This window comes from Ailuropoda melanoleuca, chromosome 13, assembly GCF_002007445.2.
Source record: "Ailuropoda melanoleuca isolate Jingjing chromosome 13, ASM200744v2, whole genome shotgun sequence".
Classification (NCBI taxonomy): Eukaryota; Metazoa; Chordata; class Mammalia; order Carnivora; family Ursidae; genus Ailuropoda; species Ailuropoda melanoleuca.
Window position 1 is genome coordinate 82,606,898 of NC_048230.1, and position 72,089 is coordinate 82,678,986.

Consider the following 72,089-nt stretch of genomic DNA (forward strand, 5'->3'; position numbering starts at 1 on the left):
GTCAATCAAAGGTGTTTATACTGAAAAAAATCCTCAATAAATTTAACATATACACACAAAGTATTATAATGTTATTCATAGGACAGTCTTAGGATTTAGTTTTAGTTTTAAAAGTCTGTCACGTACTACAAGTTTTTGTAGTCATCTGATCATGAATTCTGGTCTAAAACTCTATGATGAATGTTTTTTATTGGCTGCAGGGTATATCTTTGAGTGTAAGTTTGAACTCATTTTAGAAAATGTCCAGTTCTAAATTTAAGACCCTCCATGAATATGAAGGCTTGACTAAATGGGCCTCCCTCTCCCTTACCTAACTCACTATAATATGCTTTGGATAAGTATCAGCACAAACAGAAGACCTATTCCTCTTTGAGTAAAAGCATCCCTTACATAGATACCAACAAATGTATGGGATCATATACACAAAAGACAGAACATTAAGAGAAAACTATACAACCTGGATAAATAAATGGGGAGGCACATTTAAACAGACCAGTTGCTTTCAGAACTGTCCCTAAGCAATGAATCAATCTGTCCAGTTATTGATGTTATTCAGTTGTCCTTCCCAATAGGTACACTGTCTTGCGGTGTATACTACATGTATTTGAAGAACCACATCCATTTCAAATCAAGGAAGCACTCTACATTACATCACCTAAATTGTATGATATCTTCTGATGGATGAGTTTCCATAAAACACTGAGTCGCTTGACAAGAAAGTGTCACAGAAAAATAAAACAACTGTAACTCTAGGTCACCTTAAATGTAGTTCCTCTTAAAAGGAAATTAGAGTACACTCAAGCTTGTAGTTTTCACTGGAAACAGTAGGTAGCATCAATGCCTTGTCCATGAGAAATTTAAAAGAGAAAGTGCCATCCCTTTATTCACCATAGGCTTGGAACAGTAGGCTTCTTAAGTGAATAGGTATCATCTCACTGTGGAGTACGGTAGAGAGACTCTGAAGATAATGGGTATCAATTCCTTCCTGCTCAATCTTCACCTCACATCAAGAAGTGGGACCTAATTTCCCTTCCTTCAAAACTGAGCCGGCCTTAGCAACTTGCTTGACCAATAGAATGCTGCAAAGTGACATAGTGAACTTCTGAGGCTCGATCTTTTGAAGATTTTACCTGGGCCTCTTGGATGCCCCCTCTCTGAACTTAGCTCCCACGTTGCAAAAAGCCCAAACCATACAGAGAGACCACTTGTTGGTGTTCCAGCCAAGAGTCCCAGACGAGTTTCCAGTCAACAGCCAGCATCAAATGCCAGCCATATGAGCAAGCCACCTTGGGCGTCTGGCCCAACCAAACCTTCAGATAAAAGACCCAAGGTGAGAACCACCCAATTAAGCCAAGTCAAACCACGGAAGCATAAGACATACTAATATGTGGTCAGGTTACATTGTAGTTTTAAGCCACTAAATTACAATGTGGTTTCTTGCATAGCAGTAAGAAGGGAAGAGAAGAGTGGAAGAAAGCAAAAAAGAAGTTTCTGGAAGGCCTATCAAATTGCACATACGAGACCTACGTTGCTCCTTCAAAATTTGCATATCAGGAAAGAGGATCTAACCAAGGGATGTGTGTTTTGGAAAAAATTTCCCAGAGTCAGTGACTTTACCCAGTTAATGTAGGACAGAGTTGCTCCTTGCAAGCATTAAATATTTAAATATTGACACTCTGTCTTTAAATGAAGAAATAGTGAGGTCAATCTGCTAAGTTTTTTAAAAGATTTATTTATTTGAGAGAGAGAGAGTGTGCACGTGTGATTGGGGGGAAGGGCAGAAGGAGAGAATCTTCAAGCCGAGTCCCCGCTGAGTGTGGAGCCCACTGCGGGGCTAGCTCTCACGACCCTGAGATCATGACCCTGAGATCATGAGCTGAGCCAAAAATCAAGAGTTGGAAGCTTAACCAACTGAGCCTCCCAGGTGCCATCAATCTGCTGATTTTATAAATAAGAGACTATGAGAGATGGTAAGTGGCTCTATGAGGATAGGAATTATTAAATTGGTATAGCATCAAAGTGATTTTTTAGTCATTTAAAGCTGTCTTTAGTTTATCCTATATATTACCTTTTGATATAAACTCTAAATTTGAGAGTTTAAGCCTTCAATTGCTCACCTGAACCCTTGAATCTTTTCATTGCCAGCTTTTCATTTGAATAATTCCATTCTGAAGTATTTAGAGGAGTAACATTTAAAGAGAAAAATGAATCGTTACCACATTCCTTTATATAGTTTATAATAAGTGATATATCTTTATTTACTTAAATTGTGTTAATATTCTTGGTTTAGATTAACAGGGGTTGGCTAACTTTTCTGGAAAGGACCAGAGAGAATATTTAGGGTTACATAAGGCCTCTGTTGTATGGTTTTTTGGTTTTGTTTTGTTTTGTTTTTTGCAAGCTTTTAGAAATGTAAAAAACATTATTAGCTCTGGGGTATGCAAAAGGAGGTCAGGATGTACTTGGGTGGTGTGCTCTATATTGCCACCCCCTGATTTAGAAAAAGAGTTTATACCAGGATATACAATAGCACGAGAAATTTATGAAAGTTACATGAATAAAAAGAAATACTGTTGGTCGAGTATTATTTTGACAATGCTGGATTAAACAAAGTTAAGAAAGTTTCTTTATTGCAGGACTTCTTAGAGCCTTTAGTGTGTGAATATGTAGTGCAAATAACCCAGAGATGGATGTAGTGTTCAACATTTCCTAAACACATGATTAACTTTAGAAATATCATTTGTAGGGGCGCCTGGGTGGCGCAGTTCGTTAAGCATCTGCCTTCGGCTCAGGGCGTGATCCTGGCGTTATGGGATCGAGCCCCACATCAGGCTCCTCCACTATGAGCCAGCTTCTTCCTCTCCCACTCCCCTGCTGTGTTCCCTCTCTCGCTGGCTGTCTCTCTCTGTCAAATAAATAAATAAAATCTTAAAAAAAAAAAAAAAGAAATATCATTTGTAATATCATCTTAGGGGAATAGTGTTTTCCATAAAACTCTCTTGGAAATACACATTTAGGCTAATGAAAGAAAAAGAGAAAAAAAGCTGAGCCCTAAGGAAATTACGGAGGGTACCTAGGAACTAATGAGAAGGCTGAAATACCAACTTCCTTTTAGTTCAGCAAACATGGGTTCTGGCTCCTGAGGAACCGGCTGGAGTGGGCCGCAGCTGATATTTAGGATTGAGAGCCTGTTGTACTGCTGTAAAGCCTGCCTTTCCACAGGAAAGCCTTCTAAAGGATGTCTGCCACTTTCTAACGGATGGCGGGCAGATGTTTAGGTCAGACCAAAATAGCAACATCCACACTCAAGAATGAACTGCCTGCTCAGAAAATTACCTTTCTGTCCGGGAAGCTGCTAAGAACGAAGTCGTAATTTTCCTTCCTTCCGCCCTTCCTTCCTTTCTTTTTTTTTTTAAACGTGTCTGACAGCTTCAAAATAGAAACTAATAAGAATGTTATTTTCCCCCTGATGTGATAAAAGGCTTGATAAAAGAATTAAAATGACTGGCTCAGATGTAAAATTTTGGTGACCTCCATTTTTGTTGCCCATGGAATTTTTTTAACCCCCTTTTCATGGGGTCACTCATATTTTAATCTACGAACAAAACTTTCATTTCTTTGTAGCTCTTTGTTTTGTCACTTGCGTTTCAGGTGAGTGTCATAGAAAGACTGTAGGTTCATGTTGCAACTCCGTTATGCATTCATTATGTGACTTTAGGAAACTCATTTAACTTTACTGGACCTCAGGTAGTTGTTTGTGACACTTTTGGAAAAATTAAAATGACATAAAAATTAAATGGCACAGCGCATGTGGAGTTTTTAATCAGGTCGTATACATGGTAGATGGTTAAAATTATTTATTTTCTTTGCTTTCTTTTTTTTTCCTTTCCCGTTGCCTCGTTAACTCTCAGTTCTAGGCTTACACAGCACAACATACTTTGAATAATATAAAAAACGGACACTCAGAGTGTGAGCCCACGATCTGAGGTGATAAGCAGAGCCAGCTGTGGCTCCACTTTCTACATTCACAAGGATGTACCAGAGCTTTGGAAGAAGATCCAGAGATGAGTGATCCCCAAGGCTGAGAGGCTGAGTTTCAGAGCAGTAAGTAGTAGGGAGATTGGTTTCTGCCAAGCAACTTTCTCAAGGACGTGACTATTTTTGTGAGCTGTGCAGCGTCTTAAAGCCTTCCTAGGATCTGAAAACCTTCCCTACCTTTTCTTGTCACTTGGGTATGCCTGCTAATTTCCACAATAGGAAGGCAGCCGAACATATACAGTTACGATACTCTCCTGTGTTCATTTGAGCAATTCTGTGCATGTTTTGAATTTATATGTTTTATATCTCTAACTTGATAAAATCTCACCCAAGAAATGCAAAGTGTCCAAAGAGCTGTCAACGTGCTTCCAAGAACATGATTTCTCTATAGTTAACTGATTTTCAGTGGCCACTGCTGAGCAAAAGTTGACCAGAACCAATTCCAGAAAAAGATGCATAACCTAAGCAATTCAATTGTTATTGGGAGAAAAAATATTTCAAAGAACTGACTTCCCAGAAAAGCGTCCAAGCACAGCTGGTTTCCCAGGCGATTTTGCCTAAACCTTTGAAGAACAGGTCACTCTAATGTTTATTATTTTAAATTTGTCCAAAGCACAGGAAAAAAAAAACCCTCAAACCTTCAAACTTCTTTTTTCTTTGAAAATATTGTAACATTGCTACACAAACCTGACAAAGTTAGTACAATAAAACTCCAGATTAATCGCATAATGAGAAGCAATATAAGAATTTGAACAAAATAGTATAAAGCAAAATGGAGCAGTATGTTAAAAAAAAAGAAAAGACAGAATATCCAGGTGGCATGCAATACAAAAATGCAAGAAAGTATCAATATCAAACCAAAAATGAACATTCACCATCATATTATGCTATAAAGGTCTTTAATAAGAGTCAAAATCCTCTCTCGATTTTAAAATAAAAACACTATGAAGTAGGAATAAAATCATGCTCTGAAATATAAATGATCATAACCCAAAGTCAGCACTAGGTTTATTAGGAAAACACTATGAAACATCTTCACTAATGTTAGAAATAAAATAAGGATGCTACTGTCACCATCATCACTTAATGTTGCTCCAGAAATATCGACCAATACAATTAAACAAAGTAAAGACAAAATTATAGTGAAGAAACAAGGAATGAGATGACTGTGTGCAGATGTTAATATGGAAAATTATGAAAAATCTAATTAAAAACTGCCAACAAACAGTTTGAGAATTCAAAAATTATCTGGGCACAGAAGTAATACACAGAGATCGGTAGCGTTTATGCACTCAAATAATCAGAAGATACAATGGAATGAGAGACACCATGTAGAGTGGCAACCAAAAGCATACATCAATAAATTTAACAAAAATATACACAATCTGTAAGGAAAAAATTCGCAACACTACTGAGATACAGAAAAGGAGATTAAAAATTGGAAAAAATCCTATGATATTAAGCACACGGGGGCTGACTATAAATTGAAGGTGATCCAGGGAAAAAGTTGAGTAGTATTCTATTTGGAACTAGGTAAACTCACTCTAAACTCCATTTGGAAAAATAATCAAGCAAAAATAACCTTGGAGATTTGGGAACATTATTATATCTTAGAACATAAAGGAAAGGGGACTAGAGCTAGCAAATGTTGAAGCGTATCATATAGCCACAGTAATTGCAGGAGTGTGGTACTGATGCATGAAGAAGATCTGAATACTTGAAGTCCAGAAATATCTATATACACATGACAAGTAAATATTCAATAAAGATAACATTTCAATTCTAGGAGCGGAGAAAGGAAGCTTATTCAAAGAATATATGGGAACAGCTTAATAGCCTTCTGGGGAAAAAAAAAAAGTTTTTATACCTTAAACTCCATACCTTAACCTTAAAGTAAAACAGAATTTGGGGCACCTGGGTGGCTCAGTCCATTGAGCACCCGACTCTTGATATCAGCTCAGGTCATGATGTCAGTGTCATGAGTTGGAGACCCACAATGAGCTCCTTGCTCAGCGGGGAGCCTACGTAAGATTTTCTCTCTGCCTCTTTCTCTGCCCTCCCCCCAATTGCTCTTTCCCTCTCTTAAATAAATAAATAAATAAATAAATAAATCTTTTAAAATAAAACAAGTTTCAGATTGATTTAAAAACATTTATTATAGAAATAAAAACAAAATTACTGAAAGAAAACATAAAAAATTTTTAAAATATAATCTTGAGGTGGACAAGACTTTTTGATATGGTATAATGTGCAGACAGCGTAAAAAGAAAGCTAATTAAACTGCATTAAATTTTTTTCTTTAATTGTGACCAAAAGCACTATATACAAAGTCAAAAGTCAACAACAAATTTGTAAAAAAAAAAATATTTGTGGCTCATATCACAGAAAATTAATTCCCTTAATATACAAAGAGTTTCTACAAATCAACTTAAGTAATAAGACCAACAACCCAATAGAAAAAGTGAACAAAGGATATGACATAGGGTTCATTTCAAAAGTTTGAAATATAGTAAAAAACGTTAACTTTGCTTACTATGGAAAAGCTGCATATTAAACTTTGACATGAAAATGAACAGATTAGAAGAGATCCTAAAGTTTGAAAACACATTATGGGTATCATCGTGAAGAGAGTCAGGGTCTTTCATTACCAGTAAAAGCACAAATTGGAACAACCTCTATAAACAGCTGCTTAAAAGACGTATCAGTATTAAAAATGCATATACCCTTTGAAATAACAGTTCACCTTCTAGGAATATATTCTATAGATACACAGATGCCAACTGAGAGATATCCAGCTTCATTCCTTGGAGCATTGCTTGTAGCTGTAAAATATTATAAATGACCTACAGGTCTATTAACAAAGGACAGGTAAATAAATTATAGGCTACCATGCAATAAAATACTAGTCATTAAGAAACAAACCAACAGATCTGTTTGAGCTATTATGGAAAGATAACCTTTAAAAATATCAAAATGCAGAACTGTGTGTACAATATGTACTATTTGTGATACACCGTTAACTGGTAGCTGTTACTGCCTCCAAGAGGGCAACCCTAAAGCTCCAGAACAAAGAAGGAAGGTGACGAACACCTTTGATCCCCTTTCACCCACTCTTTTCAACATGGCAATTTCCCTTAACCAGAACTAATATGGACTTTGCTTTTCTGTTTTTTCCTCTTATTTCTCCTTCTTGTTTGGGGGTGATTTATGAAAAGAGGAAAGGCATATGACAACTTTATGCTGTCTTTTTTAAACCAGAAATTTCTATTCTTTTTTTGCCTTTTGAATTTTTAACCACATACATCTATCACCTATTAAAAATAAGGAGAAGTACAGCTAGAGGGTATTATGCTAAGCAAAATAAGTCAATCAGAGAAAGACAAATACCATATGATTTCACTCATGTGTGAAATTTAAGAAACAAAACAGATGAACGTAGGGAAATGGAAAAAAAAGAGAGGGAGTGAGGCAAACCTATAAGAGACTCTTAACTATAGGGAACAAAGTGAGTGTTGCTGGAGGGGAGGTGGTTGGGGGGATGGAGTAACTGGGTGATGGACATTAAGGAGGGCACTTGTTGTAATGAGCACTGGGTGTTATAGGCAACTGATGAATCACTAAATTCTACCCCTGAAACCAATATTTCGCTATATGTTAATTAACTAGAATTTAAATAAAAATTTGAAAAAAATAAAAGAAGTAGTATTTAAAAAAAAAAAACAAGATTAGCAAAAGTCAAAAGTTTAACTTTGGTTAACGAGCCTGCCTGATTTTTGGTCACTGTTATGATCTAGCAAAGTTCTAGGGTCTCAGACTCACCATATGAGGCAGAGAAGGGGAAGGAGGGATGGTCTGTGGAATTTATTCTTGTTTTCACTGTAACAAGAGTTTTTTTTTTTTTTTCAGGTTTACTTATTAGTGTTTCGAGTGGAAGATTCCAGTAAAAGTGGATTCTGCTGCTAGTAAGTATATAAACTGTCCCCGTAGTTTACGGCACCGTGGAGGCACTTTGAGATAACTGGTTACCCTGCATTTAAGGCTGCTGAGCCTCAAGTATAATTTTACTATTTCAAATTACTTCCATGGTTTGTAGTTGTTATGTGTTTATTATTTACACCTATTTTTGATGGTTTTTAGAGTTACTTGATGCGGAGCCCCTGATTGGAAGTGCACTTATTCTGCTTCTTGTCAGTTTATTTACTATTGTGATTTCTTTGAATGCCTTCTGGCAAAATTGGGAAGTTGCCTTTATAATGCCTAAGTGTTGTTAGAAAATCCACGATCCAATGAGATATCCAATACAGCCATATGTTGTACTTTCCTGGCTCCATACTTTCTTGGTGTTTGGCTTAGTTGCCGCAGTAAGTAATTATACATTTACATTATATTTATGTAAGGCAACCAGCATTTTATGAATCGCTGTGTTCTGGGGAATCAGGCCAAGCAGACTTCTTAAGTCAATGTGAAGATATAATTTGTAGTTTCAACCCAAGAGTGAGTATTATGAGGTAGGTCGCCAATCAGAAAAGAAGAGATGAATAAAAGTTCACTCTGAATTTATACATTTTCTAATTGCTAGTTCATGATCCTCCAATAGGCATGAGGTCCGGAACCACACAGGGAAGCTGAGAGCAAAATGGGGTTTGTAGATACAGCTTTTCTGTTTCCTTATCAAATGCTGAAGGCCTCGGGTGTGGTGCTGCAGGGGAGGAACAAAGAACAGGCAGATGAGATGGCATTTCTTCTCCCTTCTCGTCCATGCTGCACTTAGTTCCAGCATCTGCAATCTAGGCGCCGTAGATGGGAAGCATGTCAGAAGTGACTGTACTCTCCATCAACCAGAAGACAAAGAAACGAACAAAAAAACAAAATAAAACCAGAGCTGATTAAATCTTGGATTTACTTCAAAATCCTTGGTGCCAGGGTTTCAATTAACAGTCTTTCTTGGGGCGCCTGGGTGGCTCAGTTGTTAAGTGTCTGCCTTCAGCTCAGGGCGTCAGGGGTTCTGGGATCAAGCCCCACATCAGGCTCCTCCACTGGGAGCCTGCTTCTTCCTCTCCCACTCCCCCTGCTTGTGTTCCCTCTCTCGCTGGCTGTCTCTCTCTGTCAAATAAATAAATAAATAAAATCTTTAAAAAAAAGTCTTTATTGCACTTCTTTCAATAAACATCTTTTAGGTATTCACCTCACCAGGTAGGAATTGTGCCTACCAGGCAATGGGGACCAAATAACTAAATGCAATATGATCTTTGTCTTCTAGTCTAATGATGGACACAGAAATGGAAACGAATCACAAGGGAAGCCCTAGTGGTTCTTCCTGGACATGGTGACACAAGGTGGGGTGAGATGGAGTCTAGGGCCTGGGGGTAGTGAGGGAAAGTTTCCCAAATAAAATAGATTAGCTGCACTTAAATGATAAGCAGACAGAGGATACAGAGAAGATCTCCAACTGTGGCTAAACAACGACGGAGACTCTGATTGTTCAACTGGGCAAAGACATAGGAAGTGTGTGCAGGAGCAGCAGGAAGTGAGGTCAAAGAGGGGCGGGACCAGATTGGAATCTCTGGCCAGGTTTGCACCACCTAGAACAGAAAGTTAAGGAAGCTGTGCAGGCGGCTTTTCTTCCACTCCTACTACAAAGCAGTGAGAAAAATGGCAAGGGTTCATTGTTCCCCAAATTAGTGCTCAGCGATCATTGCATTGCTGAAACCCTGTGACATGTGCATACCCCACCCACCTAAAGTTACATCAGTTTGAAATTCTATTGCTAATGTCGGCATGGCACAGGAGATAAAAAGATGGGGGGAGAGATAACAGGAGAGAGACAGAGAGAACATCATCTCATATGATCATTTTTATCATCACCTGGGATACCAACCTGGGAGCTTTAGATCTGCTGAGGGACCTGCAGATTCAGAAATGCTGTGTCTGCAAACTCGATCCCGCATTCAGCTTTGCTCTGTGACTCTGGGTTTCACACATACTTGGTGATTATAAAGCAACAACTAAAAAACCTATAAAAGAGTCAATTTTATTTGCCTCTAATTTTCTGATTTTCAGTCTATATAACAATATTCACTCTGGCCGAAACTGCTGAGTTCTACAAATTATATTTTTGTAGATCATCTTTTTAAAAACTACACATTCAGCACTTTCATCTTACAATCCACCCAACCTTAAGTACAGCCATCTTTGCAAGCTCCTGTTTTAATCACTATTTCTCAAAATCTGTAAGTCCACTCTTGGGGGTGGAGTTACTTAGTCACACATCCATGTGATATGAGCATATATATATATATATATATATATATATATGCACAGATTGTGCATTATACCTTATTGGCATTCTCAGCACCCAGAAAAGGGATCTTTTGCACAGAGTAGGAATTTATTAAGTTGAAAAAAATGAAGCACATGGTGTTCCCAGCAAAATTAGGTAGTTGTATTGAATTAAATATATATAACCGTCTGGATCCAGAATTAGCCATCCAGGGTAGACACCTACATGCTGTCAACCCACCACCTGCATTGGGGCGAGGGACACTTGGAGACTATCGAAATCAGTTTCCAAATTCCTAAGCGGGAATAAAGACAGAAGTGTATTTTGTCAGACTAGAAAATGTCATTTTGAAAACCATAATTGTGGGCTGCATTTTCCCAACAAATTATAGTAGACATCCAGAGGCAGCTGCTTGTGTCTTTGTTAAACATAAGGACATTACAGGAAAAAGGCAAGCTAACTATTGTATAGTTGTCTCCAGGTACTCTAGCCATACCTCTAGCAAGTCTAGAAACCAACCTACTTGTAAGAGTCCAGCCAAGGGACCACTTGAGAAGCGATTAGGGATGGCCAATAACTGTCTCTCAAGAGTTCTGCTGAGCTCAGCTAATGAGATTTTCTTGGAATTACAATCAAATTTGAGTCTCTCCATTAAGAGATAAAGCCACTAATATATCTTAAACTCGTCTTTTCTCCCTCCTCTCGTCACTGTCCCTGCTACCCTGGCCAAGATTCCTTTAAGGTAATGGGAAAGAGTCAGCATTTATTGCTTCAGGTGCTGAGTTCAGACAAAACTCCTTTTCTTTTGTCCACGGGGGTGCTTTCATGTTTGGAAAGAGTGCTGCCTGAAAAAGCATAGTTAGCCCATCTGTTCTTTGTTCATTTTCCTATCTGTGAAGACTGTCTTCTTATTCTATGTGTCTCCTAGACTCTAGTTGAAAACTCATGGGATCATAGAATCATTGCCATCCTTCCTTATGTTGTATCTTGTCTGGTAAAATGCTACTGAAACCATAGGAAAAAACCCTAAAATCATAAAATGGCCTCTTTCACTTTATTATTTTATAATGCAGTAGCTATGATATATTATAGTATTATATAGTTACAATAGCCAACTATAAATTTCCAAAGGGTATTTTAATTGAGAAGAAATTGTCCTCATTTTCCATACCAATTATAATAAGAAATGCTTGCAATGAATGTGAGTAAAAGCAACTTGTCAAGAACTAGTGCTGAAGCTTAAAAGCTTTACAATGCATTTATACAAATACAAATTCTTTACAGTAAAGTCTATCTGAAGAGTTACTCTATATTTATTAAAATAATGTGAAGGGGCGCCTGGGTGGCTTAGTTGGTTGGGCATCTGACTCTTGATTTCAGCTCAGGCCATGATCTCAGGGCTGTGAGATGGAGCCTTCTGTCTGGTGCTGCACTCAGCAGGGAGTCTGCTTGAGATTATCTCTCTCTCTCTCCCTCTCTCTCTCTCTCTCTCTCTCTCTCTCGCTTTCCCCTCCCTGCTCCCGCACTCTCTCTATCTTGCTCTAAAATAAATAAATCAATCTTTTTTAAAAATAGAATAATGTGAAAACTTTAAAGTTATTACCTACAGTGAGTAATATCTCTATCTTCTTTTTTATTTAAAAAACATTTCACCTGTTGTAATGCATATAGACCAAGTGACTTAATTAAAAAGCATCATCTCAGAAAAAAGTCCCTCAATTTTTGAAATTTCCAGCTGTATTAACGTGTTTCCATTATCATACGGTAACACACATAGTTAACTATTATAGGTAATATTTATTGCTTATTGTGTGGCAGATCTTGTCCTAGGCATTGTACAAGTATTATTGTGTTTATTTTCGTATCAACCTTAAGAGATAGGTGCTTTGATTATTTTGCCCATTCTATAGATGAGTATATTGAGACACAATTTTTCAAACAAAGGTTTGAAAACTCCATAACAGTTCTCATGGACAGAAAGTGGCCATCTGAAAGACCTAGTCTCTGGCCCCAGGCTGTGCTCTGATCCACTTGAATATACTCTATTTCAAATGCAGCCTTGTTAAGGAGTGACCCATAGCCATTAGTATTGGTCAACTTTTCAGAATGATGTAAACAATGTCTTGGAGGATGAGGCTAAATGTTCCAGGACTCTGAGTTTCTCATATCAGCAAAATACGTGCACCTTTTCAAAACTAAGGACATGAGTTTTCTAATTCTTTATTTTGGTTAAGACAGTATTTTTTTTTTAAATACCCACCCATTATTACTATGTTGCTTAGGAGAAAAACATTTAATATCAAAACGTTGGAAAGATATAATATCAGAGTAGATTCACTTTTATGGAAATTCACTACACTGACTTTTTATTTATTTTTCCTCCATGGACTAGAAAAAGAAAGTCATCACAGTTTAACATTAATCCATGTTCTAAAAACTTCTGATTTAGATTATATGTTCTACATTGTCTTTTGCTGATTTCCTCCTTCTTAACATTTTTTCTTTTCTCCCTCCTCCTCCCCTGACTCCCCATTCCTCCCCTCCTCTTGCTGTCCCTGCCTTCTCGTTCTTCTTTTCTTACTCCTGCCCTCCTCCCTTCCTCCACCCCCTTCTTCTTCCTTCTCCTCCTCCTCCTCACTTGTTTACTAGTGATGGTCATCAAGAATATGGTCAAATAGAATCCAACAGGAAGAAACGAAGGATAAGAGCCTAGAAAACCTACATATTTAGTAATCATTCTGTGGATACTGAAAAATTAATAATAGTGGATGGTCAGTAACTCAAGTACCCTTCCTCACCACAGAATCAATTGAATCAAATGTTATGCCATCCCTGTGATATCTTTTTGGCTCCCTCCGCTTTATCTTCTTATGTGCAGGATTTTCTCCTACCCTTCCCAAACTCATCCCAATATTTCTAAATAACTTTCCTGAAATCAGTTCCTACATCACAATGTCACCATCTATAATACATCCTGTCATTGCCTCCCATATGCCTTCTGCTCTGACCCTCCTTGCCCCTCATGTGGGGTAACTCTGAGGCATATCCACATACCATTTCCCAGAGCTTCCCAATGAGACTGAGCTCCAGTTATCTTCAGTGGTAACTTATTTTATAACCCATGCTTTATCAGTTTCCTTCCCCCCCACACCATGCTTCAGTTTTTCCTGGGGTTGTATTCCCAATAAACTACTTGCTCTTGAGTCCTTATCTCAGGATGTGTTTCTGGGGGAAGGTCAACTAAGATACCATCTTAACTTGTTTCAGAGTGACATTGGTCATTACTAATAATCATATTCCAAGAAAATGAGTGCCATAGCAAAATAACTTTATAAAAGTAAAACAAAATGGGGCACCTGTGTGGTTCAGTAGGTTAAGTGTTTTACTCTTGATTTTGGCTCAGGTCGTGATCTCGGGGTCATGAGATCAAGCCCCATGTGGGGCTCTATGCTCAGCCAGGAGACTGCTTGAGATTCTCTCTCCCTCTTCCTCTGCCCCTCCCCCCACTTCTCCCTCTCTCTCAGATAAATAAATAATCTTAAAAAAAAAAAAGTAGGGAGGTTAAGATGGCGGAGGAGTAGGGGACCCCTTTTTCAGCCGGTCCCCTGAGTTGAGCTGGATAGGTACCAAGACCAGCAGGAACATCCATGGAATCAGCCTGAGACACAGGAAGATACATCTGGATCTCTACAAATGAACATCTCCAGCGCTGAGTATCGAGGTACGAAGCGGGGAGCCGTGAAACCGCGCACAGATATCGGAAGCTAAACAGAAGGGGGAGGGAGCCGCCGTGTCAGGGCGCCGGGAAGCGGTAGCCACCTGCAAGGGGGAGTGGACAGACCGCGGACCCGCACGCTTGAGACAGCAGGCTGAGAAGGGAGCTCCGGGAGCGCACGCGGGACGGCTGGCGGTTGGCGGGCCACCTGCACGGGGGAGCAGGCGGACTCGCGGACGGCACCCGCGAGACAACAGACTTAGAACGCGAGCTCCAGGAGCGCGCGCGCAGGGCGGCTGGCGGGCCACCTGCACCGGGGAGCGGGCGGACCGCGGACCCGCACTCTGGAAACGGCAGACTGAGTCCGTGAGCCGGGAGCGTGCACCACCAAGCATCTCACGGAGCTCCGGAGCTCCGGTGTGCTCACTGGATCGAGGCTGAGACCGGGAGCTCCGGGAGCGTCCGCGGGGCGGCTGGCGGCTGGAGGGCCACCTGCACGGGGGAGCAGGCGGACTCGCGGTCAGCACCCGTGAGACACCAGACTGAGACGGGGAGCTCCGGGAGCCCGCGCGGGGCGGCTGGCGGCTGGCGGGGTTGGAAACACAAAGGACAGAGACGTGCCGGCCCTGGAAGTGAGGGCTGGGACGCCGGGTGTGGGGCGCACAGCCCGGGATGCTGCAGGGTTGAGCAGCACCAACAGAAACAGAGTTAAAGTGGCCAGAACATCAGTGGAGAACGATCCGCGATCCCTCTGTTCTGAGACAGAGGCTGAATTTCAGCCGCTGCTGCTCTCTCAGAAGAGGCATAGCAAACCGCCAGGGAAAGCCGCCAGAGAACAAAAGCCCGGAAATACCGGCTCACAGGGTGCCCATCCCCATCCCCCCTCGCAAGGGACACAGAGACTCTACCCAAACAGGGTTTTCTGAGTACCGGCAGGCAGGCCCCTCCCCCAGAAGGCAGGCTGAAAAATCAAGAAGCCCACAACCCGGAGCGCCTGAGTGGCGCAGTCACCAAGCACCTGTCTTCGGATTAGGGTGTGATCACAACGCTCCGTAAGGAGTCCTTCATCGGGCTTCTCCACCGGGAACCTGCTTCTTCCTCTCCCACTCCTCTGCTTGGGTTCCCTTTCTTGCTGACTGTCTCTCTCTCTCTCAAATAAATAAATAAACTCTTTAAGGAAGAAGCCCACATCCCTAAGATCTCTATAAAACAAGGGCGCACGGCCTGGGTCCCAGTCAACACTTGGGCTCTGGACAACCCTGCAATCTCTCTTCATCAGAATGACGAGAAGGAGAAGTCCCCCCCAGCAAAGAAAAGATAATGAGTCTGTGGCCTCTGCCACAGAATTGGCCTCGGCCACAGAATTAATACATATGGATGTATCCCAATTATCAGAAATGGAATTCAGAGCAACAATGGTCAAGATGATGAGTAAACTTGAAAAAAGCATCAGAGAAAGCGTTGCTGAGAATATAGAATCCCTAAGGGCAGAAATGAGAGCGAATCTGACAGAAATTAAAAACTCAGTGGGCCAAATACAGTCAAAACTAGAGGCTCTGACGGCCAGGGTCACCGAGGCAGAGGAACGCGTTAGCGAATTGGAGGATGGGTTAGTAGAAGAAAAAACGAAAATAGAAGCTGGTCTTAAAAAAATCCACGCCCACGAATGTAGATTACGGGAGATTACTGACTCTATGAAACGATCCAATGTCAGAATCATCGGCATCCCTGAAGGGGTGGAGAAAAACAGAGGTCTAGAAGAGATATTTGAACAAATTGTAGCTGAAAACTTCCCTAATCTAGCAAGGGAAACAAGCATTCGTGTCCAAGAGGCAGAGAGGACCCCATCCAAGCTCAACCAGGACAAACCTACGCCACGGCATGTCATAGTGCAATTCGCAAATATTAGATCCAAGGATACAGTATTGAAAGCGGCCAGGGCAAAGAAATTTCTCACGTACCAAGGCAAAGGTATCAGGATTACGTCAGACCTGTCTACAGAGACCTGGAATGAGAGAAAGGCTTGGGGGGGCATTTTTAAAGCTCTTTCAGAGAAAAACATGCAGCCAAGGATCCTTTATCCAGCAAAGCTGTCATTCAGAATTGATGGAGAAATAAAGACGTTCCAAAATCGCCAATCATTAACCAATTTCGTAACCACGAAACCAGCCCTACAGGAGATATTAAGGGGGGCTCTATAAAGGTAAAAAGGCCCCAAGAGTGATACAGAGCAGCAAGTCACAACCGATACAAAGACTTTAAAGAGAAATGGCATCATTAAAATCATATCTGTCAATAATCTCTATCAATCTAAATGGCTTAAACTCTCCCATAAAACGCCACAGGGTTGCAGATTGGATAAAAAGACATGACCCATCCATTTGCTGTCTACAAGAGACTCATTTTGAACCCAAAGATGCATTCAGACTTAGAGTAAGGGGATGGAGTACCATCTTCCACGCAAATGGACCTCAAAAGAAAGCTGGAGTAGCAATTCTCATATCAGATAGACTGGATTTTAAACTAGAGGCCATAGAGAGAGATACAGAAGGGCACTATATTATTCTTAAAGGAAGTATTCAACAAGTGGATATGACAATTATTAATATATATGCCCCCAACAGGGGAGCAGCAAGATACACAAGCCAACTCTTAACCAAAATAAAGAGACATATAGATAAGAACACAGTAATAGTAGGGGACCTCAACACCCCACTATCAGAAATAGACAGAACACCCTGGCAAAAACTAAGCAAAGAATCAAAGGCTTTGAATGCCATACTCGACGAGTTGGACCTCATAGATATATATAGAACACTACACCCCAGAACCAAAGAATACTCATTCTATTCAAATGCCCATGGAACATTCTCAAGAATAGATCATGCTCTGGGACACAAAACAGGTCTCAGCCAATACCAAAAGATTGAAATTATCCCCTGCATATTCTCAGACCACAACGCTCTGAAATTGGAACTCAACCACAAGGAAAAACCTGGAAGAAACTCAAACACTTGGAGGCTAAGAACCATCCTGCTCAAGAATGACTCGATAAACCAGGAAATCAAAAAACAAATTAAACAATTTATGGAGACCAACGAGAATGAATACACAACGGTCCAAAACCTATGGGATACTGCAAAGGCAGTCCTAAGGGGGAAATACATAGCCATCCAAGCCTCACTCAAAAGAATAGAAAAATCTAAAATGCAGTTTCTATATTCTCACCTCAAGAAACTGGAACAGCAACAGAGGGACAGGCCTAACCCACTGACAAGGAAGGAGTTGACCAAGATTAGAGCAGAAATCAATGAATTAGAGACCAGAACCACAGTAGAGCAGATCAACAGGACTAGAAGCTGGTTCTTTGAGAGAATCCATAAAATTGATAGACCACTGGCAAAACTTGTCCAAAAACAAAGAGAAAGGACTGAGATTATTAAAATTATGACTGAAAAGGGAGAGGTCACGACCAGCACCATTGAAATTGCAAGGATTATTAGAAACTTTTATCAACAGCTATATGCCAAAAAACTAAACAATCTGGAAGAGATGGAGGCCTTCCTGGAAACCTATAAACTACCAAGACTGAAACAGGAAGAAATAGATTTCTTAAATAGGCCAATTAACTATGAAGAAATTGAGTCAGTGATAAACAACCTTCCAAATAATAAAACTCCAGGCCCAGACGGTTTTCCTGGGGAATTCTACCAAACATTCAAAGAAGAAATAATACCTATTCTCCTAAAGCTATTTCAAAAAATAGAAACAGAAGGAAAGCTACCAAACTCATTCTATGAGGCTAATATTACCTTGATCCCCAAACCAGGCAAAGACCCCCTCAAAAAGGAGAATTACAGACCGATTTCTCTAATGAATATGGATGCCAAAATCCTCAACAAGATCCTTGCTAATAGAATCCAACAGTACATTAAAAGGATTATCCATCATGACCAAGTGGGATTCATACCTGGGATGCAAGCATGGTTCAACACTCGCAAATCAATCAATGTGATACATCATATCAACAAGAAAAGACTCAAGAACCATATGATCCTCTCAATTGATGCAGAAAAAGCATTTGACAAAATACAGCATCCTTTCCTGATTAAAACCCTTCAGAGTGTAGGAATAGAGGGTACATTTCTCAATCTCATAAAAGCCATCTATGAAAAGCCTACTGCAAGCATTATTCTCAATGGGGAAAAGCTGGAAGCCTTTCCCTTAAGATCAGGAACACGACAAGGATGCCCACTCTCGCCACTATTATTCAACATAGTACTAGAAGTCCTTGCAACAGCAATCAGAAGACAAAAAGGGATCAAAGGTATCCAAATCGGCAAAGAAGAAGTCAAACTGTCTCTCTTTGCAGATGACATGATACTCTATATGGAAAACCCAAAGGAATCCACTCCCAAACTATTAGAAGTTATAGAACAATTCAGTAAGGTGGCAGGATACAAAATCAATGCCCAGAAATCAGTTGCATTTCTATACACGAATAACGAGACTGAAGAAAGAGAAATTAGGGAATCCATCCCATTTACAATAACACCAAAAACCATGCGTTACCTTGGAATTAACTTAACCAGAGACGTAAAGGACCTATATGCTAGAAACTATAGATCACTTTTGAAAGATATTGAGGAAGACATAAAAAGATGGAAAAATATTCCATGCTCATGGATTGGAAGAATTAACATAGTTAAAATGTCCATACTACCCAGAGCAATCTACACTTTCAATGCTATCCCGATCAAAATACCGAGGACATTTTTCAAAGAACTGGAACAAATAGTCCTTAAATTTGTATGGAACCAGAAAAGGCCCCGAATCTCCAAGGAACTGTTGAAAAGGAAAAACAAAGCTGGGGGCATCACAATGCCGGATTTCGAGCTGTACTACAAAGCTGTGATCACAAAGACAGCATGGTACTGGCACAAAAACAGACACATCGACCAATGGAACAGAATAGAGAACCCAGAAATGGACCCTCGGCTCTTTGGGCAACTAATCTTTGATAAAGCAGGAAAAAACATCCGGTGGAAAAAAGACAGTCTCTTCAATAAATGGTGCTGGGAAAATTGGACAGCTACATGCAAAAGAATGAAACTTGACCACTCTCTCACACCATACACAAAAATAAACTCCAAATGGATGAAAGACCTCAATGTGAGACAGGAATCCATCAAAATTCTAGAGGAGAACATAGGCAACAACTTCTATGACATCGGCCAGAGCAACCTTTTTCACGACACATCTCCAAAGGCAAGAGAAATAAAAGATAAAATGAACTTATGGGACTTTATCAGGATAAAGAGCTTCTGCACAGCCAAGGAAACAGTCAAAAAAACTAAGAGACAGCCCACGGAATGGGAGAATATATTTGCAAAGGACACCACAGATAAAGGACTGGTATCCAAGATCTACAAAGAACTTCTCAAACTCAATACACGAGAAACAAATAAACAAATCATAAAATGGGCAGAAGATATGAACAGACACTTTTCCAATGAAGACATACAAATGGCTAACAGACACATGAAAAAATGTTCAAAATCATTAGCCATCAGGGAAATTCAAATCAAAACCACACTGAGATACCACCTTACGCCAGTTAGAATGGCAAAGATAGACAAGGCAAGAAACAACAATTGTTGGAGAGGATGTGGAGAAAGGGGATCCCTCCTACATTGTTGGTGGGAATGCAAGTTGGTACAGCCACTCTGGAAAACAGTGTGGAGGTCCCTTAAAAAGTTAAAAATTGAACTACCCTATGACCCAGCCATTGCACTACTGGGTGTTTACCCCAAAGATACAGACGTAGTAAAGAGAAGGGCCATATGCACCCCAATGTTCATAGCTGCATTGTCCACAATAGCCAAATCATGGAAGGAGCCGAGATGCCCTTCAACAGATGACTGGATTAAGAAGCTGTGGTCCATATATACAATGGAATATTACTCAGCTATCAGAAAGAACGAATTCTCAACATTTGCTGCAACATGGACGGCACTGGAGGAGATAATGCTAAGTGAAATAAGTCAAGCAGAGAAAGACAATTATCATATGATTTCTCTCATCTATGGAACATAAGAACTAGGATGATCGGTAGGGGAAGAAAGGGATAAAGAAAAGGGGGGTAATCAGAAGGGGGAATGAAACATGAGAGACTATGGACTATGAGAAACAAACTGAAGACTTCAGAGGGGAGGGGGTGGGGGAATGGGATAGACTGGTGATGGGTAGTAAGGAGGGCACGTATTGCATGGTGCACTGGGTGTTATACGCAACTAATGAAGCATCAAACTTTACATCGGAATCTGGGGATGTACTGTATGGTGATTAACATAATATAATAAAATAAAAAAAAATAAATTCAAATACACATGAGCCTAAAAAAAAAAAAAAAGTAAAACAAAGAAACTGCCTTCCTAGGCGAACTGAACGGAAGTCTATAAAAGAGACTGGGACTCACCCTGGCCTTCAGGCAGCTCCTTAGAAGTCATTGTTTTTTGCTGAGTCACTTACCATTGCTTCTTGATGTTGTTTCATTTCAAACATTACGAAAAGAACCTGTTTGAGAACACTGAGTTGAGACCATGTGTCAACTAATGTGAAACACTCCAACTGTGCTAAGAGGGTCCCAGAAAGTTAACAAGCGTTTCAGAAAGTCCAGCAGCTGTGAATATGAATGAATCCTTAAAACTTTCCAGTTCTCTGCTGAGTGATTCATAAAAGGCCTTCCACAAGCTTTGATTCACTGCCCTTCAAGAATGAATTTTCATGATGGATAGAAGCTCTTTTGATCTACAACACCATTTTTTTCTGTTATCAGTGAGCAAAGTGGGCATCCCATCTCTGGACATACTTGGTTATGCAAGAACTTAAATTTCAGTGCTCCCATTAACATTCATTGCTGTTTTGTGAATAGCACATTCAAGATCTTTTGCCTACATGAAACTGCATGCATCCATCAAAAATTCACCTTGGGTTGCTAAGCTTGAAAAGGCCACGCAATGCCTCATCTAGTTTGGTTTTTGAACTACGTAAAATAAACGTGAGATAGTTCAACTAGAGTAACAGAATCCCCAAAGAGGGGATGAGGCAAATCTTCCCTTTTCTCTTGGCCAGTATTACTCAGTTTGGATTTTCTCCCACAATTTCCAAAATATAATCTATTTCATCTAGCTGTCAAGACTAGCATGCCATTCAAAACAATTCCATTTCTTGTCATTTTCTTTTCCACTTTATTGACCACTGAGCAACTCATTAACTACTGACCTGAATCTTAAAATGAAGGATTGCCATATCAATAGTGAGTCACCCTCTTGGTAAGGAATTCAGGAAAACAAGTGACTCAACATGCCAAATCTGTAATAAGACTGGAAGGATGCACAAACATGGCGCCTACTACAAACCCAACTTCTGAAGTTAGAGACAAAGGGACTGCACTGGAGTCTAACCCAGATGTGCTTTTACTCCTGGAAAGTTGCTTTGCACCAACTTGATTCAGTCATTGTACTTTCTCTTTTGCATACTGTTTTAGATGGAAATTCACAGGTGATAATGTTAAGAAGCTACTCAAGAACAATTTAAGAGTAGATAACTCAAAATGGGGTGGTAAAAAGAACTGTTACATTATTGCTTCGCATCTTAGTAAACCATTTCTCACAATTGTTCCAAACTCAAATTGGTCACTTATGACAAATAAGCAGTCATTTTGAACAAGTTTTGTTCTCCTTTCTGGAACTCTATCTAACATTTGAGGTTGTGATGAGTCTCTGACTCAAGGCAAAATTGCCTTCTGTTAGCCTTGACATTAGAGCAGTTGGAGGAAAGAGGTTTCATGTTCTGAAGTTGTCAAGGGAAGAAAACAAGCCACTTAAACCTATGACTAGTTACCAGTTAGAACCTGTTAAAATAAACATACAACCTTTTGTGAAAATCAATTAAGTGCAAGGCATTTTAATTCACTCTCTCTAATTCTCATGGCAACCAAGCAAGTAGGGGTTATTATCACTCATATTTAGATAAAAATGAAGACACCAAGAGGTTACATGGGCCCCAAATCCAACAGCGAATAAATACTGGAGCTTATTTTTCTATTTTTTATTTTTTAGATTTTATTTATTTATTTGCCAGAGAGAGAGATAAAGAGAGAGCACAAGCAGGGATGAGGGGCAGGCAGAGGGAAAAGCAGGCTCCCCCACTGAGCAAGGAGCCCGATGCGGGACTGGATCCCAGGACCCTGGGATCATGACCTGAGCAGAAGGCAGACGCTTAACAGACTGAGCCACCCAGGCGCCCCTAAATACAGGAATTTATATATGAAATCAAGTCTTATCGATTCTGAAACCCATGCCCAATCCACTACTAACCTGTCATTTTCTGGCTTTATTTTGTAACACACTTTAACAAAATGAAATTTACCTGGAGCCCTAAGATGTTAAGGAGATCAAAGAGGAGTGGTTCTTGTTGAATTGGGGGGGGAAAGCCTGGAGCCTTACTGCAGAGACTCCTTCCTTCATTATTATTATTATTATTATTATTATTATTATTACTATTATTATTACTATTACTATTATTTTCTAACCTCTGCAGCAACACCTCCCACCATAAACATGAGCATCCTCATGCATTATCAGGGAAAACACATAGATGCTGCCAGCACAACACCACTGCACCTTCAGAATGAATGGAAATTTCTTTTCCTCCCCCTGCCATGACCTTTAAAGTCATAGGTCTCTGTGGACTAATGTGGTCATTTTTAATTTTAATTTCTGCATCTAAATTCAAAACTCAGAATATTAAAGAAGAATATTAATAAAAGGCCATGTAAACACGATAGTCAACAAAAAAGAAAAGAGAAAGATCTCATTTAATAAACTTGGTATAACACCTGAAAAGGTGACACAATTTACATTTTTGAATATTTTATACGCATACATGCTATAAACACTACGTGTATTTCAAAGTATAGTACATTTGCACGCAAATATAAAAAGTAAAATTAAACTCTCCTGTGTTTCTTTATTCATTAAATATGAAATTAGAAAAACTATCTATCTATCCACTAAGGAACTGTCCCCTGGCAATGTGGCTCAGGGCAGAATGATGCTATTTTAAATTCTTCTCTCATTAGAAGGAAAAGGAGTTTGCTTCTTCAGAGTTTGTGTGTATTTATACCAGAGCTCAACTGGCATTTTCATCGTGGTGTTTATGAATCGTAATACAGTTCCACTGCAGTTTCTGACACACTCATTAATTTGTTCCCAGCGGCGGTTCATTACCAACATCACAAGCAGAACACGCGCTCTCCCTGGGCACCAAGGGTCCACCGGAAATTAAGCAGACAGGGCTGCGGAGCTCTTAGAGCAGAGCCCGCTGGCTTCAGCTCCCCCCCGCAGGCTGGAGGCAGCGCCAGGCAGCAGCCTGGAACAAAAAGCACCCTTGCCTTCCGTGTGCCTCTGCCTACTGAGTCTTGAGCTGACAGGGAGCAGTGATTCCTTAAAAAGAGCGGGATCCTGCTGTCTCCATTCCACATCTCCATGATGTGCTTCCTCTGATCAGCCTGCTTCAGATAGGTGAAAGCAACAGCTTCGGATTTTCAACGCAGAGAAGACTTCGGAACATTCCTTTCCTCTGACTGTGGTTCTGCTCCCTGTGCTGACCCTTCCTGTCCTGGGGGGGGGGGCGGTTGAGCTCGGAGTTTGGCGCTGCCAAAATCTCTGAGAGGTGTCGAGTAAGCCAACAGATTCCACGAGAACAGAGTCTTGTTGAATTTTGCTTCCGAGAAAGCCCTATTTTTTGCAGGAACTCAGTGTTTGAATAAGTTAGGTTGAAAGGAAAAAAAGAGGAGTTGTCTTAGTTCTCTGTCAGCAGTGTCCCCTGCCCACGGCGTGCAGCGCTGTGCTGAGTGTCACACGAGCAGAGCGGTGTGGCTGCTGGGCATCTCAGCAAGTACTTCTGAGCTCCGCTTGCCTTGTTCACACTGTCTAGTTCCTTACATCTGCTCCACGTACTGGTAAAGTCACCGGGGAGTGTGGATAAGGCAGGTTATGGGAATGCCTTGGGAAGTCCATGTAGGGCACTGCATGGTGTGGATGGAGACCAGAAGGTCTGGGTTCAAATCAGAACCCCATTACCCTGGAGAAACCATGTTAGCCCTTGACCTGGAGCTATGTCATCTACAAAATCAGGTTAACGAGAAGCTATAGGATAAGAAGACCACACGGGGCCCTGCTGAGTGACAAATGAATTATTTGAATGAGATCCACTTTTGTTCAATTCCGAAGTGAGGTACAAATATGATTTGTGACGCAGAGCAGAACAGGAGGAGAGAGGCCTCCCACAGACACTAACCTGCCAGCCCTCTCCAGAGCTCACCCGGAGGCCTGACAAGAACAATTTAACCCTTTCTCATGAATGAGGCCTCAGGGTGTAGATCGGGGGACTGGAGAGCACTGTGGAAGGGGTTCTTCCAGGGTCTTAGCCAAAACCCTTGATCCCAATCTCTTGCCTCACATCAGAACCACCAGCAAATTTGGTCAGCGCTATCTTCAGAAGGTCTGCAGTTGGAACACGGTCCGTGATGTCACAGGTTTCAAGTGGTCTAAGCCACCATCGCCTACCCCGGAAACAAAGAAAGCCTTTTAACAAGCTTTCTAATTCCACCCTTGTTTCCTCCTGTCTGTTCTTTTCTCAGCAGCCAGAGAGACCCTTGTTAAAACATTAAGTAAGATCTCATCAGCTTCCTGCTCAAAACCTGGGGTGGCTTCCCGCAGAGTAAAATGCACAGCCAGCGTGATGCCGGTGATCCCATCCTGGGCTGCCTCCATGAGTGGAGCTCCTTGCACTCCCTTTCTCTGTTCCCTCTGCTCCAGGTGCACAGCTGCCTCTCCCTCCCTGGGAAAGCACACATGCATAAGCATGCATGCACACATACACACACACACACGCGCGCGTGCTTCTGCCTTAGAACTGTTCACTCGCTGTTCCCTCTACCTGAACCCTCCCTTCGCAGGTGGCACCAAGAGGTCACATCCTTCCTTAGGTAGGGTCCTGCTGAAATGTCGCCCTGCAAGAGGCCTTCCCTAACACTCTATTTTACCATCCTATTTAAAATAGCCCACACACTTGCACGCATACGTATCTGTACTTTCCCATCTTCTTCCCTGCTTTCTCTTCCTTTATATATATATCATCACCTTCTATATGTCCATTTGTTTATCTTTCTATTGTCTGTTCTCTACTCTGGCCTCTGATTGGAAAAGAAACTTCGTAAGAGCATAGAATTGGTCTGTTTGATTCACTACTCTATCCCTAGTGTCCAGAATAGTGCATGATACATATCAGTCGTTTAATAAATACTTGTAGAAATGACAGTGTGAATGAATTCGTTTAGACATCGGAAGTCATCAAAGAGCACCAAGATGGCACTATTAAAACAATAATTGACTTTGATGGTGCAGAAAGTGGTCATGACCTCAGCTAGCAGGTCCCAGGGGACAGACAGCCACGTTAACACTGGTGTCATAAGAACAACCCTAGGTGGTATGGCTAAATCTTCCATGATCTTGTAAAGAGGCACCTCCCTCAGCAGGAGGCCCCACTTCTTAAAATTTATTAGCAAGCAACTAGGCTAAGTGAATAATTTATATGCTACCTGTGTTCTTCCCCACACTAGTAATGATGTGCTTTCAATATTCCATCCCTCTTGCTTCCTCAGCTATGTCTCAGACAGCAATTTCATGCCACACAGAATATGAATCTCACAGGTGAATTTCCATCCAGGGTACAGTTCTCTTACTCTTGATGTGAAGAAAAATGTAAGCAAAACTGCAGTAAAAAGTTCCTTCTGAGGCTGAGAACAGCCAGCAAAAAAAAAAAAGCAAGAAAGAGTTGGAAAAACTTATTTAAGAGATGGAAAAATAAGTAAACATCCCTACCTCATTTTCTTTACAAGTTGCATAATATTCAGTAGAATGTATGCACCACAATTTATTCAGCCCTTACGTTGATGATGCATTTTCCTCCTCATTTTCCTCCTCTGCAAAGCTGCAGTACTCTGGTACTTATATCAGTACCTTTGGGTGCCTTTATTTCTGTAAGCAAAATTCCCTGAAGTGGGGTTACTTGGACAAATGGTAGCAACGTTTTTTTTTTAATTTTAAGCAATATTTCTAGATATTGTGGTAGCAACTGACTCTCCCTTCAGAAATGTGTGACAGTATCCCCTCGTCTCCCTCTCCAGCCCCGCAAAAGTCTCACCACATTGGATTGCAAATCTGATAACTGAAAAAATTGTAATTCATTTTTAAATTTGCATTTTCCTGCATATGGTTAAACATCTTTTTCTAAATTTATTGGTTTTTCCAATCCTTCTTTTCTGAATTGTCTATTCATACTTAGTGAAGTTATTGTCTTTGGTTTTAATTTTATCAGTTGAAAGAGCTCTTTGAACAGTAGGACCAGCACTTTTACTCATCAATTCTGTTGCAATTATGTTAACCAATATATAGTTCACCTTTTCATTTCACTGATGGTTTATTTTCCCTACGATTTCTTAAAATATTTATATAGCAGAATGTCTCTGCTTTATGATGTTTTCTGAGATTCCTGTCTTGTTTAGGAATGCTCTATCATCCCAGAGTTACAAAAATATCTCCCTGTAATTTGTTCCAAAATTATCATTTTTGTTTTCATTTAGCTCTTTAATTCATCCTGAAGTTATATCTGCGGGCGGAGTAAGGAAGGAATCTCATGTTTTCTTCAAAATGGGCAGCAATTATTACATGATATAGTCCACAAACCATCCTGAGTTAAATGTAGCCTTAAATTACCAAAATATACCAACAATCTTTTTCACAGAACTAGAACAAAGAACCCTAAAATTTGCATGGAACAAAAAAAAAAAAACCCTAAATAGTCAAAGCAATCTTGAAAAAGAAAAACAAAGCTGGAGGCATCACAATCCCAGGTTTCAATATATACTACAAAGCTGTAGTAATCAAACCAGAATGGTACTGGCACAAAAAGAGACACATTGATCAGTGGAACAGAGTAGAGTTCAGAAATAAACCCATGCTTTTATGGTCAATTAAGCTACAACAAAGGAGGCAAGAATATGCAGTGGAGAAAAGATAGTCTTTTCAACAAATGGTGTTGGCAGAACTGGACAGATACATGCAAAAGAATGAAGCTGGATCCCTTTTTACACCATACACAAAAAAAAACTTTAGTCAAACTTGACTAAAAATCTAAATATGAGACCTGAAACCATAAAACTCCTAAAAGAGAACATAGGCAGTAATTTCTTTGACATTTTCCATAGAAGCATTTTTTAGATATGCTTTGTCTGTCAAGGGAAACAAAAGCAAAATTAACTATTGAGACTATACCAAAATAAAAAGGTTTTGCTTAGTGAAGGAAACCACACACAAAAAAACAAAACAAACAAACAAACAAACAAACAAAAAAACCCAGCAAGTTAACCTAGTGAATGGGAAGAGATAGTTGCAAATGATATATCTGATAAGGGGTTAATATCCAAAATATATAGAGAACTTGTATAACTCAACAGCAAAAAAATGAAGCAATCCATTTAAAAAATGGTCAGAGGACCTGAATAGACATTTTTCTGAAGAAGACATACAGATAGCCAACAGACACATGAGAAGATTCTCATCACTAATCATCAGGGAAATGCAAATCAAACCCACAATAAAATATCACTTTACACCTGTCAGAATGGCCAAAATCAAAAACACAAGGAATAATAAGTGTTGGCGAGGATGTGGAGGAAAGGGAATCTTCATGCACTGTCAGTGGGAATGCAAACTGGTGCAGCCACTGTGAAAGACAGTACGGAGGTTCCTCCAAAAATTAAAATAGAGTTACCATGCAATCCATGGTAATAAACCTGGATGTGATTTCTGTTTTTCCAGGTGCTCCAAAGGAAGCAGCTTCCCTGAGAGTCATTAAGATCATCTGAAATAAAATGTCATTTGTTGGCAGACTCCGACCAGATAGTAGTCCACACACTTTGTCAAACTTGCAAAGAGAAAGTTCTTTTATTTAGTTTTATGTTCATTTGAGCTCCCTGATCAGACACCCACTGGATCCTTCCTAGGCACCAGACATGCTTCTAGATACTTCTTACAGATTTTTTTTTACTCCTTATATTAACCCTGTAAGGCAAGTATTACATTTATCCCTGTTCTGCATATTAAGAAATTGAAAATTGAAGATTTTAGTTGCCCTCGATGACAAAGGTGGCAAATGTTGGCGCTGAGATTTGTAGGTTCCAGTGGGATCCCAGAGTCTTTACCCTTTACAGCTCTAGCCACTAACAATGCTGTCTTGTTTTTGTGTCTTAATACTCCACTAACCACAACACAGAAGGTACCCAGTGAATATTTGTCATACTGGATTCAACTGAATTATTCTCCTGTAACAGATTAGAATAAATTTGTCTTCATTTACTATCTCTGATGGAGACTGAAATAGTCTCTGTCTTCCTTTGTGTGTCTGCAAAAACGTCATCCTAAAATAAACTAAAATGAGTGGAATTTAGATACCAGAATAAGTGTTCAAACCCTCCTGATTGGACTAGATCTTTGGCTTAAAAAAATAATAATAAAACAATTTTTTCATACTGTAGTCATAACATTCGGAAATAATGACTTGAAATGAGTTTGCTTCTTGAAAATTCTGAGTAATTTCAAAACAGGGTAATTTCAGTAATTGCAAAGGAACAGCTCTAATGAGTTCTGCTTAGAGAATCTTCTTCTCACCAGGAAATGATTGAAGACAAGGAGATAACCTCTCATTAATTCCTTACTAACTATTTTAATCAGGATTACATCACAGTCTCACTCCGAGCACAGACAACTGCCAGCAGGCTTTGGTGCTCCGATTCATTAAGCTGACAAGATGGAAAGGTCTGGACAGCCAGAGGGGTCGTTTCTGTGCCCCTCACCCTACCACGGGTGCTGTATTTGGTGAAAATGTGACACCTTCATTTCTCAGAGTGGCGATTTCCACTTCTAGTTTATTGCCATGCATCCCTCAAAAGCTTGGCACAAATGGCTTCTTTCCATGAGCTCTCAAATACCCGCGCTGTGGCTGGGGGCACCAAGCCCGGCAGGCAGGGCTGTCAGACAGACAAAATAGCTCCCACACTGGGATGGAGCCACCGTTCAGCATGGCCATGGAGCGCTCCCATCTCCAAGGGCATGCAGGATTCTGCCTTTTCAGGTTCAGCATTCTGCAGGTGGGACTGGTCCACTCCCATTGCCCAGACTTTGGGAAATCATGGCCAGAGCGTAGGAAACTTTGTCTCTATAGGGCGGGGGTGGGGGGGTTAACCCCATTCTGCTCCAGAGAAAATCACAAAGGCAGAGGCAGAGCCCCAGATGGCTTGAGATTCCTTTGTAGCCAACACTGCAGCTGTCATCCTCTCATGCAATAGCCCTGCAGAGGCCCCCTATCCCACCTAGCCAGGTACACAAGGTGGCCCTTCTGCTTCAGAATGCCACACACAGCTCAGGGCAGAGCGACTCGCGGCCGTAGGGATTGGTCCAGGGATTGGTGCACGTGTCCTAATTAGAGCCAATGAAATACACACAAATGGCCTTCTCTGAGGTCACGTGGTGTAATAAAGGGCCCCACACCCTGGGGAGCAGGTACCTGGCTTTGAGTCCGCACTCAGCCAGTCTCTATTGGAGTGTTATTTAATGTGTCGCGACTTCAGTTTATTTCTGAAATAGGCATAAGCTAACCGCCATGGAAGATACAAATATAAAAGGAGTTACTATACGTAACGTACTTACACAGTAAATCCCAAATTAAAAGTATTCAAGTATTAGTTATTATTATTTCATTCCCCTGAGACTTAGAGGAGAGAAATTTTTGTATGGGATCTGAAGCTCAGAAAATGTATGGCTTGGAAAAGCTATAGACAACTTCAGTCTGTGAGGGAAGCATTTGTCTGAAAATAAAGCCGACGTGGAGCTTTGCTATTTAAGAGAAGGTAAGAGACATGTAGAGTGAAACGGGTCCTGGTGGTATCATATGAGGCACAGACCAAGCTGTGTCAGAAGCAAGCCCTGTTCCATGATGTTCTCTTTTTGGTATGCCAGTTTGATTTGGGTTTTCTGGAATTTTCACCCCAAGAAGTTTTAGCTGCTTCTCTGTTGGCGGAGGGGCTCTGAGTAATTCTGGACTGACTGTGGGTCTACCTGATGCAATGAACCAAAGCCTGGACAAGAGAGGCTGGGATTGTTCTTCCACACTCCTATCCCTGGAAGTAAACGGCCTGAAAGCTGATCCAGAGGGGATGTGACTTTTGAATGTAACACAGAGTAGCCTGGGACTCTATTCCTTCAAGTCTGAAAGAATAATACTTCACAGCTTCTAAAACATCTGCATGAATTAGCAGGTGGGCAGAAAACATAGGGATAAGCTAAAAAGAAGCAACCTACAAGGAATTGCAAAACCTTGCGCTCTAGTGCTCACCTACTGGGACATTGAGGTGGCCTTCCCAGGATGGGGAAAAGAAAAGACAGTTGGGCCACATCTGGGTGGAGTCAAGGATCAGGGCACCAGTAAGTCTGGCGTGGGTCCATGTGTTAATCTGCTCAGAAAATAGAGCTTTCCTAAAATCCCAGCATCAGGCTGTAGAAATCAAGCTCATCCTTCTCTTCTTTTCCATTTACAGCCTCTAAGTTCATTTTTTAAAGATTTTATTTATTTATTTAGAGTGAATGGTGGGGAGGGCCAGAGGGAGGGGAAAAGAGAGAATCCCAAGCACACTGCAGACTGAGGGCAGAGCCTGACGTGGGCTTGATCTCATGATGCTGCCGAGACCATGACCTGAGCAGAAATCAAGAGTCAGAGACTTAACCAACTGAAAAAACCAGGTAGTCCTCTAAATTCATTTTAAATGCTTCATCCCTTTGCTTTGGAGGTTGCTTTGACCAAAAATGTGCACGTGTGTGCACACACATTCATACACACACATAAACACAAACATACACATCTTACTCCTGTACGATCTCTAAATTTTCCAAAACTTTTAAGATATGTTTTTCCTTCTTCAAATCTTCTTGCATGATTTCAGCCCACAGAGTTCTGCCTTTTCCATGAAATCCCATCCATTAAATCTACATTTCTTCAGCAACACGTTAGATCCCGTTCCTACAAGCACAGGGAGAGTAGCAGTGAAAATGCAAGGTCATGCCCAATCGTGTGCTGGCAATGTTTAAGGACTTCCTCCCACCCACCAAGAAGAGAGTCATGATTTGTAACATTTGCCAATTTCCATGATGTAAATATATCCACTATGGCCAATTTTAAGCTACCAACATATATTTGTCAAAAATGGGTAGTAGTACACTATTATATAGTTTTCCACCCTATATATATACAATAGATTTAAATAACTTCCAGAGTATGGATAAGAATTAAATGTAAAAAAGCAATTGAAAAGTGATTAAGATTATGTATTACTTTTTTCAATATAATTCACTTAATTATAAACTTATATAATTTAATTTTAATGAGGACTGTGTTTTAAAACCAACTCTCGGGGCGCCTGGGTGGCACAGTGGTTAAGCATCTGCCTTCGGCTCAGGGCGTGATCCCGGCGTTATGGGATCGAGCCCCACATCAGGCTCCTCTGCTGTGAGCCTGCTTCTTCCTCTCCCACTCCCCCTGCTTGTGTACCCTCTCTCGCTGGCTGTCTCTATTTCTGTCGAATAAATAAATAAAATCTTTAAAAAAAATAAATAAATAAAACCAACTCTCAAAATTCATAGAAATGTAAGAGTTGGCTCTTGTGACCCAATGCAAATGCAAACTGGATACAGCACACTACTGTCCTTTCTTTAATGGAACTTACCTTCTAGAAGGATATACTGAAAATAAACAAACAAAACATTGAACAATAAATGAAACAACAAATAATGTAAAATAAATATATAATAAAAAGTCTGATGGTAATAAATATGAGGAAAAACAAAGCAGGCTATTGAGCACCAGGAAGATGAGAGTTTATTTTAGGTAGAGTGAACAAAAACATCTCAGAAGAGCACCAATCCTTCATTTAAATGAAGTAAGAGAGTAACAAATGAGAAAATCCAGGAAAGTGCATTCTAGGTAGAGCGAATGGCATGTGCAAAGGCCCTGAGGGAGGAGTGAGGTTTATGTATTCAGGAAATGGCAAGAAGGTGAGTGTGGCTACAGTGGAGTATACGAGTGAAGGATCCTAGGACAGGTGGTTGATCAAGGTCCAGGTCACGTAGAACCTTGTAAGCCATACTGAGGATTTGCTCTTTCAATCTCAACAGTAGGCTAAGAAGCCATCGGAAGCATTGTGCTTGAGAAATACACTGTAGGCCACATATGCAATTTTAACTTTTCTAGTAGCCACATTTAAAAAGCAAAACGAAACTGGTAAAATTAATTTTAATTATATTTAACCAAACATTTTAAAAACATTATTATTTCAACATTAGTGTGCTTGATCTTGACAATTTTTAACTGGTATTTGAAAAGAAGTAGGTCTTTCACTATTTTACAAATGATACCCTTTTTCTTTCATGTTTTATACAGGGGATTTCAGTTCTACCAGTTAATCCTCATTGGGAAACCTCTATTGATTTAATTCAATGTATTCCTACCTCTGGAGTCTGTGAGAAACTTTAGAGACATGAGCTTCTGCCCATATTGTACCAAAATATCACAATTTGTGGTGATTAAACTCTGTTGAAAGGAATACAAAGTCATTAGGCACTTTTAGCCCCCACAGTGAGGTGAACAATAATGGGCAGTTAGATGTCCCTCTCTGATCTTCACATAATGTCTGTCTCTCTCGGGGTCTCACTGGAATGTGCCTCATACACAGGAGCCTGAATCCCACTTTTATGTCGTAGAGCAGTAAATGCTTAACTTAAACAGCCTCTTCATTCTCTTCTTTATAAAAATACAGTGTCTTGGCATCCATATTTCTATTGAATTGCTGTCGGGTAAGGCTTTGCCCAAGGTCAACATAACAAGCCTCTCTGCCAGCTACCACAGCTGACTTTAATACATTCAGAGGATTCATGTCAGATTCCAGCCACTAAAGATTGAGCTGATATTCTAGGTATTGGGCAGAGGCGTTAGCATTTGTGTCTGTGCAGAATTCAACTCCTGTTAACTATTCGGAGGAATCATTTACCCAGTCGGGAAAAGTACCAAGTTGAGTTAGGGATTCCTCACTGCCACCACAGGCAACGTCCTAGAAATCTCTACAGCTTTCTGCATGGAGAAATTAACCAGGGTGGCACACCCCTTCGATTCCTAGTGAATATAACTACACAAACATGAAGATTTCAAAAAACGACATGAGGGGAACAGAGAGAACAACCATGCTTCCCTGTGAGATCCCTCTGCGAAGGCCCCCATGACTAATTTTCTTGGAATGCAGCAAATGATGTTCTGTTCTTCTGAAGAATATAAAGTCTGGCCCATCCTCCAGGATACATTCCAACAGTAGCTGCAGTGGAGGCCTCCTTGGGAAAGTTGCTCTCTCTCTAAATGCAAACCGCTACAGAACGAAAGCCACAATATGATATATAATAAGTCAGAAGAGGACATGAAGCAAAGTGAAAAGAAAATCAGAAGGGTCAATTAAAAAAAAAATAGCCAATGGAACTATTTGAACAGAACTACAGAGCTCTTTTAAGCACCAGAGATGAAAATTGATCATGTTTGGTTTGCTGGCTCCAAATGTGCCTTATGATTATCAAATGGTGAGGCTAATATTTAATCCTAGCCACAAAGTCCTACAAGGGAAATGGAGGCAGCTACTGCGGTAGGAATTTTATGGTCAATAAATATATGACTCTTTTTAGAAAAAAAAAAGCAGTTAACTTTTTCCTCAGTCATGTTGAGTAATCACCCATTATTACACCAATAAAGAACTAATGGACTCTGATTTGGACACTTTTTGGAAGATAGATTGGTTCCTGTGGGTCTTGAGGCCAATGCCACAGTGGCCCTGTGCGTTCTTCAATGACCTTTTTGCCCCATAGACCCTAAGGTCCTGGATGTCAAAGGTTATAACTATTCACTGTATTTTTACATATATTTCAAACCTCCTAGCACATTTTTATGCACAAAGCCAATCCTCCAAAGTAATTCTAACACAGAATTATGATTATTTTTATCACTATTGTAGAAATTTCCCATAAGAATTGTAAGAAATGGAGAACTGAGTTTTAATAGTTGAGCATTTGTTGAGGCCTCTCTTTTCCACCCACACTTAGAGTCTTCATGGGAGATTTGTATTTAAGACCCTGATCTTGACCATGCACATTTTCTATCCACGTTGTTGGAGGGATTCTAAAAGGTATAACGAGTTTTGCCAGTTTGCACATGACAATTGCTGCTCTCTGCCACATAATGCAGCTGCTCTGGGATGCGTTTAGGAACCCACTCTTCTCTGTCCTTTACAGAAAGGGAAGAGGCAACTATGAAAAGCAGATATTTGTTACATATTTTTCACCAAATGTAAGAATTTTACTTCCATTCAGCCCAGAACAACACAGGAAGCGTGTTTTCTTCTAATATTCCCGATTCTTTCAGGAAGTCTCCTTCCCACTTTGGCACGTGTGTATTGAATCCCTATTATATGTAAGGCTGGGCACTTGATGAGGCAGTGCGTTCAGAGATGGGCATGGCAAAGCCCTGGCCTCACAGAATTAGCTATTCAGTGGGAGGAATAAGACTATGAACACGTTATTCCTGTGCGAGGCCATTTGACAAAGCATTTTTCTGAGCAAAAGAAGACTGACTCAAAAGTATATGTATCATATAATTCCATTAATGTGATGTTCTAGAACAGGCAAAACTGATCTATAGTTAAAAAAATGAGAGCAGCAGTATTGTCGAGGGTGTGGAAATGATTGGTTAAGGGTATAAAGGCCACTTTCTTTCCCTTTTCCTTTTTTTTTTTTTTAAGTAGAATCTATGCCCAATATGGGGCTTGAACTCATGACCCTGAGATCAAGAGTTGCACGCTCTACCACCTGAGCCAGGAAGACACCCCTATAAAGGCCACTTTGTGTCTTTTATCTTGGCAGGGTTTTTTGTTACACAGGTGTATGCACTTGGCAAACTCAACCATGATGTAACTTAAGATGTGAGCATTTCACTGCATGCAAATTTATCTCAAAAGGAAACTATAAATAAATATTGAACTCTGGCTAATGATATGCCACTGCAGCATTTAGGGAGAAATGTACTAAAGTCTGCAATTCACTTTGAAATGCATAAAAAATAAGATGGATAGGAGGATGGATGGATGGATGATTAGATGAATGGTAAAACAAATATAGTAAAATGTTCATGGTAGAAACAAGGTGGGACATGTGGGGGTTCTCTGTATAAGTCTTCCAACTTTTCTGTATGTTAAAAACTTTTAATAATAAGTGTTGGTGGGAAAAAATATTTTCCTATATGAAGAGGAAATTTGAAATATTCCTTGAAGAGCACAAGAAGGATTTTGAATGGTAGTAAGTGCATCCACCACCTGGGAAATGACAAAAGCAGAGTCTCAGGAAGTAAGAGTAGAGAGGGAGAGAGTCAGCGTAGCAGGGGTCACTCCGTGAGGGGGAGTCCTTCGAGGCCACAAAAGGAAATCTCCTATCTCTAAGTACAATGTACAACCATTGTTGAGGTTTTCTGATCCGGGATCAGTGGGATCAGAATTTTCATTTAAGAAGGGGACTTGGGTAGTGGGAGAGCAATGGGGCTGGGGGAGCCATTTGTTGAGAAGTAAGGGGAGTCTGAGCCAGGAAGACAGCGGAGGAGCTGGAAAGGAGGAGACAGGTGATGCTTGGAGGAAAGCAGTGTGGGGGACTCACTGGTCACAGAGCTGAGGGTGAACGGTGATTAAAACATGGGGATCGAGGCTGAGACCGGGAGCTCCGGGAGCAAGCACGGGGCGGCTGGCGGCTGGCGGCTGGAGGGCCACCTGCACAGGGGAGCAGGCGAACACGCGGTCAGCACCCGTGAGACACCAGACTGAGACCGGGAGCTCCGGGAGCCCGCGCGGGGCGGCTGGCGGCTGGCAGCTGGCGGGGTTGGAAACACAAAGGACAGAGACGTGCCGGCCCTGGAAGTGAGGGCTGGGACGCCGGGTGTGGGGCGCACAGCCCGGGATGCTGCAGGGTTGAGCAGCACCAACAGAAACAGAGTTAAAGTGGCCAGAACATCAGTGGAGAACGATCCGCGATCCCTCTGTTCTGAGACAGAGGCTGAATTTCAGCCGCTGCTGCTCTCTCAGAAGAGGCATAGCAAACCGCCAGGGAAAGCCGCCAGAGAACAAAAGCCCGGAAATACCGGCTCACAGGGTGCCCATCCCCATCCCCCCTCGCAAGGGACACAGAGACTCTACCCAAACAGGGTTTTCTGAGTACCTGCAGGCAGGCCCCTCCCCCAGAAGGCAGGCTGAAAAATCAAGAAGCCCACAACCCGGAGCGCCTGAGTGGCGCAGTCACCAAGCACCTGTCTTCGGATTAGGGTGTGATCACAACGCTCCGTAAGGAGTCCTTCATCGGGCTTCTCCACCGGGAACCTGCTTCTTCCTCTCCCACTCCTCTGCTTGGGTTCCCTTTCTTGCTGACTGTCTCTCTCTCTCTCAAATAAATAAATAAACTCTTTAAGGAAGAAGCCCACATCCCTAAGATCTCTATAAAACAAGGGCGCACGGCCTGGGTCCCAGTCAACACTTGGGCTCTGGACAACCCTGCAATCTCTCTTCATCAGAATGACGAGAAGGAGAAGTCCCCCCCAGCAAAGAAAAGATAATGAGTCTGTGGCCTCTGCCACAGAATTGGCCTCGGCCACAGAATTAATACATATGGATGTATCCCAATTATCAGAAATGGAATTCAGAGCAACAATGGTCAAGATGATGAGTAAACTTGAAAAAAGCATCAGAGAAAGCGTTGCTGAGAATATAGAATCCCTAAGGGCAGAAATGAGAGCGAATCTGACAGAAATTAAAAACTCAGTGGGCCAAATACAGTCAAAACTAGAGGCTCTGACGGCCAGGGTCACCGAGGCAGAGGAACGCGTTAGCGAATTGGAGGATGGGTTAGTAGAAGAAAAAACGAAAATAGAAGCTGGTCTTAAAAAAATCCACGCCCACGAATGTAGATTACGGGAGATTACTGACTCTATGAAACGATCCAATGTCAGAATCATCGGCATCCCTGAAGGGGTGGAGAAAAACAGAGGTCTAGAAGAGATATTTGAACAAATTGTAGCTGAAAACTTCCCTAATCTAGCAAGGGAAACAAGCATTCGTGTCCAAGAGGCAGAGAGGACCCCATCCAAGCTCAACCAGGACAAACCTACGCCACGGCATGTCATAGTGCAATTCGCAAATATTAGATCCAAGGATACAGTATTGAAAGCGGCCAGGGCAAAGAAATTTCTCACGTACCAAGGCAAAGGTATCAGGATTACGTCAGACCTGTCTACAGAGACCTGGAATGAGAGAAAGGCTTGGGGGGGCATTTTTAAAGCTCTTTCAGAGAAAAACATGCAGCCAAGGATCCTTTATCCAGCAAAGCTGTCATTCAGAATTGATGGAGAAATAAAGACGTTCCAAAATCGCCAATCATTAACCAATTTCGTAACCACGAAACCAGCCCTACAGGAGATATTAAGGGGGGCTCTATAAAGGTAAAAAGGCCCCAAGAGTGATACAGAGCAGCAAGTCACAACCGATACAAAGACTTTAAAGAGAAATGGCATCATTAAAATCATATCTGTCAATAATCTCTATCAATCTAAATGGCTTAAACTCTCCCATAAAACGCCACAGGGTTGCAGATTGGATAAAAAGACATGACCCATCCATTTGCTGTCTACAAGAGACTCATTTTGAACCCAAAGATGCATTCAGACTTAGAGTAAGGGGATGGAGTACCATCTTCCACGCAAATGGACCTCAAAAGAAAGCTGGAGTAGCAATTCTCATATCAGATAGACTGGATTTTAAACTAGAGGCCATAGAGAGAGATACAGAAGGGCACTATATTATTCTTAAAGGAAGTATTCAACAAGTGGATATGACAATTATTAATATATATGCCCCCAACAGGGGAGCAGCAAGATACACAAGCCAACTCTTAACCAAAATAAAGAGACATATAGATAAGAACACAGTAATAGTAGGGGACCTCAACACCCCACTATCAGAAATAGACAGAACACCCTGGCAAAAACTAAGCAAAGAATCAAAGGCTTTGAATGCCATACTCGACGAGTTGGACCTCATAGATATATATAGAACACTACACCCCAGAACCAAAGAATACTCATTCTATTCAAATGCCCATGGAACATTCTCAAGAATAGATCATGCTCTGGGACACAAAACAGGTCTCAGCCAATACCAAAAGATTGAAATTATCCCCTGCATATTCTCAGACCACAACGCTCTGAAATTGGAACTCAACCACAAGGAAAAACCTGGAAGAAACTCAAACACTTGGAGGCTAAGAACCATCCTGCTCAAGAATGACTCGATAAACCAGGAAATCAAAAAACAAATTAAACAATTTATGGAGACCAACGAGAATGAATACACAACGGTCCAAAACCTATGGGATACTGCAAAGGCAGTCCTAAGGGGGAAATACATAGCCATCCAAGCCTCACTCAAAAGAATAGAAAAATCTAAAATGCAGTTTCTATATTCTCACCTCAAGAAACTGGAACAGCAACAGAGGGACAGGCCTAACCCACTGACAAGGAAGGAGTTGACCAAGATTAGAGCAGAAATCAATGAATTAGAGACCAGAACCACAGTAGAGCAGATCAACAGGACTAGAAGCTGGTTCTTTGAGAGAATCCATAAAATTGATAGACCACTGGCAAAACTTGTCCAAAAACAAAGAGAAAGGACTGAGATTATTAAAATTATGACTGAAAAGGGAGAGGTCACGACCAGCACCATTGAAATTGCAAGGATTATTAGAAACTTTTATCAACAGCTATATGCCAAAAAACTAAACAATCTGGAAGAGATGGAGGCCTTCCTGGAAACCTATAAACTACCAAGACTGAAACAGGAAGAAATAGATTTCTTAAATAGGCCAATTAACTATGAAGAAATTGAGTCAGTGATAAACAACCTTCCAAATAATAAAACTCCAGGCCCAGACGGTTTTCCTGGGGAATTCTACCAAACATTCAAAGAAGAAATAATACCTATTCTCCTAAAGCTATTTCAAAAAATAGAAACAGAAGGAAAGCTACCAAACTCATTCTATGAGGCTAATATTACCTTGATCCCCAAACCAGGCAAAGACCCCCTCAAAAAGGAGAATTACAGACCGATTTCTCTAATGAATATGGATGCCAAAATCCTCAACAAGATCCTTGCTAATAGAATCCAACAGTACATTAAAAGGATTATCCATCATGACCAAGTGGGATTCATACCTGGGATGCAAGCATGGTTCAACACTCGCAAATCAATCAATGTGATACATCATATCAACAAGAAAAGACTCAAGAACCATATGATCCTCTCAATTGATGCAGAAAAAGCATTTGACAAAATACAGCATCCTTTCCTGATTAAAACCCTTCAGAGTGTAGGAATAGAGGGTACATTTCTCAATCTCATAAAAGCCATCTATGAAAAGCCTACTGCAAGCATTATTCTCAATGGGGAAAAGCTGGAAGCCTTTCCCTTAAGATCAGGAACACGACAAGGATGCCCACTCTCGCCACTATTATTCAACATAGTACTAGAAGTCCTTGCAACAGCAATCAGAAGACAAAAAGGGATCAAAGGTATCCAAATCGGCAAAGAAGAAGTCAAACTGTCTCTCTTTGCAGATGACATGATACTCTATATGGAAAACCCAAAGGAATCCACTCCCAAACTATTAGAAGTTATAGAACAATTCAGTAAGGTGGCAGGATACAAAATCAATGCCCAGAAATCAGTTGCATTTCTATACACGAATAACGAGACTGAAGAAAGAGAAATTAGGGAATCCATCCCATTTACAATAACACCAAAAACCATGCGTTACCTTGGAATTAACTTAACCAGAGACGTAAAGGACCTATATGCTAGAAACTATAGATCACTTTTGAAAGATATTGAGGAAGACATAAAAAGATGGAAAAATATTCCATGCTCATGGATTGGAAGAATTAACATAGTTAAAATGTCCATACTACCCAGAGCAATCTACACTTTCAATGCTATCCCGATCAAAATACCGAGGACATTTTTCAAAGAACTGGAACAAATAGTCCTTAAATTTGTATGGAACCAGAAAAGGCCCCGAATCTCCAAGGAACTGTTGAAAAGGAAAAACAAAGCTGGGGGCATCACAATGCCGGATTTCGAGCTGTACTACAAAGCTGTGATCACAAAGACAGCATGGTACTGGCACAAAAACAGACACATCGACCAATGGAACAGAATAGAGAACCCAGAAATGGACCCTCGGCTCTTTGGGCAACTAATCTTTGATAAAGCAGGAAAAAACATCCGGTGGAAAAAAGACAGTCTCTTCAATAAATGGTGCTGGGAAAATTGGACAGCTACATGCAAAAGAATGAAACTTGACCACTCTCTCACACCATACACAAAAATAAACTCCAAATGGATGAAAGACCTCAATGTGAGACAGGAATCCATCAAAATTCTAGAGGAGAACATAGGCAACAACTTCTATGACATCGGCCAGAGCAACCTTTTTCACGACACATCTCCAAAGGCAAGAGAAATAAAAGATAAAATGAACTTATGGGACTTTATCAGGATAAAGAGCTTCTGCACAGCCAAGGAAACAGTCAAAAAAACTAAGAGACAGCCCACGGAATGGGAGAATATATTTGCAAAGGACACCACAGATAAAGGACTGGTATCCAAGATCTACAAAGAACTTCTCAAACTCAATACACGAGAAACAAATAAACAAATCATAAAATGGGCAGAAGATATGAACAGACACTTTTCCAATGAAGACATACAAATGGCTAACAGACACATGAAAAAATGTTCAAAATCATTAGCCATCAGGGAAATTCAAATCAAAACCACACTGAGATACCACCTTACGCCAGTTAGAATGGCAAAGATAGACAAGGCAAGAAACAACAATTGTTGGAGAGGATGTGGAGAAAGGGGATCCCTCCTACATTGTTGGTGGGAATGCAAGTTGGTACAGCCACTCTGGAAAACAGTGTGGAGGTCCCTTAAAAAGTTAAAAATTGAACTACCCTATGACCCAGCCATTGCACTACTGGGTGTTTACCCCAAAGATACAGACGTAGTAAAGAGAAGGGCCATATGCACCCCAATGTTCATAGCTGCATTGTCCACAATAGCCAAATCATGGAAGGAGCCGAGATGCCCTTCAACAGATGACTGGATTAAGAAGCTGTGGTCCATATATACAATGGAATATTACTCAGCTATCAGAAAGAACGAATTCTCAACATTTGCTGCAACATGGACGGCACTGGAGGAGATAATGCTAAGTGAAATAAGTCAAGCAGAGAAAGACAATTATCATATGATTTCTCTCATCTATGGAACATAAGAACTAGGATGATCGGTAGGGGAAGAAAGGGATAAAGAAAAGGGGGGTAATCAGAAGGGGGAATGAAACATGAGAGACTATGGACTATGAGAAACAAACTGAAGACTTCAGAGGGGAGGGGGTGGGGGAATGGGATAGACTGGTGATGGGTAGTAAGGAGGGCACGTATTGCATGGTGCACTGGGTGTTATACGCAACTAATAGCATCAAACTTTACATCGGAATCTGGGGATGTACTGTATGGTGATTAACATAATATAATAAAATTAAATTAATAAAAAAATAAAATAATTAATTAATTAATTAATTAAAAAAAAAAAAAACATGGGCGTGATGGGGCGCCTGGGTGGCACAACGGTTAAGCGTCTGCCTTCTGCTCAGGGCGTGATCCCGGCAATATGGGATTGAGCCCCACATCAGGCTCCTCCACTAGGAGCCTGCTTCTTCCTCTCCCACTCCCCCTGCTTGTGTTCCCTGTCTCGCTGGCTGTCTCTGTCTCTGTCGAATAAATAAATAAAATCTTAAAAAAAAAAACAAAAAAAAACATAGGCGTGAGGTTTCAGCTCTGTGATAAGAGGGGATTCACTGATGATTTGCTTCATGGAAAAAGAGTTTAAAAACAGCTAAGTTACACAGCAGAAGGCAATGAGCTTGATACATGTGATTTACAAAGATGCAGCAAGGGGCAGTAATGATATGAAAAGAACTCAGTAGTAATACAAAATCAACGTATCGTGCCAGCAAAAATTAACAAGAATGATAATAGTCCAGTGTTGAGGAAGGTGAGGGACAAAAGGCAGTCAAACACACTGTTTACGGGAGTGTAGGTAGGTAACGACTGTCATGAGGAAATTTTGGAGTCTCCAGCAAAACCTAAAACTTTCCATATTCTTTATACAGAATTCGATTTAGGGGAATGCATTCTAACTAATTACTTGCATCATATATATACCTCAATATGAATATAGAATGTTTATTTACAACATTGTAGTAGTGGAAAATTGGAAATAACGTAATTGTCTATCAGTAGAAGGGATATATTTTATGGCTTATTATCTGTATTAGTTTTCTATTGCCGTCATGGAGATTACCACAAATTTAGAGACCTAAAACAGCACACACTAATTATCTTATAATTCTGTAGATCAGAAATCCAACATAGTCTCATAGTGTCAAGATCAGCAGTCGAGATTGAGGTAAAATGTCAGCAAGCTCCCTTCCTTTTTGGATGTTCTAGGAAAAAACTGGTTTCCTGCCGTGTTAGATAGATTGTTGGCAGAGTCTAATTCCATGACATTGTAGGATTCAGATCTTTGTTTTCCTGCTGGCTATAAGCTGAGGAGTGTTCCAAGCTTCTAGAAGTTGCTACATTTCTTGGCTTATAGCCCCCTCCTTCCATCTTCAAAGCCAGTAAAGGGAAGATTGAGTCTTTCTCGTGCCGTTTCCATCTGACCGATCCTTCTGCCTTCCTCTTTTACTTTAAAGGACTCGTGTAATTAGATTGGGCCCACCCAAATAATCCAAAATAACCTCCCCATTGCAAGGCCCAAGGGCCAAGTCCTAAATCAGATTTGCAAAGTCCTTTTAGCCATGTAGGGTAACATAGTCACAGATTCTGAGGAATGGAATGTGGATGTCTTTGGGGACCATTATTCTCTCTATCATACCATCCTTACTGTAGATGGGAAGTTACTTCAGCTTCCTTACAGCTAAGTTTCTGAAGCCTGGCTTGTCAATTTATCAGACCCCTCAATGTTCTGGCAATTCAGTCCCTTTATTTTTGATCTAAAGATGTGTTAATTATCCTCATGATGGTTTTTCATATTACTTGTTTTAAAATACTTTTTTTTTTACTTCAATGGTCAAATCTGATGATATAAAGCAGAAACAGGCACCATTTGCATTCTTCCTTTTATACTCAACCAACACTGTGCCAATGTGCCAGCATTCCCAGGAGAGGGCCTTTAGTCACAATCCAAACAAAGCACACAATATGGCAGAGGAAGCATGGTTGCAGCTTGGGACCCTGAATTATCTTGCCTTTGCCTCTAATGGCCCAAGTGACATTTGACCAGACCCTCCATTTCATTTCTGTGATAGATTGATTAAAAAATTGTCTCTAGGGGCGCCTGGGTGGCACAGCGGTTAAGTGTCTGCCTTCGGCTCAGGGCATGATCCCGGCGTTATGGGATCGAGCCCCACGTCAGGCTCCTCCGCTGGGAGCCTGCTTCTTCCTCTCCCACTCCCCCTGCTTGTGTTCCCTCTCTCGCTGGCTGTCTCTATCTCTGTCAAATAAATAAATAAAATCTTTAAAAAAAAATTGTCTCTAAGTCCCCACCTCTCCCTGTATTTACATACTGGACAATGTGGCCTTTCTGCCCCTTCCATCAAAAGGTGAAGTCTATTCCACTTCCTCTTAAAGCCGGTCTGGCCTTATGACTTGCTTTTGCCAACTAAATACAGTGGAAACATTGGCGTCAAAAGGACTTTCAAACTTCCACTCACTCTCTTGGACCCCTGTCACTACTCTGTGATCAAGCCCAGGCTAGCCTGCTAGTCATGTGAGTAAGGCCACCCTAGATCAGCCCATCCCTCTGACCCACCAGCTAACCAAACATGCACGAGTGAACCCAGAACCCAGGTCTAAACGAGACCAGAAGAATCTCCCAGGTGCCTTGTAGACTAAAGCAGATTTAAAAAAAAAAAACTACTTTAAGCTACTGAGTTCTGGAATGATTTGTTAGGCAGCAAAAGCTAACTCATACAACATGGTTGGGCCCCAAATGGTCATCTGTAGAGAAGAGAGATTAAATGAAAAAATTCTAAATCTTTTATTGCTTTGTGTATTATTTTCCATAGCTTCATTCATTTGATGGTTTTCAGCTGAAATGAAAGGCTTCGATGTGTATGTATTGATGTGTTGTGCAATCATCTATACCCTCTGTGTGCACAAACACCAGGCACCTGGAAACATACATACAGCATACAGGTGGGGTGGCAGGAGGGGAGCTGAGAGCACACTTAGTAGCAGGATCCAGGAACTGGTCACCTGCCAGATCAAGCTCAGTCATTCTGGCCTCACCTGTCAACCCTCCTTGCTGCAGCTCCTCCTAGATTTTATCTGAGAAATACACTTTGATTGCTTATATCGATTTTATACCCAAATGTCTCCTTTTCAGATATGAACAAGACTATTTTAAGACTTAACAATTGGCTGGGATTTACATGGTCAAATGGATTAAGCCCGTAGAGAAATCGTTTGGCCTTCTTTAAAAACAAAGCAAAAACGTCCTACTGCTTGTTTAATGGAACGGAACAGTCTCCACTCCAAGGTCTCTCAGGGCCCAAATAACGCACATAATCATATGTGAGCTCTATTGATCCACAAGAACACATCTGTATGTGCTAAGCTGCCTTCTTTTTTCCTAAGATGAAGCTAAGTTGAGGCACTGAAATACTTCAATTTTCCAGTTTTGGTCACTAACCAACTTTGAGTTGGAGCAAGTTAGTTAGACTCTCTGAATATTAGAGAGGGATGAATTAACTAGGAATCATAGAGCCAGTAGCATCGGGTTACTGTGGTAATTAAAGGAGACTCATATGGAAATAATTTAAGACCTTCTCTGTTGCTCAGTTATTATTCACTTTCCTGCACATCATTCAAAATCTAGCTTAAATGAGGCCCCTTTGTAAAGTCTTTATTCATATTGTCAGCTCATGTTTTTTCCCCCTCTTATTTATTCAAGCCAATTTTCCGAGTCTGAGCTAGGCCCAGGGATATAGATGTTAACAGAACTGTTTCAGACGCATGTTTGAGCGGTACACTAAACAATATAATACATGATTAATTAAGCTCATCATGATGTGGGCTACCCAGCATGTTTTGGGACATCATGGGAGTAGAGAACAGACATGAGTCAGGGAAGGCTTCTCAAGAAAGTGCCACCAAAGTAGGAATGGAATGGTTAGCAGATGTTAGTCACCAGCTGGAGAGAGCCAGGGCCTCTGTCTATCTAAATTCTGACAGTTTTTTTTTTTTCCAAACACACTTGTTGGTGCTTGAACTCTACGTTGACCTGCTAAATTTTCCGATAGGTTCCTTTGGCTTGTCATCCCAATTATATTTTACGCTTACCCGGGGAGGGTCCCATGTGTTGTACTTTTAAAAAAATGTTCTCTCTAAAGCACAACAGTGCCAGGCAAATGTTGATGCACAAGGCACCGTTGATTGGTTAGTAACAAAAGACACTTAAGCTACTTAATACTGACTGTTCTTGATTTATAAGATAGCTCCCAGTGACCTACCACTTTTTATGATAAGTTTTGAAGTATAGCATACACACAGAAAAGAGTACAAATCATCAGTGTACAGCTTAATGAATTTTCATGAAGGGAACATCCCCATATAAACAGCACCTATTTCAAAAACACTGTAGCCTTCCAGAAGCCCCCTTGTATCCCCTCCCAGTTCCCACCACCCCAAGGGGAACCATTACTCTGACCCCTCACAATAGTTTTTGTTTATTTTTTTGCTATTTACTTATAGTGTGTATTCATTGGTATCAAGCATCTTTTACTCAACATTTTTTTTTTTGAGATTCATCCATGTTGTTGAATGTGGTTGTGCTTCTTTTATTCTTGTTGGCATATTGTGAGAATATCACCTATTAATCCATTTACATTTTTTTAAATATTTTATTTCTTTATTTGAGAGAGAGAGAGAGAGAGCACAAGCAGCGGGAGCACAGAGGGAAAGGAAAAAGCAGGCTCTCCGCTGAGCAGAAAGCCTGATGCAGGGCTTGATCCCAGGACCCTGGGATCATGACCTGAGTGGAAGGGAGACGCTCAACCGACTGAGCCACCCAAGCGCCCCTCCATCGGATATGCTCCTCTGAATGCTCCTGTACACATATTTTTGTAAAGATATACATTCATTACTATTGCATATCTACCTGGGAGGGAAGTTACTGGGTCATATTTGTCCTGACTTTAGTTGATACCGCCAAAAAGCCTTCTAAATGAATTGTACAAACTGTTTCTCTCACCAGCATACGCATACTCATTTTTAAAATACAGCCACTCTGAGAGTCAAAATATTTCTTGGATCTGTGCATGTTATAGAGGGTAAAAGTTGTGCTTTTGGTACCAAGTGATTGAAAGGATCCCTATGCATTCTTTTTGTGGACTTTTCACAATCAACTCCTTAGCTCCCTCAGCTCCGCCCACATCTTGATAATGTTCAGTGGAGAAATGTAGCAGGGTTTCATAATAGTTCATGTTTTCTGAGATGGAATGGGTTTTAAAAGCAGCCACTGTTCTTTGGTATAACTTATAAAGATGGGTTCTTTTTCCATCATCTCTCCCATTTATTCTGTTAGGAGGAAAAATACTTGTTTCTAGAGGATGGAAAGATAAAGAAGCAAACTAGCTGGGGAATGGAAGCAAATGCATATGTGTTACTTCCCAAGATTGCCTGTTATTCCATACTGTCCAGCCAGATGCTTCTACTCAACCTCTCTCGCCAGGGGCCAGGGGCAGCCTATGCTCCAGCATGAGCTCTTCCCCCTTAATAGGCTGTGAATACACAGATTTCTGGCTCAGAATGACGAAGACTGCCATCATCAGTGACTCCTTGTTGGTGGCCCATGTCAGGTGAGTTAAGAACACATCCACTTATCAAGTAAGATGCTGATACTCTGTTGAGAACAAAACTGATTGTGAACGCTGGCCTCGGATTTTATAACCATATACTTGAAATTCATACATTTTTCTGGTGCCTTGCAAGGAGCAGGAGCTCAGGAAGGATTAAATGCGTTGAGGTCTTGCCCTTCACAACTGGGAATCACGTTTATACCAAAATGGCTGGAGTAAGATACTTGAGTAAAACATTCCCTCACTAGATTGTCAGCCCTCTGAGGGTAAGGTCCCCATGACATTCCTGACACATAGCAGAGTGCCTGGAATAAATAAAGACTCTTTACATACGTATCACATCTTCAATAATAGATGCAATTAATGTCAAAGAGCAGAGGAAAACATAAAATGGTTCTGATAACTGATAACTAATCAGAAACCCAGTTGGTAAGTTGCTTGAATATTCTTTCACCCAAAATGATGGCTGGCCTTCAGCCTTTGGTTCTAACAGGGCCACAGGGCTTCTTTCCATGTACATGTGTTGAAACAGAAGAGCATGCAGCAAGCACTACACCTATTTTAAAAACTGCCTCTTAAAATAATGTTAGGTCAGCCGTGCCTTTTTGAGCAAATATATGCCAATTAGATAAGCTTATGTAAGTCTTTGAAGGAAAGAATTTTTCCCCCAATTAGCTTCTCTCCACTATCTAATAGAACCAGCTTACTCATACTCCAGAATGATCATAAACCAAATCACAAGGGTCTCTTGACATATTTAAAAGTGATGATATAGCCACATATGATTTAACCAAGTTCATTTCAAGTTTATAGCAAAGGGATATAAGGATCTGCTCCCCAGGCAGATTCTAAAGACATTTTGGTGTTGGCTTGTGGGGAAAAAAGCAAAATGCAAAGGCTGCCCAGGATGTCATCTTTCGGGGAAAAAAAGAAAAAAAAAAACAATAAAAATGCGTCTTATTGTGGACTCCCCTGTTTCAACACTGTACTTGAGATCATCCTTTGATTCCACGCAGATGTTCTGTAAGTGAATGGCATCAGTACTTGTTTAAATGAGGTGCAGATAACACTGGGCATTATACGCAACTAATGAATCATCGAACTTTACATCGGAAACCGGGGATGTACTGTATGGTAACTAACATAATATAATAAAAAAAAACATTAAAAAAATAAAAAAAATGAGGTCCAGAAGTATTTTCCCTTTCCAATACTTAATGCCACATTTTTCCTTTCAGATTATTTAGATTGTGATACCAAAGTTGTTAAATCTACAGTGCTTCAGAGTGAAGGCATTCGTAACAATACTGCTGTAAGAGAGAACAGACTCTTTACTCCCCAAGCTTCCTTATCCATTCACTGTGAGTCATCGACCACCTATTGCCTCTTTTCCTAACCTTGTATTGTGCAGTGATTTGTCCACACTTATTTAATAAGGATATTATATCATTTACGGCTTGTTCATTGACAGCCTGTCTCTAAAAGTGACAGGAAAACAATATAATTTGTGGTCCTTCCTAAATATCTAAGAAAGAAAAAGAAGATATTATGCCAAGCTTCTTAAAATTCACAAATGAGGCAGGATAAAAATATCTGCAGAATTTATAAAGTCTGAACAATGCCTTTGATCTTGATGTACTACCATCCCACCCCCACTCTGCCACCCACAGTGATGCCTTCAATATTTTACTGTGCCGGCCTAACACACAACTCACGATTTTAAACTGACAAATCTGAGAGCATAAATTTTAGATGCATTTTGCAAAACAGCAAGGCTGAGGACAGACGGTACATTCAGAGTATTATAGCCTGTTCTAATTCATGCCATTTTCACACACTTTATCCCCCTCTGAAGGCTTTAGGGGCATATTTCAAACAAATATCAGTGCTTTGTGTTTATGCCACGTAATAAAGCATACCTGGGCCTGTCTGTAAGAGAATATCTGTTTTCCAAATCATCTCAGTTACGGAGAGAAAATTGATTCTATTTTGAGTCCAAATATAAGGGTAGACCTCCAAGTGAACATTTAAAATCTGTTCAGTGGGGATTTGCTGGGGGGGCTTCCAGCTATGTATTACTAAATTAGTCTCCATCCACAGGTGGATGCAGTGTGATGGGGGGGTACAAGGAAAGGCTAGCTGCTTCCAAATATTTCCCTCTCTTCCCAGTGCCTCCTCATCCCCTTCCCCAGGCCTGTAGGAGTACATGACATTTAACTATGAGAAAAGGTAGGTTAGGGAAGAGCATCTCTGGAGTTAATTCCCTGCTATAAAGTCAATGCCTCTGGGAATTGTGACCCACTCTTAATGTCAATGGCTTAAATTGGTTAAGAAGTAGCTTTCTTCTAAAGAAAGTAGGAAGAGCCAGAGCATGGAGTAAGAGGTGGGGAGGATAGACTCAGGGGTTAGATGCCTCTGAGTAATGAGAGTATAGTGAGTATGGTAGGCAGAAGTGACAAATAACGTGGCCATGTTGTCACCGCTCCCTCTGTCATGCCCATGAAAGACATTCCAACCAACCATGGTTCTCCAGCTCGCCAGAGTTTTGATGTGTCTTCAGACTCCTACCAACACTCCCGCAGCTGCTATTGACCAGTGGGAGCTGGCAGGTGTTTGAAATTATGCAACACCCCCGCCCACCACAGGAGTCATTAAAAAGGATGATGGGATCACAGGAGTCAACTTAAAGGACAGGACAGGAAAAAGAGGTTTAGAACTGGACTTAAAAACCAGCTATGCTTCTTACTCATTGGGCAGTGTAAATAAGAACAGTGACCATAGTAGTATTAAAAGCTACCATATATTAAGTCCCTACTGTAAGCCTGATATTCTGCAGGATGCTTTACTTAGGGCAGTAAAGTATCATTATTTTATTGGTGAGTCCTAGAGTCAGCCTGTCAGGGTTTGAATATTAGCAGAAGAGGCTGCCAAGAGAATTCAAGCCTTAGTCTCTCATCTATAAAATGGGAATAATAATGGCACTGCCTCATTGGTCAGTTGCAAGGACAAACGAGGTAAGGTATTGAATGCCCTTGGCATGTTTCATGGCCATCAGTCAGTGTTCGTTTAACCTGAACATGTGATCAGCATTCTATAAGAGATTGCTATGTTGCAACATTATTTATTTTTTTTTAATTTTTTATTTAAATTCAACTTAATTAACATACACTATATTATTAGTTTCAGAGCTAGAGTTCAGTGATTCATTGGTTACCTACAACAGCCATTTCTCATTATGTCAAGTGCCCTCCTTAATGCACAAAACCCAGTCACCCCCCCACCTACCTCCCCTCCAGCAACCCTCAGTTTGTTCCCTATAGTTAAGAGTCTCCTATGGTTTAGCTCCCTCTCTGTTTTTGTCTTATTTTATTTTTCCTCTCCCTTCTCTATGTTCATCTGTTTTGTTTCTTAAATTTCACATGTGAGTAAAATCATACGGTATTTGTCTTTCTCCGACTGACTTATTTTGCTTAATATAATACCCTCTTGTTCTATCTATGTTGTTGCAAATGACAAGATTTCATTCTTTTTGATGGCAGACTAGTATTCCATTGTATATGTATGCCAGATCTTTTTTATCCATTTATCTGTCAAGGAACATCTGGGTTTCCTCCACAGTTTGGCTATTGTGGACACAGCTTCTATAAGCATTGGGGTGCGGATGCCCCTTCAGATTACTATGTTTGTATCCTTTGGATAAATACCTAGTATTGCAATTGCTGGGTCATATTTTTAACTTTTTGAAGAACCTTCATACTGTTTTCCAGAGTGGCTGTACCCACTTGCATTCCCACCAACAGTGTAAGAGGGCTCCCCTTTCTCCAGATCCGGGCCGACATCTGTTATTTCCTGAGTTGTTAATTTTAGCCATTCTGATTGGTATGAAGTGGTATCTTAGTGTGGTTTTGATTTGTATTTCCCTGATGCTATGTGACATGGAACATTTTTTCATCTGTCTTTTGGTCATTTGTATGTCTTCTTTGGAGAAATGTCTGTTCATGTCTTTTGCCCATTTCTTGACCAGATGTTTTGTGTTTTTTGGGTGTTGAGTTTGATAAGTTCTTTATAGATATTGGATACAAGCCCTTTATCTGATATGTCATTTGCAAATATCTTCTCCCATTCTATAGGCTGCCTTTTAGTTTTTTTTGACTGTTTCCTTTGCTGTGCAAAAACTTTTTACCTTGATGAAGTCCCAATAGTTCATTTTTGCTTTTGTTTCCATTGCCTTTAGAGACATGTCTAGCAAGAAATTGCTGCGGCCAATGTCACAGAGATTGCTGCCTGCAGTCTCCTCTAGGATTTTGATGGATTCCTATTTCACATTTAGGTATTTCATCCATTTTGAGTTTATTTTTGTGTATGGTGTAAGAAAGTAGTCCAGTTTCATTCTTATGCATGTGACTGTCCAATTTTCCCAACACCCTTTGTTGAAGAGACGGTCTTATTTCCATTAGATATTTTTTCCTGTTTTGTCAAAGATTAGTTGACCATAGATTTGAGGGTCCATTTCTGTGTTTTCTATTCTGTTCTATTGATCTATGTGTCTGTTTTGGTGCCATATTATTTCTTAAATTTTAAGTTGGAGTATTTTCTGTTTTTCTCCCTTCCCTCTTGTTTCATGGGTAGATTGAGAACATAGAGCCCCTTCTCCCTAGCCACACCAAATACTTGCAAGCATTTAAAGACCTAAGTGCCTAGTGAATATCCTATTAACCAGTTTTTCCTCTCCAAAAGACAAGGTAAGCATCTGTGGGGCTACTTGAACTAGAAATAAAATGGGCTAGAAGGATTGCAGGATTTTCCAGCCAAAGTGGGAAATAGAAAAGAAATTTTTATGAGGGGTCACAGGACAAGGAGTAGAAGGAATAATGAGGTTGTACTTCTCTTGATTCCTGTACATGTCCTGTACATGATAGGGTGGATAACTTGGAATCTATTTGTGGGAGATTGGGGCATAAAGCCATGCTTCTCTCCCTTTCTTTTGCTTCTTTTGGTGCTCTACAAAATGGAACAAGCAGAACCTGCCTTTGTAAGTGAGACAGGGGTGAACTCAAATCCGTGGATATGGTATTTATCAGTCATAACCTGTAAGAATGCTGTCTAGTAGAAATATAACACGAGCTCCATATATAATTAATATTTTTCTGGGCACTTGGGCTCACTCGGTTAAGTGTCCACCTCTTGGTTTCGGCTCAGGTCATGATCTCAGGGTCACAATCTCAGTGTCATGAGATTGAGCCCTGAGTCAGGCTCTGTGTTCAACCTGGAGTCTGCTTGTGATTCTCTCTTTCTCTCTCTCCCTTTGCCCCTCCCTCCCTCAGCTCATGTTCTCTATTCCTCCCTAAAATAAATAAATACAATCTTTAAAAATATTTTTTATTTAAGCCAATATATCCAAAAATATTATCATTTCAACTTGTAATCAACATTGAATTAATTGTACTAAGCTTTTAATTCAGTATGTATGTTAAAATTATAGCACATCTTAATTTGGAACAAGCCAAATTTCAGGTGCTCAATAGCTATGTATGATGTTATCAACCTACACTGATTCCTTGGGCTTCTTCTTGAGGAAACAAGACAATATATACCTCTCTCAGAAGGTCAACATGAGGGCAACAAAATTAAGGAAGCAAAACTTATTTCACACAAATGTTCTACCACTATTACCACACAAATTTTATTTTTTGCTCAGGATCTTCATTGCCTTTTTAAAAATAATCTATTAAGTATCATTACTATTGTAGATGTTTATTTGGGGGACAAGATGGCAACAGCTTGCTTCTTCATGCCAAGCAGGAAATGTCCAAAGCCACAGGGTAAACTGCTTAAGAAATAGGACTCCAGTGAGGCGGAACTGAGAAAGGGCCATTACCATCCTGCATAGGAAGTAATTTTCTTTACTAGAAATTCTTTCTGTAGCATAGAACTCCCAAAATTATGTCTTAAGTGACTAGAAATTTACAGGAGGAGGAAATACAAGGCTGGAAATGTCCCTGTGATGCCACTGCCTCCATTATACATTTAGTGCAGTTCCTTTGTTCTTCCTCCTTCACTTTAATCCCACTGATGGGAACCCCTAAATTTTTCTTTAGAGCCTCATTTAAACCTCTTGAGAATGGTATATGTAATTACAGGCTCGAGACAAAATGGAAAATGAAGAAATCCAAGTCTTACTTTACTGATGAGAAAGTTGATTTAGAGAAAATGGGTGAATGCCCCCCAAATCACATAGCCTGTAAGCATAAGAGGAGGATTAGAAATATTTTGATTTTCAAAAGAATATTGTCAACCCACAAAATGGGAGAAGTTATTGGCAATATATATGTCTGATTAAGTTTACTGTTCAGGATATATACCAACTGCTATTAATCAGAAAAATACAACAAATATGAAAGTTACCAATAAAGAACTTGGTGGGCTATGGTCACCAAAAGCCACGTATAAAAATTTTCACAGAAGATTTCTTGGTAATTGCTAAAATCTGGAAACAACACAAATGTCCATCAATGCTAGAATGGATTAAAAATAATTGTGATATGTTCACATAATAGAAATGAGAAGCAATGAGAATCAATGAACTATTGTCATATGCAACACAGATTAATCTCATAAACATCATTTTGAGCAAGAGAATCCAAAAAAATAAACATATTATACAATTCTATCTTTGTAATATTCCCAAACAGGCAAAACTAATCTATAGTATTCAGTCAGGACAATGGTTAGTTGGATGGGAGAGGTTGGTAGGGATAAGAAGTGGCGTGTGTGTGTGCGTGTGTGTGTGTGTAAGGGTAAGAGTAGTTCTAGAAGGCTGAAAATGCTCTATTTTTTTATTTAGGTCCTGCCTTGTTTCTTTAAAACAAAAAGATTTTATTTATTTAGTTGAGAAAGAAAGAGGGCCTGAGTGAACAAGCATGAGCTGGGTGAAGGGGAGAGGAAGGAGCAGGCTCCCCGCCGAGCAGGAAGCCCAATGCGGGGCTTGATCCCAGAACTCCAGGATCATGACCTGAGCCAAAAAAAGACTCTTAACCAACTGAGCCACCCAGGCACCCCAAGGTGCTGTTTTATTTCTGAAAATGTATTGAACTGTACATTTTCAGTAAATGTAATTTTTGGTATGTGTATTATGTTTTAATTATAGATTTTACAAAAGGAAACTAAAGTTGCTAGAATTCTCCCCAAACTAGAGGCTTGTTTTAGCTAGTAAATTTGGGGAGTTTTATCCCTGTCCTGCTTTCTACCCTTCACACCTACCTCTGTCAGCTATGGGTATGGCTCAGGAAAATGTCTTCTGGGTGATTAGAAGCTCAATTTAATAAAATACTTGAATGAACATTTAGGGCAGGAATTACACTGAGGTCACTCAAGCCCCAAAGTTCTGGCAAAATAGAATCAGGATGATGCTCGTGTTTAGAAAAATTCTTCTTTCCTCTTTTATAACCCAGAGCTCTCCCCAGGGTTCCCAAGCAGAGTCTGCACCAGATATTTTGCACAAATAATGCAGTAAAAATTGGCTTTATTGCCCCATTTCCTGTATCTTATATATAGAGGAATGTCAAAACAGCATTTAGAAAGGAGGCCAACTTCAGCTTTGGAGCTTTATAATCTTAACAGCATCCCCACAATGCTCTAAACACAAACTGTCCTGTTCACAATATTTAGAGAGCTCCCATCCCAGGGGAAGCATCTGCAGTGCTGAGGTAATCCTCTAGGGTCTAGTACCAAAGGCCTCCAACAGTGGCAAGCCTTGATATATTTAACAAACAAGGTCTAGGGAACGGTCCTTAACATTGTAAGAAAAGAATCTACAATGATGAAATATTATTGTAGAGAATAAACTGAATTAACCTCCCATCTCCTTCTCCCACAGCACTTCCCCCCATCCCTGGCATTTGGATCATTTCTCTTTCATAGTTATTATTGCAAAATGCAGAAAGAGAGAACAAGTTAATACTCAGCCTTCACTTTCAAAGCAGACCTCAGAGGGGAAGGTAGAGTAGTGTCAGTGAAGACTCTTCACCTGCCCATCAACCTAGAGCTGCTGGAAGGTTCTAGCAGGTGTCTTCCGTGCTCCTGGGGGTTCCCTACATGGCTACCCTCAAGAGTGATGCCAATCACTCAAGAGTGATGCATGTCATAAACAGTTCAAACACAGTTGTGGGTGGAAAATGGAAGGCTCTGTTGAACCCCCTGAGTCAACAAGGAAACATGGTTATGGCCTCCGAGGCCATTCCAGTGGGCAACTGGAGACCCAACAGTGTCTTCATCAATAAGAAGATGAATGGTGAAGGGTGACTGTACTCTAGGGCCAGTCAGGAAAATGCAGAGTGAGTTCTTACACACCTAGCTCTTCACCTATGGCAGAGCCAAGGAATCCTTCAGCATGGAGGTGCTACTTGGCATCCATGTTGGAACTGGATCTGCCCACCATCAGCAGTCCCGCCATCAGCAACATGACAGATGGTGTGGTTTATCACACCGAATCTCCATCCAGCGGATCCTGTCCCTGCGGTTGAGAAGCTGAGCATCTGGAGGAGAATGACGGGTGAGGGTTTGATCATAACCAGGACACGATAGGCACTGCTTCTGAGGCCACAAGGACAACCCCGCAGCCTCGGCAAAAATGAGGGATGCACATGCTGGAGAAGGGGCTGCCAGTAGCAAGTTCATACACCTTCCCACCTCTGTCCCCATGGCCCACACTGCTCAATCTGCAAGCGCTCAACCAATATATTCTATCTCCCTATCTCACAATCATTGAAGGTCTATGCAGAATTTAAAAAAATAAATAAAAGAACCTTTTTCCTCCGTGGAGTTCATTACTGAGGGACTAGAGCAATGAGATGTAGACATCAAGTGACATGTCTCCAGCTGTCTGTGCTACTATTTATAATCACACAGCTGCCCTAAGATCTTGTCTCTCTTCGATTTTTATCAGCCTTATTTAGTTATAATTGACATATGTATTCCGGATATGTTTAAATTATGCAATTTGATGTGTTTTGACATATGTAGACATCCATGAAACTATCACCACAATCATAATAATGAACATATACTTTACCCACAAAAGTCCTTCATGACCTTTAAAATTTCTCCTTTTTGCTTCTTCCTTATACAAACATTTATCTGCTCTCTGTCCTATAGATTAGTTTGTACTGTCTAGAGTTTCATACAAATGCAGTCAAACAGCATATTAACATACTGTATGATTTTTGATTTACCCAAGATGTAGCACTTTCCAATAGTTGATTCTTTTTTAATTGTTCTTTGGTATTCTATTTATCGATATCACAAACACACATAGAGTTTTGAAACCTATGGCAAAGACATTAAAAAAAAAAACAACAAACCAGACATAATCTTCTTTTCCTTCCTCCACCAGCCTAGGTGAAAGATTCCACAACCAGTGATATACCTTCTAATCCACTCAGGAGTAAGACCAAGGTGGGATGGGAGCAGATAGAAAAACCCTGAGGTAAGTTTGGGGATCCCAGAATACAGGGCACTAGGGTCCAAAGTCCAGCCAGAAGCCCAGATATTTCCATGATACTAGTGTGGGACAGCAATGACAACCAAGGGCACCCGTATTAACACAAGCATGGGGGTAGGAAGGGGCAGCAGGTAATATCCACCATGAGAAGAAGCATGAGAAATCCCTAAATTGAATGAGAAAACCCAGAACTCCCTTTAAAAGTGCTACATGATTACATTTACCCTGAGATTAAATTTAACTGGGATTAATGGTTCTCTAACTAGAAAGTGCATTTAGTTATTTAAAAGAATAAAAGTTACATCTTGCACTTAGCTTATGAAGTCACACCTGCTGTTCTGGTGAGTGTCCCTAATTAATTATAATCTGGATGTTGATTTCTAATGATAAAGCTCCTAAGATATATCATTTTTACTTTGAAATAGCTTTCTCTTTGGTTTTCCTCCTCCTGCCTGTCCTCCTGCTTCAGTACAGATAGGCAGATCCTGAATCCTGTTCAACTCTTAGAGCAGGTCCTTCCTCTTTTCAAAATCCTCAAAAAAAAGCCCGCGCCTTTGCAGTGAGTTCTTGCTTGACATGATCTCGCCTGTTCTCCACATTCCGCCCTGACCACTGGGCTCCAGCCCCCGGGTGGCCCCCTAGGGCACCCACCTGTCACCTGGGCTTGCACACATGATTCCCTCTGCTTGCAGCATCTCTGACTGTTCTCCAAGACTTTTCCTTAAAACTCCCCTGCCACTCTGATCTAAAATTCCAACTTCTGGCACTCCATTCCTCCAAAAAACAGGTAAATACATCATCCATTTCCTGACCCCCAGGCTAGAATAAATGCCCTAGAAGGCCATGGATTTATGTTTGTTTTAATCACTCTTTTATCCCCAGTGGGTTGAATAGTGCGGTTCCCAGACTGGACCCTCGGTAAATATCTGTTGGGTGGATATAGTGGAATTTACGTTGCAGGAAGATAGATGTGCCCATCGCCCTGGCAATACCTTCCCTTCTTCTAGGCAAGATTCAGTGGTAGATGAATTACAATCTGTAGGAGGGGTTTGCTCTAGAGTCCAAGATCCCACATCAGATTCAACGGTGGATTGGCAGTTAGACTCCAGGAGCCCTAAGCACCTGTCCCCACAGTAGGATTTCGCCTGCGTGTTTCAGCCCTATGTGGAGGCCTCTCCTCCAAGAGGGTCCTGAGCAAGTACCAGGTACTTCCCACCCCCACCTCCAACAAGTCAGAGGGAGCAATTTCCAGAAGGCGAGCACACTGTGCTTCTAACACCCAAAATGGGATATTGTGCTTGGTGCGTTTTGTTGAGTTGTACTCTCCTTTTCCAGTGCTTCCAAGATGGGCCAGCTTCCCTCTGCTGGATAAAGTTTTTCTTTGAATATATCACTGTGTTTAATCAAGCTCCAGGCAGATCTTGGGCCTCTATATATCATTACGATGCCTGCATATCTCCACTCGAGTTCGTTATAATTAGAGTTTATTTCTGAAAAGGCCTATTTAATATTAAGTTCATGGGAAATATCATTGTAACTCTAGAGAACATTTCCTCTAACTACCAAGACACATACTTGCAGATAATAATATAGGGAAGCATGTTCAAGGCTTAATGAAAATAATAATAACCGAATTTAATCAGCTCCAGCCTTGTCCCCAAAATTACCCTAGCGCTTTATACCTAGTAACTTCTTTAATATAATAATCTGAAGAGATAGGTGCTCTTATCTATCCCATTCCTTAAACTAAGGAATAAAGAATAGGGAACTCACTAAAATTGCATAGTAATGGGTGGCAGATCTGTTGTAGCATTACATAAATAACATAGATACAAGAATAAAATAGAAAAAACACAGGGTAATATTTAAAATATTTAACAGCCAAAACAGTGATATGAATTACAATATCAATCAATTTGTAAGTCAAAACCTAAAGGAAAAACATATTTATTTTTATTCTCTAACTTCACTAAATTATAAATATAAATGAAATCATAAAAGTGCTTATTAGGTGATATAAATTACAAGCACAAATCATTCATCAACTCAACCTAGTAGTTTCCTAATCTTGTGTCAATTCTAGAAACTGTTACGTATATTTTGCAAGATGTGGCCATGCTCAGTTCCAACTATCTGACTCTGAGACCACTGGCAGTTGCACCAAGTTTCCTTATTAAATCGAGCGTGACTTAGTCCCTGGTGCTCATCGCTTTGTTGCAGCCACAGGACAGCTGGGTGTGCACCTTGACATTGGTGTTACACACTATCTTAGCCCCAAAGAATGGACACCTCAGCCCCCACACTAAACATGCTCTCACGAGTGCCACCCACGCCTGTTCTGTGGCTACTGTGTAGCAGGATAGGACAGGAGCAGAACCCACCCTGTGCGGTCTCTATGGATAGCTGTGCAGGGACACTACACAAACAAACAAAAATGTCTATAAAGGTGCCCAGAAACCTCGATAACAGTAGTTACCTCTGCAAAACAGGGGACAAAAGAGATTTCAGGCCCATCTGAACACATTTCAAAGCAAATGTTTTCATGTATTATTTTTGTAAAAATGTTTCAGAAACAAAAAAAAATTTCATAATTTTAAATTTTTATTAAAATTGCTTTTATAAATATAGCTAGTTCATTGAGAATAGGAGATTTTTAAAAAATGAATATCCTCTATGTTTAATGCTAAATTCTTCACACGGACGCACATTTTCCTTCTCGAATCTAACATACTTTTCTACTATTTTCTGGATAACGACTGAACACTAGCTCACGCTATTAGTGGGGAAGGTTCTTTGTTGTACTCAGCTATTGATTCATTTAAAAATATTGTTTTAATGAGCACCTACTATTGCCAGACCCCATGCGAGGTCATGTAGATAAGGAGTGAACACAGTCTATGGAGCACCAGCTGACACAGAACCATGAGTGGAGATGGGAATTTTAGTGGGGGAAGAGAAAATATGCATGCTCTTCCCTGGGGCCTCACAAGCAAGGAGAATAATGAAGCATAAGAATTAGGGAAAGGAGGCAGAGCCCTGAACTCACAGGGTGCTCCTAGCAGGGGGAGGATTCTGGACTGATTCAAGGAGCAATGAGGTTCCAACAGCTAAGCCACCTGATCAAATGTGTCATTTAAAAAATCGCCGGTGCAAGTGGGTTTGAAGAGAACCACCCACGCCAACCACATCTGGCTTTCTAGTCAGAGGATTAAAACGTAATAAAACGCAATCAATGCCAACACTCAACTGGAAATGATGTAATTCCCAATAATTAGGAAATGATAAGCCAGGGACAATTCTGCTCCATAGAGAGCCAGGTAACAGGGTTCACCAAGGATTTATGTGGAATTGCAGCAGCATTACCTTCTTTTTTCCCTTTTTCACCAAAAGATAATTTAAAGGAAACATGGATCTCATTTGTAGGGATGTGGCTGATTGCTCCTCCCTGCAACCCCAAAGCTCCCCTACCGGCATCCTCAACCTTTTCCCGTCTCCTGTAATACATGGGAGTTATCCTCTGCATGTTCACATAGATGCTAGTCTCTAAGCTTTTGTTGATGAATCAAATGACCATGATATTTATTAGCAGATGTTAACCCCGCTGCAAGTTTCTGATTCCTTAGGTCTTAAACTTTAATGTCTTTATTTCCAGTTCAGTAACTCAGCCAGTTGTCACATTTCCCTTTTTCAAAATTGGTGAGTATTCTTGATAAAGGATCTCAGAAGGCATCGAGCTCAGGGTAACCTGAATTATTAAACATCAGGCTTCTAATCGGGGAGTGCTACCCAGTGAGACGGAAATAATGCACTTTTATCATGCAGCGGGCAGATAAAACATTGTGCTTGTTTTATGACAAATGTCATACTTAAAACTAGAGGCATTTGCAGCTCCAAGGGACAATAATTTCTATTCATTTACTAAACACAGGTGCTCTCTCACAAGTTCCTCTTTAATAAGGAAGTCTACCGAAAGCGGCACTGTATTGCAAAATCAACCACAACTGGAGAACTGGGGTGAACAAACATACTTTGGGAATTTATTGCTTATCCCCATTTTCATTTTACAAGGTTTAGGAGAGATGAAAACAGTGTAAACATGAAGGGCACAGAGTAACCACTGGGGTCCCTCCTGTTTTCTTCCAACTGGAATTTCTAATAAAAGCGTATTTGAGTCTGATCCTGGCATTGCCTTGGCAGGGTGCCCAGCGTCACAGTCACAGCGGTGCTAGGGGCGCTCGTAGAGGTGGCAGGTGGTGGGGTGGAGACCGAAGGTGGTGCCCAAGGCAAGAAGAGCCCTGGGAGCAAGACTGGCTACATAATTTGTGGACATAGTGCAAAATGAAAACGTGGGGATGCTTATTCAAAAATTATGAAGAATCTCAAGAAAGCGATAGCAGAACATTAAATCAAGCATGGAGTCCTTCTAAGCATGGGGTTCTGTGTGACAGCACACGGGACAGCACTGTGCAGGTCAGGGATCTGTGCAGTGTCTGAATTGAAGCTGGGGAGAAAGTCCACCGTGAGAGGAAATTTACAATGGGCTTCTTTAAACAGACTGGCCAGCTGCAAAGCCTTTATGTATTTTTTCTTATTTTTCTTTTATGGACAGGGAGGCAGAATACGTTAAAATATAAATGGGGTTATGGTCTAAAAGCTATTTATTCCTTGTAAAAGTAGAGAAGATTCTGCCAAATGCTAAAACTAACCCAGCTAGGGGAGTGGGGTTGGGGGCAGCAGGAGGGAAAAGGCTGTAAACTACCGATTTTCTCCTGATACCAGGAAAGGGAATAAGGCTTCTCTAGAAACAGCTGGTTGCCATGGTAAAATGGTAAAGAGAGCTTTCTTCAGTTTTTGTCTTCTGACTTGGAAACCCAAAACCGAGGAGAGGGACTCAGAGGTAACTTCGAGTAAAATAGTTGCACATAGACTTCATGCACAGCAGCAAGAGATGATGTCAGAGAAATGGTTAGCTGAGGCATCGGGACTGGCCCCAGGGCTTGGTGGAGGGAGTGAGCAAGAATGTAAAGCTCCGAGGAACCTCTGAAATTTACAGCAGGATTATAATCATGGCTTGCTGAGCCTGGCTCCTGTGTCCAGAGCTGTGCCAGTCACCTTCTATACATCATTTGACTTAATTTGTGTATTTCTCAGAGCAAGCTAGCATGGCATGTATCATCATCATCATCATTTTGCAGAGGAAGAAACAGAGATCAAAAAGGTCACATAATTTGGCCAAAGCTGTATTGCTACTAAGTGGCAGACCACAGCTCTGACTCTTGGCAGGATGTGGCTTGCTAAAAAGGGGTAGGGGGGGGCGGGCAAGGGCAACAAGACAGGGAACTATTGTAGAAATCGTTCATGGACTTTGTAGCAATAACATGAGTGCAATAAACTAGGAGAAGATTAAAAGTTTAGTTGGAGATAATAGTTTGACCCTAGTTGATATGACTTAAATATTGTTTGAAATGATGTTTATGTTTCCTTCTATCTATTAGAGACGAGTTGTCTAAGTATTTGGTCAAGGTTCAGATCAGTGTTTTATCAGAAAAGAAACTTTATTTTTTTGAACAAAAGAAAAACAGACGCTTCATCTAATAGCATGTTGAACAGATGCTAAAGGCATGCGGTGCTTAAGAGTTGTGCAGGCTAAGTGGCACATACCAAATGTTCAATAATACCTGCGAATGAACGGTCACAAAATGGGGAAGGAAGAAGTATAAAGGTGCATGTGGAAGAAGACAGAAATTCTCTTGTTTCTGCCAAATTTGTTAGTATTTAGCTTCAATGCCAATTTGTTCTTCTAAGCAGGTCGCTGTATGTTAAGTAAAGGTTATAAACCTTCATTCGACTATATGTCCTCCTCAACCAAGCATATATTTATAAAACTACCAGGGTCATGGACTTATGTTTTATGCTAGAAAGAAATTTGGCAACCATGAACATTCATTGCAGCTTCTTCATTTCTATGAATAATTTCCATTCACATTGGTTAAAAATTCTATGTGGCCATAGCAGAATTTCTGTCTTGCTATACTCTGGGTTATTCTCCTATCTCAGAAGTGAGCCAGGAGAGCTAAGTATTGATTCTTTTCCATTATGGGTCAACCAGAGGCCCTAGAACACCACAGAGTGTGGCAGAGTGGGTCTGCACAATGCTCCTCTCTTTCCCTGCCCCATTGTACCTTCAGACTTGCCACAGGAACCCATCACAGTGGCTGACGAACTCCCCTCACAATGGTTGGAAACGAGCTGGCAAAGTGCCTGATCCATGACTCATGCCCAGCAAATGTTTCATACTCTCCCTTACAGCCATGGCCTCTACCCTGGCCCCTCTCTGCACCATCTCCCTATCCATAACTAAACTGTATGTCTTATCCCCTTGGGAGTGTTGTTCTCAAGCAGCTGTCATAGTTGAAAAAGGATCTGTCAAGCTAATTCCCACTGAAGTGTTAATTGTTGACAATAACATAATGTGTCACCTGCTCAGAGATATTTGCGTTTTGTAGGGGGTCTCAGAAACAGCCAACTCTTACCTAGTATAGAACCCAGTCACTGTTTCATGAACAATATTCAATGAATTGTTTGAACTAAACTCACCGAAGGAATAAATCTCCAATAGTAGGACTTCAGGCACCAATATAAGCCAGTAGGGAAGACGTTCTTGGACAAAGAGGTTTTCCAAATGTCACTCAAATCCCACAGAGGGCAACTTCAGCTCTAACTCTCCACATTAATCAGAAAATCTCTGCCCTACATGTGAATGGAATTCCTTCCAGCAAATTTTAACCTAAAGCCTTTCCTGCAATGCTCCATGGAGAATTAGCAGAGTCCATTGCTTTCCTTCACACAAAAACTTTTTCATATACTGGATGATTATAGTACTGGGGTGAGAGAGAGATTGATTTATAATCCAAGTGAAGTATTTACCCACCAGACGTTCTTCTATGAAGTGTATGGAGCAATTCAAATACATAAAGCTAATATTGTTTCAAATTAACTCATAGCACATATTTACTTGCTTATGTCTTTCCACTAATTAGCTGGTAGTAATTACACACACACACACAAAAAGAATACCCACAAACTTCCAATTTTCATTATGAGAATATGTCTCAAGAAAACATGAGTACTTGAATTCTGGGTCTTTTCTCCTTATTGAGTGAAGTGTAACAAAATCACACTGTACTTGGGTCCCAAATGGTGTTTTCCAGTTCCGGAGTATCTCGGTTGTATGACCTTGGTCAGCCCTGGTTTCTTTGTCGGCAGGTGGGGGGAAGCCATGATGTAACATCACATAGTGCCTTCTCTGGGCCAAGTACCGGTCAGAGGGCTTTGCAACTGTGCATGTGTTTAATCCTTCGGGGGCCCTCAGAGGACAGCGCTACTAGCATGTTCCTTTCTTACAGCGGAGGAAACCGGGAGGAGAAAGGTACAGCTCTGTGCCCAAAATCATGCAGCGGGCAGGTCAGAGGCAGGGACTTGAACCTGGGCAGTCTGGCTCCAGAGTCTGGGGCCCTAACCATTCCTTTCACACCAGCCTGCCCGTCACAAGCTGGAATCTGGGGTGATGCAGTAGGAAGGAGCTTTAGGGAGGACCTGGTCCACATCCTCAGCCAGTGCTTCACTTGCATGGGAAATGGGATCTTGACACACAGAGGCCTTGAACTACGCACGAGGGATGGGGAGGGACTTTGTTACATGTTTCTGAGCATTTGGGTTGCCCTAGAAGCAATCTGTGTGATAAGAATGCAGTTTATTCAGGAGGAGATCAGAGGAAGATCCCTGAGAGAGGAGTGGAGTGGGGAAGTAAGTCAGGAAACGGATGGGAGTCGGTACAGCATACATTTATGAGCAGGTTATCCCTTGGGCAATGGAGGCTTGAACCCTCTGGGACACAGGGAGACATGGCTGGAATGGTTCCACCCAAGAGGCGTATGTAGCCATCCACTTCCTTGGCTCATCATTTGAGGATACCCCTAGGGGCAGTAGTTCCCCGGTTCTGTGAGCCCGTGCTGGACATGGGTCCTGCACATGCTTCTATGGACAGAGAAAGCTTTCAGGCAGAGATCGAGGTGCTGAAACAGGAGTGGCAGCAAACATCGGGCATGAGGAAGAACACCGACAGCACGCATGTCCAACTGCAAGATGCAGATACCAGATTATCAATCTCTTCTCCACCTGAGGATAGTTATGCAGTCTCTGTGTGCTGTCGGCCTTCCAATATGGAGGCATTCTCTCTTTCCGGACTTTCACTGCTGTCCGTTATTAACATCACGCCCATCCAAAAGCATGACAAGAAAGAAAAAATAACTTCATTCAACAAGTTTTTATGGAGCACCTCTCTGAACCAGGAACTCTTTCAGGCACTGGGGATACGATAGTAAAAACGTATGTGTATAAGCCAAGGTCCTCACCCACATGGAACCTTCATTCTGGCAAAGGAGAAAGAAAATACATAATTGATATGTGAATTGTATTATATGCTAGAAGTTTGGAGTTATGGGAAGTAAAGAGCAGAATAAGGAGATTAGCCAGTGCTGTGAGACTGAGGCACTTGGAAATTAATGGGCAGGGAAGGCTTCATCAAGGAGATAGCATCTGAGTAGGGATTGAAGGAGGTGACAGAGGCAGTCATGCTTGTATCTGGGGTATGGTGGGGTTGGGAGGGAGTGAGAAGAACACCCCAGCAAGGGGAAGGGCTGAAGTTTAGAGGTGGGGTGAGGGGCAATGGGGAAGAGACCATGTGGCTATTTCTATGTGGCAGCATGGAAATAATTAGGTGGGAGATGGTAGGAGATGGGATAAGAGAGACGAACCCAGATCAGGCCCTTGGGCTCTAGGGGCATTTTAAGGACAGGGAGAAAAGGTGGGGGAGCAGTATGGTGGGATTTCAATACGACAATCCAGTCTGCTGGGTAGAGAACAGACTGTCGGGGGCAGAAGAGAAGGCAGATGGGTCACTTCAGAAGCTGCTGAGATAATTCAAGTGAGAAATGAATGCGGAAGCTGGACCAGCTGCTAGCTTGGAAATGGTGGACAGAATCCGGCTATAGGCAGGATGTCCAGAGAGGCTAGATAAGGGAGAGGAGAGAATCACAGTGTCGTAGAAAATCAAGTCTCAGGAGTGGTACCGTCTCTCATGTTACCATTCAGGAACCTGAGCTCAGAAATTCAGAGAGCCAGATTCGCTTGCTGAGCTGGGAGTAGACACATGTCAGGACTGCCGGCCTCAGACTCAGGACCTCGAATGATGCCTTCCAGTGATGGGGGCAGTCTTTCAGGCCAGCCAGGCCCTGTGGGAGGACCATGAATGAATAACTGGACGATATACGCACCTCTTTGTGGCCCCACTCCCATCACAACTGGCCCCTTCTCTCTTAAGAGCAGTGACATTTTTCCTGGTAGAGGGACCCAGTCCAAGCTAATCACCATGAGAACATGGAAGGTGTGCACAACCGACTTCCCTTTTAATTTATTGATAAATAGTAACCTCTTGGTAAAATCTTGGAGCCTTCTCATAACAGTAACAGTATATGTACTGCTGGGAACGTCCTCACCACAAAAAGTGACACACTCTGTTCCCCTTTCTTTGGTTATCACTTTGACATTTCTCACAAATGTACATTCCACTCCTCTAATAATGTCTATAGAGCTATTTGCCTGGCAGCAGCAAAGCCCCCTGGGTAATCTCAAAACCCTGAAGAAACAAACCTTGATTTTCCATTCTTCCCGCCATGTATTTGGTTTCAGTAGGGACCCTCTGCCATAACACCTCCATTTACGTACTGTAAAAGAAACTTCATAACAAACACATAAAGAGTGATTTTCCACCCATAAGGGGCTGAATTAAGGGCACTAGCTCTGGAACGAAACCAAAGTAATTTGGAAGAAAGGCCGTTTTGTCTCCCCCATTCCCTGGCACTGCTATGCATCCCTTCTCTTCCGTTTTTAGACATAAGTAATTGATGGGAGCACCAATTAATCAAATTTAACTTACGTTTGTATACAGAGTACAACGTGCACAGTCATTTTACATAATATTTAGGCTACTGGTTGGCTTTTTCTTTAATCTAGTGAAAGAATCAGTTTGCCTCCCCTGAGCTGTATATCCATCAGCTAGCAGGAGAAGCCTCCAGAAGCCTGCAGAGAGACAGGAAGAAGTCTGTCTTGACGCAAAGCCAGCTTTGTTCATTCCATAAAGCTGCTCATTCAGCTTTCACGGTGACTAATATAGGGCCTGTCTATGCCAAGTATTATTTTGAATATCACATTTTATTCTAGATTCTAAGTTCGCGCTCTCTCTCTCCCAACACCGATAACAGAAAAACAAACTTGGTCTCACAGATTTTTCTAATTATTCTCTCCTGTCCTTGCCGTTAGCTCTGACACCCTTGTTATCATGTTATTTTCCAGAATCAATGAAGTAACCAAACGGTGTTTTTCTCAAGTTATGGGACACTGAATCCAGTGCTTCTGAAGTCTGAAGCCGCGCTTGCTTAAACACAAACAATAAGCTTCCAATCTTTATCTCCCAGCCTTCATTCAAGACCCAGAGAAGGCGTTCAAGGAGGATTAGGCATCTCACGGTTACCTCTGCTGATAACAGATGCTCTTGGGACCAAGTAATACCACCTCTGCTTGAGTAATTCTTGCTGAGGAGAAAGAAAACAGAGAGATTCAGAGGGGATGTGTTAGAAGGCAGGAGGTCTGCCCAGTCCTAACACTAAAAGTGATTCTGATGAGCAGGGTTTATGAATATGTGGGGGCAGACTCTGGATTTGAAAGTGACATGTTTACCAGGAGATGAGATGCTCATGCCTGCTTAAATACTTTTGTGTGGTTATTAATAATCCCCAAACGTAACAGAACTCACAGGCATATGTTTCAGTTACAGTGAAACCAAGTCACTGCATCATCAGGCAGGATAACACGGAAAGCTTGTCCTGAGCCGCAAGGCATTGTCAGGAAGCAGCCAACTTCAGATGCGGGTGAGCGATGGTGCTGCTCCAGTTCCCGGCACCAGGACACGGGAATCTGGCACAGGGGGAAGGAAATAAATGAGATCACAGCCCAGGTGGGATAGTCATTCTGTTGGGCAGCAGGGTGGGCCCCAGAAGAAAGCATGGGACGTAAATTTTGCCAGGTTCCAGCAGAGATGGGCTATGTTGCACTAAATGCTTCCAATAAGACAAATTCGTGATTCAAGCATAGGGGAAGAGAGGATTTCAAGACGTACATTGTGTGTCTGTGGCATTCTTAGCGAGTTACTCCACCTACCTTTGCTCTGGCTTCACACAGAGCTCACTCATTCCCCTGCCCAGCACCCCCACCGCTATTAATAATCCTGGTTTTCACTCCACTTGTATTTCTTCCAAAAGTCAGTTTAAAAGTAAGGAAGTTATCTGAAAAATGGAGGCATATTCAACCATTACCACTTTAAGTGGCATGCTAAAAGGTAATTTCTATTGGGTGGGAGGTTCTAGGCACTAATGATGACCTTTGACTCGAGGTTCTTGCTACCCAAAATGTGGTCCATTGACCAGCAGAATCACAGTCCCTGAGAGCTTATTAGAAATGCAGGATCTCAGGTCCACCCCAGACCTGCTGGGTCAGAATCTGCATTTTTACAAGATGCCCAAAGGATTCATATGTATAGTTAAGACTAAGAAGCAGTGTTCTAGGCTACCTAGGATTATTGGGATCCAGGAAAATATCTTTAGAAACATGACAGTTGCAAAAAACAAACTTTTTGTATTTGATCTTTTGACCTTGTGGGACAGACACCTGCTTATTTCTATTATTCCATGTAATAGCTCTCATGGGAATCTTTTTAATACAGAAGTCAGGGAAAAAATAATGAATGAATGAATGAAAAAGAATAAGAACAAAAGAAAAATTGAACTGATTAAAGCAAAAAATAGTACATACTAGGTTGTACCATCAAATATCCATGGACACATATCTTCAGGTCAAAATCAAAATCTGTCATCAAGAATCCAACCCTCCCTCTCTCTTGGCTCTTTCCTCTACATGAGCATCATTTGAATGCAAACTCTCTCAAGAGGTAATAGTCAGTGTGGCCATAGTAGTGCAAGCTTGCATCCTGACAGTTTCTCTCTAGTAGCAAAGGAACAAACTTCTTTTCCAATTATTTAAGCAAAAATAAATAAATAAAGCAACTGGGATTCACTTTAGTAAACCCATTTGGGCTGTGTATCTCTTGCTGGAGCAATCACTTTGAATCTGATTGGCCAGGTCAGGTCACATGCACACCTTTGGCCAATGGAGTGAGGTCAGTCACCATGATCTTTGACTTAGGAAGCTATAGGTTCTAAAGGAAAAATCCAGATACTTTTACTTGAAGGAGCAGGAATGAGTGCTAGACAGCAGCAGCAGATAGCCACATAGCTTTGATGTTTTTCAAGTTAATATTTCTATTATCATTTACTTAGGTTCTACTTTCTGTCAGGCAAATTGCTAGGAGCTGTGGGTTATACCAAGGTGACCATGCCAGTCCTCAAAAGAGAGGACAGCAGACTCTTAACTGTGGTGCAGGCCTGAGGGGAAGCACAAGCCGTGTGGGATGGATTCCAGAAGAAAGAACAATTAATTCTGCCTCAGACACATGGAAAGGCTCTGTGAACTTCAAGAATGAATGAGCTTCTAATACATGGAGCCCAAAGGAAAGCAAGAGCTAAGATTTGGAAACTTGTGACCAAATTTTGGAGTTTAAAGTGAATCAATGGACGATTTGAGCCAGACTGCAAAGAGCATCTTTGAGTGTGAGCTTGGTGAAGAATTTAGACTTTATTTAAAATATTTATTAGAGGAAAGGAATATCATAGAGGTCTGAAGGGGGGAAACACCTCCATTAAGGAGTTAGGTTTGGAAACCGTTGTGGGAGGATTAAATCAGTAGGTGTGAGATAAATTTCTAGTGACCCTTCAGATGAAAAAGGTAAAGATTCTATAGCTTAAATACCCACATCTAAACTAATTTCACCTGGCCATCAGTGGCTCCAGTGAATAATAGACTAGTTACTAAAGATGGTTTTCTGTTGGAGAAGAACTGGGAGAGATACTCAAAAGTCAATACTCAATGTCTGTTGGTTGATCAAATAAATTTTATAAGAAATTTTGGAGCACAATGCTGCTTTAAACAACTGCACATCTTCTGATGTGGGTTATACTTAAGTAGAAGCTCTTCCTCTTGGAACACAAGGCCGTAGCTTTCTGTGATCTTAATTTAAAAAGGTGAAAGAGTATAGAGAGCGAAAAGGGGAACAGTAAAGAGAAAAAGAGGAAGGAAGGGCACAAAGGTGGGTAGGGATGGAAGGGGGAAAGGAGGAGACAGAGACGGAGGTGAACAGCAAAGTTAGTCTAGTAGGGTTCTCAGTACAGTATTTTCCATGAATTGATTTCCCTTCAGAGCCAACTGATGTCGCTAAGTTCAAGCCTCCTCTGCATGTGACCTTCGCCCTTACAGTTCTGACAGCACTCTGCAGTGCACTTAGAACTCTCTTAAAGTAGCACTGGGGGAAATACAATTACATAACAGGACATGAAAGTATGGCTGTGGATCCCAAGGGGACACCTAGTCTTGCTGAGAAGGGTCTCTCTTAGAGTGCATTGATACTGCTCTGAGCTCTCACAGGTGCTGAGCTGATCTCCATACTCCAGAAGGACCTACTGGGCACTCCTAGAAGAGAGGGCTCTTTGTCTCTCAGTGAGCAGCATTCCAGGCATTGCTGGTCCATCTAAGCACTCAGTCTCCGAGAGGCTGGAGATCAAGCACAGCCCAAAAATACCACAGAAAAAAGGGGAGTCTCAAGGGCATTTTCAAGCAGGGCTGTCTCATCTTCCCCAATGATGGTCAAAAAGATCTCTTTCTTTTCATAATACATGGTATATTCTCCAATACATTCTGGAACCAATACTGTCCTCCACCACCATGGTTATTACAAATGTGTGTGTGTGTGTGTGTGTGTGTGTGTGTGTGTGTGAGATACTCCAATTTTATTCTTGAAACTTTGGCCTTGACCTTTCATATCAATTGAAGAGGAATTGGTCTGAGTGTGCACAGATAGGACATGACCAACAAAGGAAAAGCGCCATTTGGCTCCAAAAATCTGACTTTCTGGAAGTTATTAAAATTTCTTAAATAAATAAATAATCTGAAATTTCATTCCAAAATATTTCCCAGAATATATTCTTAGTGTACACTTTTACTTGTGTTTGTTTATAATTTTTTTCACTGCTCTTTTTGGTGGGTTAATATTTTTGTTCATCCTCACGCCACAGGGTGGTCATATACGTGTGTGTGTTTGTGGTTGTGTATATGTGGATCATGTGTGTATGTGAATGTGTGTATTCATGTATATGTGTTTGAGGGAGAGTGGAATGTGTGTGATTACAGTGTGTATATGTTGTGTGTATCTGAGGTTGTATGTATGTAGTGTGTATGTGATTGTGTCTGTGCACTGAAGTATGTGTGTTAGTGCATGGTATGTGTGTGATTTGTGCTGAGAAGACTGTGGGTGTGTGTACATGGAGTGTGGATGGCTCTACATATTTGATGTCTGTGTGTGTCTATGTATATTGTTTTGGGGAAAGCATGGGGCATGTATCTGAAAATTGTGTGTATATGCACTGGTAGGTGCACACACTAAGTTTTTTAAACTTGATCTGATCTACTAAAGATATAGTTCAAGAATATAAAGGATATTATTCTATTCGTTTTCTAAAAAATCTGCATTTGAAGTAGACTTTGAATATTTGTTTTCATACACAAAGCAATTATTCTAGTTGGTAGCCAAAGGGAGCCATCTTGGACTTTTGGGAAAATGCCCAAAATAATACTTCCTAAAAGCAATTTAAAATTGGAATGGACATGCCATTTTTAGGTGTCCAAAGGGATGACAGAAGATAGTTGATGGTGTGTTATTTTAGAGGGAGAAAACTATTAAAATGTTTCTGACTGTAGCAACAATAAAATACTAATGAACCATAGGAACAGATGGAAATTGAAAAGCATGTGCAATGTCAAAACCCAAAATACAGTGATTTGTTAAGTTACAGGGTTTGTTCCCCTGAGAGAGGAGCTGCAGTTTGCTGATAACTGAGCGACAACCGGGATTATTACTGTAACACAGCAATGCCATTTTCTGCCTGAAACCTGCAAGAACTAATTAATTATATAGCTTTGGTTACTAGGTTAGAACCAAGCTTTGCTGTCCAGTTTCCAAAGACTGAACTTTCTAAATTGTCAGAA